The sequence below is a fragment of the Cucumis sativus genome, unplaced genomic scaffold, assembly GCF_000004075.3.
Source record: "Cucumis sativus cultivar 9930 unplaced genomic scaffold, Cucumber_9930_V3 scaffold41, whole genome shotgun sequence".
Taxonomy (NCBI): domain Eukaryota; kingdom Viridiplantae; phylum Streptophyta; class Magnoliopsida; order Cucurbitales; family Cucurbitaceae; genus Cucumis; species Cucumis sativus.
Genome location: NW_022279549.1, coordinates 106301 through 178389, shown reverse-complemented (window position 1 = coordinate 178389; position 72089 = coordinate 106301). Strand labels below are relative to the sequence as shown.

At 35.2% G+C, this 72089-nt stretch overlaps 1 protein-coding gene and 2 long non-coding RNA genes across 4 annotated transcripts; 1 reads left to right on the top strand and 2 right to left on the bottom strand.

Moving 5' to 3' along the window:
- Positions 1-15484: 15484 nt before the first annotated feature.
- LOC116405911 lies at positions 15485-17031 on the bottom strand. The gene is made up of 3 exons (XR_004218994.1): positions 16698-17031; positions 16491-16536; positions 15485-15725 (listed from the first exon to the last, which is right to left on the bottom strand). It is a non-coding gene; the product is annotated as an uncharacterized LOC116405911 (long non-coding RNA).
- A 27354-nt stretch (positions 17032-44385) lies between these two features.
- Positions 44386-46041, top strand: LOC116405888. Of its 2 annotated transcripts, none has more exons than XR_004218966.1 (2): positions 44386-44823; positions 45859-46041. It is a non-coding gene; the product is annotated as an uncharacterized LOC116405888 (long non-coding RNA). The 2 variants fall into 2 exon arrangements; XR_004218967.1 differs by lacking the exon at positions 44386-44823 and adding an exon at positions 45009-45075.
- Positions 46042-59484: 13443 nt separating this feature from the next.
- Positions 59485-65448, bottom strand: LOC116405910. The gene is made up of 2 exons (XM_031889667.1): positions 64676-65448; positions 59485-59544 (listed from the first exon to the last, which is right to left on the bottom strand). Exons 1-2 carry the CDS (start codon positions 65382-65384, stop codon positions 59495-59497), a joined length of 759 nt encoding a protein of 252 aa, XP_031745527.1. The 5' UTR covers positions 65385-65448; the 3' UTR covers positions 59485-59494.
- Between the last annotated feature and the right edge of the window lie 6641 nt (positions 65449-72089).

Here is a 72089-nt window from a genome sequence, read left to right as displayed (position 1 = left end):
GTCCTTGGATTCATGGAAACGGAGTAGTAACTTCAACACTGCATCAGTGCTTCAAATTTTATCAGGACGGTGTAAAGAAGGTTGAAGCCGACTCTAATCCATTCTCAGAAGCTGAGTCTCACTTCGCAGATGCAAAGTTTTATTCAAAGAATAATAATATTTTAGAAGTTTTGCCTGCAGAAACCCCTCTTACAAAAGGAGAAGATAATTCACAACTGAAATCACTCGCAACCACAGAACCACATGAAAGTGCGAGAACCTTTAACTCTGGAAAGGGTGAAGCATACACTAGCAACACAAAGGGTATGATCTTGAAGGATGAAAATGCTGCAAACACACCAGTTTTGCGTTATGTCCCTCTGTCAAGGCGCAAGAAAGGCGAATCACCATTCATGGAGTCTCCAAAAGGTTTGAAAGTTGGTGACATCGAAATCATAAAAGAAAGCTTCACTACACCACTAACTAAGATAGCGAAGCAAGAGGTAAAGGTAGATCTGGTGGAAGCAAACTTGCCCCAAAGGCGAACGAAAGACGGATTCGACCCCAAGGCTTACAAATTGATGGCGAAAGCAGGTTATGACTTCACAGCTCACTCACCGAGTTTAAAAGCTTGGAAATTCATGACCGACCTGAGCTCTCCTCAACTCAAAAGAAGCTTCTACGGGAAGGACATTCTATACCCGTGTCGAGAAAAGGACTCGGATACAAGTCGCCAGAACCGATCCGTATAACTAAAAAGGGGAAGGAAAAAGTGGTTGACATCAATCATATAACTATAGAGGAGGATGACAATACTGACGTAAAAGAAGGTGATAATCAGAGAATCTCAGTATTTGATCGAATTAGACCATCTGTTGCACGTCCCGTAGTATTTGAAAGGCTAAGCATGACAGAGGCAGAAAGAGAAAGGCTCCAGTCAGTACCAAACCTTGAGAGACATTCGGTCTTTCGAAGGCTAACTACGACTCCCATAAAGGAAGAAAGCACATGCCATGCCTTGACAACTACAAGACCATCAGCCTTTGAAAGGCTAGGTGTGTCTAAAAAGAAAAATGTACAAGCACCCCGTGCTCCGATTTTTAATCATCTCGGGGATAAAGGATCACACGACAACATTGATTCCAACATAGATACAAAGAAGAAGGAACCAATGTCTCGTGTGAAAGTTTGGCGTCGAATTAAGCATACAGATGTCGATAATTATCGTAGTAAGAAGTTTCCTTGCGAGACAAAGGAAAATGGAGAAATTCATAGCAACGTTCCTTCTCGCATGAAAAGAAAAACTTTTGTTACTCTCAATACAAGTCAAGGTTCGTTAAAGGTAAAAAGACATGATGTTATACTAACGAATCCTGAAAAAGAAGGGTCGGAACAAGGGGAAGGTGAAACTTCATGTCATCACATCACCATTATTGAGGAATCAGAGACTGGAACTCATGAAGAAGACGCAGAAAATGCCCCACAAAGTTTAGAGGATGGTGGTCAATCTACTGTAGACGAGCTAAAAGAGGTGAACCTTGGTACAATAGAGGAACCACGTCCGACTTTCATTAGTGCGTCCCTCTCTAACGAAGAGGTGGATAAATATATGAGTTTGCTCACCGAATACAGGGACATCTTTGCGTGGTCGTACAAGGAGATGCCAGGACTTGACCCAAAAGTAGCAGTCCATCATCTTGCAATTAAACCGGATATCGACCGATTAAACAAGCACAACGACGTTTTCGACCGGAGCTTATCCCTCAAATCGAGGTGGAAGTCAACAAGTTGATCGAAGCAGGATTCATTCGCGAGGTCAAATATCCAACGTGGATAGCAAACATTGTCCCTGTTAGAAAAAAAAATGGACAACTTCGCGTTTGTGTAGACTTTCGCGATCTGAATAATGCATGCCCTAAAGATGATTTTCCCTTGCCCATCACCGAAATCATGGTTGATGCAACTACTGGACACGAGGCGTTGTCGTTTATGGATGGGTCGTCTGGATATAATCAAATACGGATGGCCCTCTCAGATGAAGAAATGACAGCTTTCAGAACTCCAAAGGGAATATACTGTTACAAGGTGATGCCCTTTGGATTGAAAAATGCCGGCGCTACTTATCAACGTGCCATGCAGAAAGTGTTTGATGATATGTTGCACAGGTATGTTGAATGTTATGTTGATGATCTTGTAGTCAAAACAAAGAGACGACAAGACCATTTGAAGGATCTAAAAGTCGTGTTTGATCGCTTGCGAAAATATCAGCTAAGGATGAACCCTCTCAAGTGTGCGTTTGGTGTAACTTCAGGAAAATTTCTTGGCTTCATTGTAAGGCATCGAGGGATCGAAATAGACCAGTCCAAGATTGATGCCATTCAGAAGATGTCAAGACCTAAAAGTTTGCATGACCTAAGAAGTCTCCAAGGACGATTGGCTTACATCCGAAGGTTCATCTCTAACTTGCGCCGGGTCGGTGGTGTCAACCTTTTCAAAAGTTGATGAGAAAAGGAGAAAAATTTTGTGTGATGATAGAAGCTTGTCAGAACGCTTTTGAATAGCATAAAGAAATACTTGCTTACTCCCCCAGTGCTGGGAGCTCCAGTACCTGACAAACCACTAATATTGTACATTGCTGCACAAGAAAGGTCCTTAGGAGCATTACTGGCACAAGAAGAGGTAAAGGGAAAGGAGCGTTCTCTCTACTATCTAAGCAGAACATTAATTGGGGCTGAAGTTAACTATTCTCCTATCGAAAAGATGTGTCTTGCACTTTTCTTTGCCATTGATAAGTTGAGGCATTATATGCAGGCCTTCACGGTTCATCTAGTGGCAAAAGCAGACCCTATAAAGTATGTTCTATCCAGGCCAATCATCGCTGGACGCTTAGCCAAATGGGCGGTTCTACTCCAACAATATGACATTGTCTATATTCCCCAAAAGGCGATAAAAGGACAAGCGCTAGCAGACTTTTTAGCAGACCACCCAATTCCTTCGGATTGGAAGTTATGTGATGACCTACCAGACGATGAGGTTTTCTTCACAGAAGTTATGGAACCTTGGACTATGTACTTCGATGGTGCAGCTCGAAGAAGTGGTGCGGGGGCAGGCATTGTCCTCATTTCTCCTGAGAAGCATATGTTGCCTTATAGCTTTGCACTTTCCGAATTGTGTTCAAACAATGTGGCTGAATATCAGGCTTTGATAATTGGCCTTCAAATAGCATTAGAAATCGGAGTGTCATTCATAGAGGTCTATGGTGATTCAAAATTGATAATCAATCAACTCTCGCTTCAATATGACGTGAAACATGAAGACTTGAAGCCATATTTTGCTTATGCTCGACAATTGATGGAAAAGTTTGATAATGTGATGTTAGAACATGTCCCTAGAGTAGAAAATAAGAGAGCGGATGCATTGGCAAATTTAGCCACGGCCTTGACCATGCCAGATGATGTAACTCTGAACATACCACTTTGTCAACGATGGATTATACCCCCAGTTAGGCCTGAATGTCAGGAAGTGAACATGGCAACATCCTATTTGATTGATGAAGAAGATTGGCGTCAACCCATCATAGAGTATCTTGAACATGGAAAGCTTCCAAAGGATTCTCGTCATAAAATTGAGATACGAAGAAGGGCAGCACACTTCATTTATTACAAGGGAACTTTATATCGCCGTTCTCTTGAAGGGCTCTTCCTTCGATGTCTCGGAAAGGAAGATTCGGTAAAAGCTCTAAAGGAAGTACATGCAGGTGTTTGTGGAGCACATCAATCGGGACCAAAGCTTCAATTCCAGCTAAGAAGAATGGGCTACTACTGGCCTAAGATGATCCAAGATTCAATAGACTATGTGAAGAAGTGTGAGCCTTGTCAATACCATGCAAACTTCATACACCAACCTCCAGAACCTCTTCATCCAACTGTGGCTTCTTGGCCTTTTGAGGCTTGGGGACTCGATCTGGTTGGCCCCATTACACCAAAATCATCAGCAGGACATTCTTATATCCTAGCAGCAACAGACTATTTTTCAAGGTGGGCTGAGGCCATTTCTTGAGAGAAGCCAAGAAGGAGAACGTGGCAGACTTTATTCGAACACACATCATCTATCGATACGGTATTCCACATCGAATCGTGACGGATAATGGAAAGCAATTCTCCAATAGTATGATGGACAAGTTATGTGAAAAATTCAAATTCAAGCAATATAAGTCATCCATGTACAACGCAGCTGCGAATGGACTAGCAGAAGCATTCAACAAAACATTGTGTAATCTTTTAAAGAAAATTGTCTCCAAGTCAAAGAGGGATTGGCAAGAAAAGATCGGCGAGGCATTATGGGCTTATCGGACGACTCATCGCACCCCTACAGGGGTTACACCATATTCGCTTGTTTACGGGTGTGGAGGCTGTCCTTCCTCTCGAAAGGGAAATTCCGTCACTAAGAATGGCAGTACAAGAGGGATTGACTACCGAAGATAATGTGAAGTTACGTCTTCAAGAATTAGAAGCACTTGACGAAAAGCGATTAGAGGCTCAGCAAGCATTGGAATGTTATCAAGCGAGAATGTCCAAAGCTTTTGATAAACACGTTAAACCTCGCTCCTTTCAAGTCGGTGATCTAGTACTTGCCGTAAGGAGACCGATCATCACAACAAGGCATACAGGAAATAAGTTCACACCTAAATGGGATGGACCTTACATTGTTAAAGAAGTTTATACAAATGGCGCATACAAGATCGTTGATCAAGACGGACTACGAATTGGCCCAATCAATGGTAAATTTCTTAAAAAATTTATGCTTAATTTTGTTAGGTAAAAAAAAAAAAAAAAAGTTGAACTACGTTATGACTTGATCCCTATATTATAAAGGGTACGTAGGCAGCTTAAGGAAAACCTTAAGCCCAGTCCAGCAAAAAAAAAAGTTGAACTACGTTATGACTTGATCCCTATATTATAAAGGGTACGTAGGCAGCTTAAAGAAAACCTTAAGCCCAGTCCAGCAAAAAAAAAGTTGAACTATGTTATGACTTGATCCCTATATTATAAAAGGCAGCTTAAAGGAAACTTTAAGTTCAGTCCAATAAAAAAAAAAAGGAAGAAAGACAAATTACATTTAATAGAAAATATGATGAGGAGTGGAACAATGAAAGAATAAATTTTTTTTTTATTATTATAAACTTCTAGCAAAAAAAAAATTAAAAAGGCATAAGTAGATAAATAAGAGAAAGCAGAGAATCATGGAGTCCATTTAAAGTTCTTCAGCTCCTCTAGTGTGCTTTCTAAAGATTCACGAAGTGTTGATAGCATTTTAGCATCAATATCTCCAACGATCGGGGCACATTCGAGTTTGTCAATTTCCTCACAAGTCTTCGAAATCTCATGTTGCTTCTGCTTCAGCTCCAGGTCGTTCTTAAAAATTATTCCAGAAAGTTTAGCAGACTCAGCCCGCACCATCTTTAGTTTTGCCTCTAGTTTAGCCTCCTTGGCGGATCGTGTAAGACGACGTTTAGCAGTGTTGGTCTCTGCCAATATACGATTCTCATCAACTCGCAGAGTCTTCACAAAACCTTTTGCCTCCGTTAGCTGAACATCCTTAGTTGATTGGAGTAGAAATGAGGAATGTATTTGATTATGGTTCTCGACACCTTGGAAGTAACCATTCACAAGCTCCCTCAAAACAATAAGGTTGTCGCTGCCGCTAGTCGCAATCGCATCAAAGATCTTATGCATTTCTGGTTCAAGACTACTCAGTCGTTCAAAAGGGGTACGAATGATCTTCTGTCGTAGGTTTTCCCATAAGGTTATGGCAGCCTGTCGTCGGAGGTCAGAAATTAAGCTGTCAGCACAAAAATGAGAAATCTCAGAAACTGTAATAGGCTCGTGCCTTCCACTTTTTGAGGAGGTCCCTTGATCACAGGAGGACAAGCAGACACAATATTTGCGCCTATAGGTTCCTTAGAGTTCCCATTATAAGAAAGTACAACGTTACAGTCTTCTAGATTCGGCATCGACTCTAGGGTATCTTCGATGTGTAGGTCGTGATCACCTAAAGAAGACTGCAAAATAATATTAACAACAAGAAATAAGAGGAGTAAAGGAGAGAAAATACAATAAATAAATAAATAAAAAGGGAGACGAAAAGAAACCATGGGGGAAGGGACATCGAAGAATTGTGCAGCATCAGGGACCCGAATAGGAGACTTTCATCATCGATCGACTGTTTGTTGGGCTTCTTGGTCTCTTCCAATGGCGATCATCATTGCTGCTTTGACTGTCCTCAATACGTTTAGAAGGATGCTTGGTAGCTATCGATAAGCGGTTGTCCTTACCCACATTGTCAATACCACCTTTAATAAGTGTTTAAATCGTGTAGAAAGAGACAAATTATCCACCAAGCGTTTTGTCCCTCCCTCAATTTTCTCCACAAGTCGTTCATCAGTTTCATCGGAGCATATCTTCTGATTTCCACTACCAAAATTATGTTCAATCTTTTTTGTGGTTTTGGATTTGATGTGAGGGGGAGTAGGACGATCTATCAAATGTTGTACTCCTTCTTGGAGGTAATCACCGTGTTTTGCAAGCCACCAGACCTTATAATGAGAGGTAACATGTGTGTCTGGATTAGGGGCAGACACAGGAAGATATACTGGGAAAGTGTATTCTCGCGAATACAAATCATCCAACAATATCGTACGTTAAAAAAATTGGCTTCGGGAATTTCTTCACCTAAGTCATATGGCACGTCTTGATAAAATCCAAATTGTCGGCTAAAGCGACAAGGACTATAAGGCTCAATAACTGTGGAGGATCCACATTGCGAGGATAGAAAACAAGAGCGAATGCTTATGAAAAATGAAGCATTCCAACTAATTAACTCTCCATCATCCGTTAAGAGTTCGTCCTTATTCTTTGTTGGAAGACACGCATGCCATGACACATACTTTCCCTTGTGGATATGTGTTCGAGCCTCAAGATTAGTATAATATTTGGCCCCACCTTCACCAGAAAATTCAACCATGCGAGGACCCCTAAGACTCCTAGGGGCTTTATAATGAGTGTTGAAGTAAAGAGCAAGCCACCCATGGACATAGTGAAGAGGAAAACAGGCATTTGAATAACCAAGTGATGAAGTAGAATCATGAACTTGGCGTAGGCCACTATAAATATTAGCTAAAACAGGGACACAAGGCTAAATGTGTAGCCTTCCGCCATGAGGCTAGCAACCTTAAAAACCTGACGAAGGGAAAGTTGCTTATCAGGAACACAAACACACATAGCCAACAAGAGAGAAATGCCGCTAGATAGGTTTTGTCCCTATGATCATCAGTGACGCTTAAGTCAAGGAACACTTTGAGTTCAGCTTTAGACCAGTCAGGACGTCTGATGGGAATTCCATCTGGATTATGAGTTGAGCGAGGGCGAGAAGTCTTTTTAGGCTTTCGAGGAGGCGGTTTCGAATACTTTACCTCAGATCGTGTAACCCAAAAAGAGATCCATTCACTTACAGTGATTTGAGAGTGATCCATGCGTTGAGAAACAATGCGGTAATAGGCTGCAAATAAATGCTCACAACTTCTTGGACATACATCAGGTGATCCTATTAAGTCTTGGTGGCAAGGAATGCTTTCTTCATAAAATCTACCTTTAATCGGAGTCCTCCTAGTATCCATAAGTCCCATAAGGAGATGGACATCTCACCAGCTGAGGTGTGAAGAGTGTTTGTTGAAGGACACCATGCCTCGCAGAAAGCCCGATCAATGTCACTGTTGCGATCATATGTATATAGGGAAGCCATCACAGCATTAAATAGGGAGGCTCGCTTGAGTACTGCCGTATTTCTAGCAACAACGAGCTCTAACCACTCCCAATAATGAGGAAGATAGTAAAATTCTCCATGTACCTTGAGCACATTTCCCCAACGAATTTTTGGGTCGTTTATAATTCGACGACCCAACGTTGATTCTGGATCCTCATTTGGAGGCTTGTTGTGAATCGAAGACTCCAGAAACCAAGATTTTAAAGATGAATTGGGATTTACAAACCGTTCCTTGGACCATTTAGGCAAAAAGATAAAATTGTCCTCGGGTATTTGGAGTCCATAATATTCTCATATGTCCCCTCTCTCACAGGAAGAATGATCCCTTCCTCTAAAGATTGATCTACGTCTTCAGGATAATTAAACACCTTTTGGTCAAGTCAGAATACTCAGTGAAGTGCACCATGATGAAAAGAAGAGTTCCTGCAAAATAATAATAATAATAAAAAAGAAATAGAAAAAAAACCAAAACAAAAAAAAACAAAAGAAAGAAAAAAAAAAAGAAAGAAAGAAGAAAAAAAAAAGGGGGGGGGGGAAGAAAGTAAATGAAGATTGAAGCCCGACGATGACAGAATCGATCTCTCCTACTAGGGCGATAGATCTGACGGCAAAAGCCCGATCGTCCCTAGAAGAAGCTCAACAAAGTCATTTGCAAACGAAGATCGAAGCCCGACGATGACAGAGTCGATCTCTCCTACTAGGGCGATAGATCTGACGGCAAAAGCCCGATCGTCCCTAGAAGAAGCTCAACAAAGTCATTTCTGCAAACGAAGATCGAAGCCCGACGATGACAGAGTCGATCTCTCCTACTAGGGCGATAGATCTGACGGCAAAAGCCCGATCGTCCCTAGAAGAAGCTCAACAAAGTCATTTCTGCAAACGAAGATCGAAGCCGACGATGACAGAGTCGATCTCTCCTACTAGGGCGATAGATCTGACGAAAAAGCCGATCGTCCCTAGAAGAAGCTCAACAAAGTCATTCCTGCAAAAAAAAAAAAAAAACAAAAACAAAAAAAAAACAAAACAACACAAAAAAAAACAAAAAAACAAAACAAAACAGAATTAAAAAAAAGCAAAACAAAAAAAAAACACACACACACAAAAAAGAGAAAAAAAAGAGAAAGGGAGAAGAAAAGTTTTCTATACCTTTCTGCTGATTGGATGAGGTATAAGTGAGTAGGGTGTGAGTCTATTTATAAGTCCAACAAATCCAATTTTTAAAAGGATTAGGAATGATATTTAATTATTTTTTTTAAAAAAAAAACAAATCCAATTCTAAAAGGAATAGGATTGATTTTAAATATATATATATATATATAAAGAAAAGATAATCCAATTATCTTATTTATTTTAAATTATTTCTTTTTTTTTTGTTGGATAAATCTCAAGTTTAACTTTTATTGAGATATTTAAAATATTTAAAATTTCAACATTTAAAAATATATATATATAGATAAATATTCTCAATTTCAAAATTCAAGTTAAATTAACTTGCATATATGACCTCATTTTATCATGAATTTAAATCGGAGCAATAAATCCAACTTTACCTAAGATTGAGGACCTGATTTTTTATCTCAAATTAAAATGGTCATTCCAAATTCTTATGCATCCCCAAGATAAATTAAGGTACGGTAGAAACTTTATCCTTATTTCAAAATTAAAATTTTGGTTATATTCCAAATTTTACTTAAAAAAAAATCATCATATTAAAAATTTTTTTTATCCTCAAATAAAATTAAGTTAGGAATAAAACTTTGAATTTTTTTAAGGTTTGGCCATATTCCAACCCTTATTTTAAATTGAAATCAAACTCACGTACTAAATTCATAGTTTGATTAATTTGATATATTGAATTGAGTAAAAAAAAAAAAAAAAAAAAAGAAGCTCGTACTTTGACTTCAAATTTATCTTTTCCGAGATTCATTCACCCATATACGTGCATAAATCTCGAAAAGGGGGCATTTGTTGAATAAGAAATTTTGAGACTAATCACTAGTTGCCATATCATTTATTAAGTTAATGATGAAAGTACAAATAATTAAATTTGGGACTAATTAAAATTGACATATGCTCCAAATTAAAGAGTTGAAAATAAATAAAATGGTCATTCTAATAATGCCACATGTTTTCATATAATAGTTGGATTAAGTTAATCATTTTAGTTCAATTAAATATTATTTACTTGGACTAAGTTCAATTAAGCCCAAAAAATAAGCTTAATTGAACCCAAAGACTAAATATAACCTAAGTCCATATGGTTGAGCCCATGGGTCTGGTCCATGGACCAACCAGGTTCAAACCCATAAAGCCCACCAGTGAAATCTATATAAATAGAGGAATTCTCCTCATTTGTAGGGGTTGGAAATTTTGACTCTAGAAGATCCAGAGAGAATTCTTCAAGAGCTAGAAGACTCCCTAACTCCTGAAGTCGACCATCCTCGAAGATTGAAGCTTCTTTAAAGATACAAGCTTTCTTCCAAGGCTTCAACTTCAAGAACATCACGTGCTTCGCTTCCTCCAAATCAAGCTGAAGCATCCAGTGAGAGAGAATCAGAGGATCAAATTCTAGAGATTGAACCGCATCGCATCAAATCAACAAAAATACAACATCAACTCAAGTTCAAGTCCACGAATTAAATTTCTCCAAATCTCGTGCGAACACATATATTTCTAAATAAATTTATTCGACGAAAGTGGCTAGATTGGTGGGTTCGACGGCGAAGGCTTGTTGTGGCAGCAACGACAAGATGGTTGGAGTGTGGAATCGACGACGACAAGTGGCAAAAAATTGGAAGGCAAGGGTTCTTCATAACGACTCGGTAGCCCACTTCGTTCGACGAGATTTTTTTTTTGCATTTTTGGTAGAGTGAGAAAAAAATTCATTAAGACTTCATTCGACGACATCGTTTTTGCTTAGAGAAAATTTGATTTTTACTTAGTTGTAATTGCGGTGAGAGAGGGAAATTAAAAATTTTGAAATTTGAGGCTTTTTCATTTGAATTTTTTTTTAATGACAAAAAATTGTCGTTAATTAATGACCAAAAATTGTGTTGAAATAAATTAAATTGTGTCAATAGAATTGTTTTAAGAAATAAACCATATTTTTATTTTCAAAACACAATGTACCTCATCCCACCTCTTTTTTCTTTTATTTTCAACGACACAATGTCTTGATTAAAATCCATTTTTCTAGTAGTGACAAATGTATCCATACCAAATGGGAAGCAGCTAAGGGGACGAAGGTATATTTCAAGAGAGATTGTTAAACAAATTGTAAAAAGTAAGCCCAAGAAGAGAGGTCAATAAAATTCAGCACCTCTCACATAGTAATTGAAATAGTCTAGCAATTTTAACCATTTCCCTCACAGAGAGAAGAGACCATAGCCACTCGAGGCTTTTTGCACATACAAACACAAGAAGATGGTGTCCGGTTCCGTACCTGTGCTAACGCGCGTCGTTGTTGACATAAAGTTTCTATATACAAAGCTATGTATCTCTACCTTGACTTCTCTTTCTCTCTTTCTACCTTTTTATCCTTTCTTTCTCCCATTCACTCAATACACTTGCAGAACATTTTTTTTGTATTTAAATTTTCTTGGCACCATCCTTTTTTTAATTATCAAGGCTTTGTTATTGTGTACCTGTATTGTGTCGTGCCTCCTTCACTTCTCATCATCATTTTCATGTCACATCTCTTTGACAATTTTCGTTTTTCACTCAGCTTTCTTTCTTCATTTGTCTTCATTACTCTCTTCGCTCCTTCTTCTCAAGCTCTAACTTTTGCCTATTATTAACCAGTCTCAAATGACCATTGGAAAACCTATAGCCCACTGAGAGGCAGCAATATAGTAATGCCTCTAATGATAAACTCCAATGAAATCAAAAGTTCTTCTTTGAGATTTTGAGAAAAATATATTAGATAAAGCATAATTAGTTGAAAAAGAACCTTAAATTTTTGTGTTAAACGACTACAATTTCATCGTAGAATATGCCATATTTGACAGCATATTTTTCCTACAAAAACATATTAACTAAAATAAGCTCATAAACACGAAAATGCTAAGTGTTGGTTAACATACACTACCTTGAAATATGATGAAGACTTTATTTCTCCCAACCAGACAGCATAATCAGGAGGTAGTTTGGGAGCAAACAGAATTGACTTAATTTCCACTAGCAATATCCTATAAAAATTTCAAATTCTTGAAATATGGAAACCAATGGAAGTTTTAGGGGAATGAAGTATAACCTCTAAATACAGAAGGACGACATAAAGGGGAATGAAGACTCGAAAGAAGGACGACGTTTTCGTAGAGAAGGACGACAATTTTGAGGGACAACGGACGACGATTTCAGAGTATTAGGGATGGTAGATGGCGAAAGTCTTAGGGATCTCGTACTCAGTGGATGGTGAACGACTGAAAGCGAAGGACCTAGTACGCATTTTTGGAGAGGGCGTGGTGAACGCGGATGGACGGACGGTGAACACGGCAGAAGTGAGAGATCCTCATAGAGAACTTGGCATTTTCGAATGCGGTAGAGACAAGTCTAGGGCTTCGAAGGATTCAACCCAATATTTTCTTTATATATATATATATATATATAAATATATATTTAATAACACTTGACGTTTTTAAAACGTAAAGAAAAACGATTTTACTTGACGTCTAAAAAACATCAAGAAATTTAAAAAATAACTCTTCTCCGGCTTTTTATAAAAATTCTTGACGTTTTAAAACATAAAGAATTTTTAAGATATTTCTTGACGTTTTTAAAATGTCAAGTAAAAGTACATATTACTTGACGTTTGAAAATTTTGAAGAATGTTGAATATATAAACATTCTTGACGTTTTTAAAACGTCAAGAAAAAAAATACATATTAGTTGATGTTTAATAAACGTCAAGAAATCTGAAAATTGACCTACCCTCGCCTTTTCTAAAAATTCTTGACGTTTTATCTTTGGAACTACCCCTTTCTTGACGTTTTTTGAAAAAAAATGTCAAGAAAGAAAAACAACAAACGTCAAGAAAGGCCTTTTTTGTAGTAATGACATACTATATATATATACATACATAAATAAATAAATAAATATATATATATATATAATGAATTAAAATGGTTTTGTTGCTTTACTGTTTTACTCTATAAAGGAAGAGCATTATAAATATATTATTGAGGAAACATCTTTCGAAATGACTGGTTTTGGAAGTGTCATTAGATTTTTAGTTAGTTAAGCACATTTTCCTCCCAAATAGTAGTCGAAATACAACTGTTTTTTAAGAAGAAGAAACCGAATCCTTCAAACTAGGATAAAAGTCATTATCTATTAACATAGAGTTAAAGTTACAAGGTTGAAGGCTAGAGGGAAGCCTGAAACAACCTAATCTAACAAAGCTTAAAGTTAAGAGTTGGTAGTAACATCATATTAGTTACAAGATGAATGACGCCTAGACCAAACTTCGATCAAGTTACATGTGTCTTCCCACAAGTTAACAATAAACCTTGATTTATCCTTAAAAATTCTATTGTTTCTTTCTATCCAAACAATCCAAAGTAAGCCAGTTATGGAGGAGGAATACACATTAGAGAGCTCAATTATGGATGGAGGAATACACAACTTTTTCTCGTGGTCATTTTCCTCGTGGGCATTCTCTTCATGTTTCTTCTTATTCCGACTAAAATACAAGCACAAATTATTCTTTCGCCTTCGTATAGGTTTGTTTGAAGAAGATTAAAAAAGTCCTTAATTTATCTCGACACTTCCAAAACCAGAATATAATACCCGTGCTACATAAATCCCTCTTTCCAAATAGTCGAACATGAACTATCCATGCATATCTTGGAATAAACAAGAGAAAACCCTAACTAAACGCAAATAGAAAATACGTTGCAATCTAAAATATAGTTAAAGAAACAAAAAGAAGTTTTAATGCTGTGGGTTTTTTACTGATCTTCTTCAACAACAAAATAACTCAACGCCACAGTTCAATTTTTCCTTCCACGAATTGGGTTTTTAAAGAGTTTTCACCGCGAATAAATTTTTTTTGGTTCGACAAGTAACAACATGTGAATCCCCAAATGCAAGGTTTTATTAAAAATTAAAAATATAATTTTTTAAAAAAAATTATAATACCTAAAAATATATATTTTTTTATATTTATAACCTAATTTTCTGTCATTGCATACTTGAGAGAAATATATTTTTCAATTAGCATAATAACCTTTATATAGTAAATTAAATTTGTAGAATGAGAAAAGACCTTAGATCCAAAAAAGTTATTTATTTATTATTGGAGTGAATTGTATAATTAATGTAGTTAATGGATGGTTTTGTAACCATAAAAAAATAATGAAAATAATTTTCTAAAAGAATGAATGAAAATTTGGAAAGTTAAAAGGTTTTAGGAATTAAAAAAAAGGGTGTAACATTATAAAAGACTACCAAATATACTGTAAGAGACATGCATTAAAGGAGCTGAGTGTCACGTGTGAAATTTTGACCCCAAAAATCACCCCCAAAATTGCGCTAATTCATGCCACGACTCCTTCAGCAAGGCCCAGGAGCAGCCCAACGTGGTCCTAAGACAGCCTAAGGGCGACCACGACATGTGCCTACGGCATTGGCATGCACCTCTCGAGGACAGCTCACAAGCCCCGCACGCGTGCCACGACGAGTGCCCATGACAGCCCGAGTGTCAGCCCACGACACAGCCCCATAGCACGCCCAGATGCCCGTTGACACGGCCATAGGCGCCCGGCACCAGCGCCCACCATCGAACCCAGCGCGCGCGCCCGTGTCCGCCCAACGTCCAGACGGCCCCAGAACCTCCGAGAAGCTTCCAGAAGAATCGGGAAGGCGCGCAACACTTCGCGTGGCGCGCACGGCGCGCCCCAACGCGCGCGCCAGACGCCCCCAGATGCTTCCAGAAGGCTCCAGACATGCTCATGTGTGTGCTGCCCCGCCCATGCTCAGTCTAGACAACCCTAGAAGCCTCTAGAACGTTCGAGACAGTGCCAGAATGTGCTGGAATGCGCGGGAGGCTCCCGAGAAGGCCCCGGAACGTGCTGGATGATGCTGGAACGTGCTGGAACACTCTAGAAGGCTATTATGACGGTCAGCGAGTGTCATGAAAGGTCTAGTCCTCTCTAGAATGTTCTAGGCTTCCTTGTTATGTACCAAATGAACTTGTAATCTCTAGAATCTCCCTTGGCCGACCTTCTAAGGCCCAAGGTCGGTGGGGATGGTCTATAAATACTTGGGGAGGGCCTCATTTGTATCAAGCCTTGCAACCTTGCATCTTGGCATGTCTTAGCCAAGCAAGGTCACCTTGCCACCCAAAGTCTCCTTGCCCATGGTATCCCCATGACAAGAAGACAGCATATTTGTACCCAAATATGTATTCATCTATTGTTGGAATGCAATGTATCATTCCAAAGACGTATCCATCCAAACTCCCTCATCCTTCCAACCTCTCTCGTGTCTTGCAACCAACCTTAGTACTTCCGCTGCAACCCGTTGTCGTAGTGCTTGGCACACTACCCCTTCCGGGAAAGGCTTACTTGGCTACGTGGGCATTGTAGTTAGCCAAGTGCCGCATGTATGGTTAGCTTCAGATCCTAACCACGTGACATGAGGCATGCATACTACCAAATATACTATAAATAAACCATAATTCTTTTTTAAGAAATTAAACAACTAATTAAATATAAAGAAGAAAGATTAGAAAATGAATGATCAAACAAACTATGACTCATTTATTTTTGACAGGTTCGGCCAGTATCACCTGACAATTCATTTTCACCAAGAAAATAAACATGAGTAGCCTTGGAATCAAGTTCCTCCGATAAAAGCCACGGAGTTAATGGGTTAGAGACAGAACCAGAATTTGAGTTCAACGATGTGGATGGAAAATTCTGAAACTAGGAGCAACAGGAAGTTAAGACAACGAATTATTTTTAATATAGAAAGGGTAATTGTAAGAAGTTGTTAATGAAGTGTCCAAATGCATTATGGTAATATTGGGTGCAGAATGTTTGGTAGTTTTATCCGTGTGCTGTGAAGCACCACAGAGTTGAAGCATATGAAACCAGTGTTTATCTGACAAAAAATAGTGTCATGATCATTGCCTTTCCATTCCATAAATTTATGGATAGCAGAAGAAAGAGAACTCTCAACACTTGAATCACCATATAGCAGTCTACATCCGGGTGGTGCCTTGATTTTTGAAGATTTAGTTAAAAGCAGTGATAAAATTGGTACATAAATTACAATGCATTTCTCGATATGCAACAACATTAAGAGCAACTTAAAGACAACAGTCATCAAGAAATCTAGTATTTAAAATGTACAAAGAGCAGTAGTAAACATATGTATTTTATGGCTGACTTTATCCATAATAAATGTTGGATTAAATCATCAAAATAAAACACAAACAGATAATTATCGAGTTTTTCAATGGAGGATAGAGAGGAAGACATGCATGCACAACTACTAGATCTATATGGTGCCATACTGCCAGTAAAAATTTAAAGACACACATGACAACATTATTTTGGATGAAGTTCTAATATTGCAACCATGGAGGAAAAATCAGCAAATCTTAAATAGATGTAGTAGTCCAAATGATAAAAGTTTGTCTCAAGATAATATTTCAATAACTGCAAATGCATTGTGTTGAACCTAACCTCTTGTGTTTCACGGTAATGAACAAGGACAATGTGTTCAAAGGTCCTGAACAAAAAGCAGAAGCAAGTCATAAATTATATAAGTAGAACACGATATACTGCCACTATCTAATTTCATTTTTCTTTGCTTGTGGCATGATGGGGATAGACCCCACTGAAACAACTGGTAGCAAGCAATTTAACAATTTTCTTTCAACCATAACATACTTATCTAGGAGCCAATAACACCGGCGAACAAAGGTTGGGCTATCTAGTCCATGGGCATAGTATACATGTATCCTTTCTACATTACCAACCTGCCGAAGAGAAAGAAAAGATTATCAAAGCACACCTTTTCTTGGTTATTAAGGCTGTAAAAGAATGAAAATTACCATAAATCTGAACACAGTTAATATTAGACCATTGAACAACCTATAGATTCAAAAGGAAAGACTCAAACCACCAATAGACTGGTTAATCATTTAAAATGATCTCCAACAACATGATACGCAGTATATCGTGCTAGATCCATAATTACCACATGTGGACTCCTATGGTAATTTCATTGATGATACGCAGCTAGTAGGTAAGATTATGAAATGAAGACGGTATGTGAGAAGATTGAAAAGATCAACATGATAAAATTATAGGGATTTGAATTTATATCTTAAGAACACCAGAGTCAAATGCTTAAGCTGATTAACTGTGTTAAATTTAACTCTATCATATATTTTAAATCTGAACAGTCATTAAACAACTACATTTTGAATAAGCTTTAGAGAATATTAGCAAAAACAGTAGAAATTACTTCAAATTTGTAGAGAGAACATATAAATTATATTCTACAGAAACACGAGCCCATAGCATGTCTACTGAGTAGCAATGACAGTGAAAAAGGGAATAGTAAGTAACTAATCTCATAAACCCCTTTCTCACATCTAACCAAGTTCTTTCACGACATGCAAAAGCATCAAAATATTTAAGAAAACTTCCAATATTGCATTTGGAACTCATTGATTGACTTCAACGTTTAAGAGTCATAAAAGACACAACTTACTTTCTCACCTGTCACCACTAAGCCTACGGCAACATCTTTTTATAAGATATTCAGCTAATCTTTAGATTGGTTACCAAATAATCGTCTATTGTTTTGTAATTGATCCCACCAAGCGCTTGCGCCACCTTGAAGTTTGAGAGCAACTAATCGAACCTTCTTGTGTTCGTGGTGTATTGGCATAGTCGAAAAAATTTTCTACGTTCTTGATCCAATCAAGAAACTTCTCCACGTCCATTCGACCATTGAAGGTAGGGAGATCCACTTTCATACGTATTTCATGATCTTCTTGAAAGTATGGTCGAAGTCCAAGCCTTTGTTGAGGTTCTTGATGAATGTTCAGCAAGTTGTCTTCATCGGAAGAGTCAGAATCATTTAAGAAATTTTCAGGTACGTTGTTTCCATACAATCGATTATTGTGGATGTGAATAGGTTGATTTCTTAGTAGTTCTTAGTTTACAACAGGGTTTATTGGTCTTTCTTGTCTTTCTTGGTTTGCTGCCATTGGGTTTCTTGGGGGCTGAATTGCTTCTTCTAAAGGTTGGACATGAAATCGGGTAAAAAGGTTTGTTAATTCTACTAACGATTGCTGTATATCTGACTGCCCTTTTCGAAGTTCTTCAATAGCTTGTTCTACCAACTGCAAGCGTTGGTTGAAGGAGGCTTCCGCGTCCATGGATAAGAGTGGTAGGATCCAAGTTTTTTTAGGGAAGAGTGAGCTAGGATCACGCTCTGATACCAATTGATTCAGTAATTGCAAAGCTAGAAATCTTTATGTATAATGCCTCTTTTTTTTTATGTCTTATTAATGAAAATGAGAAGCTTTTTTATAGGCTGGAGATTATAAGAGTTGTTAAACTAACTTGGGGTTGAGTTAGTTTAACTTGGAGTTGAGTTAGTTATAACTAACTCAAGATACAAAATTGGTAATTCAAATAACTAATCCTAAACTATAAAAATGGTAATTCAAACCCCTCCTCTAGGATAAAACTCAAGAAACATCAAGAAGGGAGATGTTCTACATCAAAGTGTAGAGAACGATTCAAAATCCTTGGTGAAAGAAATGAATGTTAACTAATGTGTGTTTATGTGAAATTGTTCAATGAGTATGTTAAGGATAAAGAAAGGTTTATGCGAGATAAAATTATTTGATGTTGTTTATGCGAAATGATGTTTATGAAAAGGTATTGCGAAAAGGATTTCATAAAACCTTAGTCTTTTAGACATTCTTTCAAAAATTCATCTTCCAAGATGAGGTGTTTAGGCCAAGTAGAGAAGAAGGTTGAAGGATTTGCAGCGAGATGACCAGACGTTTTGAAAATAGTTAAGCATTGGTTGTTTGGTCAAAGTGTTGTAATTATGTATCAAACACATGTTATTAATAAACATCTTGGTAGGTATTTATTATACTTGCACGCCTACTCTCACATTTAGCCATATGTTGTACTTTGTTTTCCACCTTGACTTTTAATGACACACAAACCAACTTTCCAAGGAATTCCCTTTCATTTTCCTATTAACTCATATTCTCTTTTTTTATCAAGTCCTTGATAGAGAAAGTGGACTTTGAGTTGTTGGACTTTAGTATTGCATGGACATACAATTTTGAATGAAAAATCCTTATAAATGGGGCCTTTTAACTCATTTGATGGGTTGGCTATTGAATTTGGGCTTTCATACCAAATGGAATTTCTTTTTCTTATTTACTTAAAGAAAAAAAAAAGAAAATTTACCACGCCCATTTTTTTTCATCTATTTCTTTCGTCCGGTTCTTTCATCCAACGAGTCCCACAACTCGATTATGAGTCTAGAAGTACTAAGTCAAACTTAGTGGTTGTTCGAATAAAACGCAACTTCAAATGTAAGTATTCTAAAAACCTTATTTTTTGGTTTAGTCTCGTTAATTAAGCCCAATTAGGGTAGAATTTCGATTCTTTTTCTGTTGTGCATGTCTTAGTTCTATCAGTAACTCCCTTCAGGGTGATAACTCTCATCAGCAGACTTTCCATTACTGGTTTCTTCCTTAGTCATCATTATATTGTTGTTTTCCACAATAGATAGGGTGAGTTGCAGTTTTACATGAAATGCTCTGCTCAACCCACACTCTTTTCTCACTAGTTCCTTATTCTCAATCTTCAACGCAAATTTCATCATCTCGGCCAACCCAATCGGTTCCACGGTTTCCACTTCCATTTTTATTCATGGGCTAAGCCCAATCATCAAAGTCTCCTCTAACACTACCGTTTGAAGAAATGCTACCAGAGCTAAATATCGATCAAATCGGTTGCGGTATTCTTCTACAATCATTTTCTGTTTGATTGAGAAAAATCTTCCAACCAAAGTTCCTTCTCGAATTGATCGAAACTGTACAAGCATTCGTTCTTTCAGGTCAGCCCAATTCTTAAAAACTTCCAACTCTTCTTGTGCTTGGTACCAATCCAATGCCAGATCATCAAAACTAATAACGCTTGTGGTTAATTTCTCTGAATCGGTAAGATCATGTATCTTAAAGAAGCGATAGGCTCTAAATTTGAGACCCATTTCTAATTTGAGTAATGAAGTAAAATTTGGCTAGGTATTAAGAATTTGGCGTTTAAATAAATCCACGAAAAGGATTAAGCGATAAAAAAATTTATGGTTAAGTATACGTTATTGCGATTCAGTGGGTAGTTCGCGAAGGAAGTTGTGCGACCCATTTCTAATTCGAGTAAGGAAGTAAAATTCGGCTAAGAATTAAGAAGTTGGTGTTCAAATAAATCCATGGAAAGATTAAGTGATAAGATCTTTTACGGTTAAGTATACTTTTTTGCGATAAGTGGGTAGTTCGCGAAAGAAGTTGTGCGATAAGAAGCGAAAAAGTCTTTGCGTAAGTTAGGAAATGAAAGTTTTGAGTGTTAGACTAGGAGTTTTGGGTGGTCTTCGCGAGAAGAACCAAGTGTTTCGTGGAGAAGAAGTCTACGAGGAAGCCTTGGAGTTTAAGTTCGTGATAAGAGTTTTATGCGAGTAAAAGTTGGTTAGTTCATGTGGAACGTTTCTTATAATAAAAATATAATCAAGCGATAAGGTTATTCACGAGAAATGTTAAGTGGTTGAATTTATTCACGGTTTGGGTTAGGCGGGGAGCAAGGTTTGTAAAGAAAATGTCAAATCTGATTTGACATGGGTTAACATGTAAGATTAAGGATTTGAGCATGACTAGGTTAAATATTAAGGATTTGCATGACTAAGTTAGTATAAGGGATCTATAAAATAGGAGAATTTAGGTAACTAAGGAGGGGATGACGAGAGTTTTGTTGAAATGTTAAAGTGTTGTTGGTTTAGCCTCGCGAAAAGATGGTTGTGAGAAGGACTTCTTTAGTAAATTTTGGTGAGTGCTTTTCAGTCAAAAGAATTTATGTTAAGAAACTTTATTACGATTTCTCTTTACTGATTTGAAAGAAGAATTCAGATGAGAATGTTTCAGAAAGATTTCTATGAAAAGTTATGTGTTCAAGCATTATTGATAATGTTAAAGCTTGATTTGATGACTATGATTTCAATATTATGTTTCTTTGAGATGATGCTAACTTTTGTGTGCACATAAAGAGTGAAGGCAACTATGGAGTGTACGAACTACATGGTAATAAGAAGCTGACTTATGCATTGAAATGAGCGTATAAAGCTTAGCGGTATGAGCAACAAAGACGAATTTGTATGTTCTCAGATGCTGTTGATACAGTAGTCTAAACGCGAGGTAATGACACCAAGCGTAGAGAATGATTCGGGATCCTTGACAAAATGAAATGATTTTTTAAGCATAAAGAAAGGTTTATTCGAAATGAAATAATTTTTCGGTATATTTAAATGATTTGATATTATTTTTACAAAATGATTATGAAAAGGTATTGTGAAAGGTTTTCATAAAACCTTAAAGGATTTAAAAAAAAAGTGGACCATTCAACTTAATTCCCATCCACTATCCTCTTGTCCAACATGAAACTTTATCTTAGTAAAACTTCTTGATCCACTATTTTACAAAAATATTCAAAACAATACCATACTACACCAAATGTGATATTTTGGTAACACTATAAAATGGTCAGAAATACCATTTTCCTGACTTTTTTTTCATCGACCATTAAAGAAAAAGTATAGATGATGTTTCACAAAAACTTCCAAACCATTGTGTTAGTTATCGTTTTAGATGAGGGTTGGGGTAGAGCATCAATACTAAAGGTTGTTAAGGATTAAGAACTAAGACTTGAAAACAAAACCGCCTGCCTGGTTGACAACAACACCATCCCACTAGAGTGCACAATGATGATTTATTGCATTAAGAAGAAGATGGCAGTTAACCTTAGCGCCATAATCAGAACCTCAATCCTCCCTTTGATGAAAGCACCTAAAGGTGTCATGCCTTTCCCCTCTACCACATTGAAGCTCTTTGTCTAACACTACAAGAAATGAGGGCTCTCTCGATGCATAAAATCATTGGGAGATATATAAAAAGCATCAGAAAAGGCTTTTCTGACATACTAATATACGTTGGAACACAAGTCAGGAAAAAATGTATCGGGAGAGGAACTCCCGATGCACAATGTTGTGCGTCGAGAGTTTCTAGACATCTTCTGACGTTGTATGAACGTCGAAGATGTTGTCAATATAGCATCGAGAGATGTCTAGGAACCATGCGTCGGGAGATCCTCTATTTTTTATTAAAAAAAATAACTTCAATTAATTCCTAAATTCAAATTGAAAACTCTAAATTCAAACTCAACTTCAACACTTCAACCTCAACTTCAACACTTCAAATTCAAATTTCTAAAACCTACAACTAATTCAAAATTCTAACAACACTTGAAATTAAATTTCAACACTAAAACTTACAACTAATTCAAAATCTAAATACTAAAACTAATTTGAAATCTAAAATCTAACACCTAAAACAAATTTGAAATCTAAATACTAAAACTAATTAACTAAAACAAAACAATAACTAAACTAAACCACTTACCGATGGCGGCGACGACAGGACGACAACAGGGACGACAATGGAGATGACAATGCCCTCTTCTTCTTTATCTTCCTCTCGGTCTCCCTCTCCCTCTCTCATTTTCTTTCTCTTTATGTTTCATTTATATAAAGAATGGAGTTAAAAAAGGCAGAGAACTCCTGACGCACAACGAAAACGAATTGGTTCCACAAACCAATCTCATCACAGAGGTACTCTTTGCAATTTAAGCTCTATTTGCAATGGACAGTCTTCAAAGTTTTTTTTAACGATGTTTCCAATGCTTTCCTTTCTCTCTCATGTTTAATAAAACAAATTTCTCTTAAAACCTGTAGGGAGGCTACATCGTATCGAATTTCATACAACTGACGTGTTCATCGAGTTACAACAAGTGCCGCACAATAGTCTGTTCCATGTTTGAAAAGTTGTGAGTGTGACACGCTGCACATGAGGTTAGAACGAGACATGGCAAGGCAAGCCCTACGCGCGCCTGCCAACTTCTGCCACAATATTTTGTAAGCAAGCTGATGTCTTTAGGCTGTTTTTGTGGTTTTTGGAAATTTTAAGCAAAGTTTTGATATTTTTATGATCAACGGGAATTAAATGGAATTATTTCCCATTATTTTTCATTATTTTAGATTTGAAGGAGATCGACCAAGTTTATAAGCCAAGGGTCCAAGCTACTCTCTATAAGTGACAAAAATGAGTTTAAAGTTGATTTCTATACATGAATTTACTATCAAATGTTTCAAGCATGCTTTGATGTTTGAATATTTGAGGATACTGACTTATAAAGTATTTCCAAAGCATGAATTTAGAAACATTTTGGTAAACATGTTTTTATTCATGAATTTACTAATGAAAATTATAAGCAATCATGATTGTGCTAAGTTTTCAGAATGTTTAAGCTTGAAAATAATATTAGCATGTTTTAGTCTATACCTAAAATATTCTAAGATATATAGCAACCCTTCGGGAGAGATTTTCTTGTGCATAGAGGTCATTTGATTTGGATATTCAGTAAATACCTAGCTTTCCATCATTGGTATTAGATAAGAGATGAAGACTTCTAAAGATGCTTAGTTTCCCATCTCAAGGGACGAGAGCTTGTACGAATGCCTAGTTTTCCATCTCATTGTAGTTATAACGAGATAGGGCACAATTGATGCCTAGAGTTTCATCTCGTAAGTATCGTATCACGGGATAGGGCTTCTATGCCTAGTTTATTGTTTTTCGTCTCGACGATTATAGGTATAACAGAGATTTGGTTTGAGGTGCTTCTTAAGTCTTTAATATTTATGTTTGTTTTGATCCTAGAAATTGAGCATGTAATGTAAAAAGTCTATGCACAAGGGGTCATATGGCCATCTCCGTGTTTCTTTAATTATCAAATTTGTTCAAGTTTTTAATTGTCTCTAGATCAAAATCTGGAGTTATTTTTTGTGATTTGGTGTACAAATACATACATCCATGTTTCTAATTATGATTAGATTGTTTTCTGCTCGCAACATTTTATTGTTTAGCTTGTCTTTGATCTTGAACTTACTATTATGTTGATTTAAATTCCATTTTAGCCTTAGAACTTTCAAAACATCCATTTTAGTCAACGAGCTTCCAAAACGTAGCCAACTAACAGTTTTAGTATTTTGTAAATTATTTTATCAATTAATATTCATTTATCCAATACTCATCGGTCATTTCTGCTATATGTGATTGGAATATATCTCATAGGAAGCATTTTGAAAGTTGGGAAAAGATGGAAAATTTTACGGACTAGAACAAGAATTTGTTTAATATTTTTTGATAGGGTGAATTCTTGCAATTTCCTTGTCGTATATACATAATTTTTTCTCTCATTTGGCAAATTCATTATGCTTGAAAATTTAGGTGATTCATGAGCTAGATAAAGTAAACAACGTATGGAAGATGATCTTTGTGGCTTGTGAGGAAGACGTGGAGGAAGCCTTGGTGGCCGTAGAAAAAGGGATATGGACTTTCAACGTTGAATGGTTAATGGCATGTATAATGAGACAAGAAGTAGACTTGGAGGCCCCTTAATTTGCTGAGTCCCTATGAGAAACATGGTCACCCTAACTTTCAGTTTTGAACAAGCAGCAGCCAGCCATTTCGTCCTTGTGTAAATCCACTCTTTTCTCAACTCACTCTAATTTGGTACATAAACAAACTCTGATCGCTCCATCTCTATATTCATCAGTACATAAAAGACGATAAGTTTATTCATGGAGAAAGTTGGATGTAAGTATGTTTTAGGAATGGTCCTTCATTTAGTAACTTTGGGAATTGTAAAAATGAGGTAATGAAGTTCTATCAAGTTGAATGTTCTTGTTTATGTTAGATGAGACTGATTCTTGGATACCAGAATTAACTTGAAGTACGTGTTTGAGTTCCATTGGAGTGATTAGAGAAAAGATGTTCCTTTAAAAACGGTAATTTTTTTATGTAGACTTTCTTTTTATTAAAATTGCTTAAAATATAATTTGAGAGTATTTCAATAGCTTTCAAAGAGTTGTCAAACACTTGTAGTTTTTCTAAAATAACATATTTTCAAAATTAATTACTGTAATAGTTAAACAAAAGATTCTTTCCCTTCGAAATTTTAAAGTTTGTCTAGTTACCTCTTAAACCTTTCAATTGTTTAATAGGTCTTTCAATTTTATGTTTTAAGTGTCCATAAATTTTGATTTTTTTTTATTTGTTAGATATAAATATGAAGAAATGAATAAAGTAGATTTGTAAGTTTAAAATAGTTTAAAAGTTGAGAAATTAAATTTGTAGTTTACAAAGTTGGAGTAAATAGTTTGTGTTAAGTCGGGTTGTGATATTTTATTTATTTATTTTAATAATAGAAGAGAGGGAGACGAAAACTGCAGACTGAAGGGAGAAGAAGCGGTGGCTGACTTTGTATATTTCTCCTTTCTTTTCAATTTGAGAAAATTTCTTTGCAATTCACTTTGAAAAGGAAATGAATATTTCTCCCTCAGACTTATCTCTCTCTTCTTTTCAATTTATTTTGAATTTTTCTGTGTGCTTCTCACAGTGTATGCATAATCTCTCTTTCATTTTGATATTCATCTCCATTTCAAATATCTCCCACACAAAGAACAAAGAAATGAGTAAAGTAACTGAGAGAGCATTTTGTTTTTCCCTTCATATGGTTGGTTACTTTTTGTCAATTAAATGAAAAGTGAAGAATAAGATAAGATTTTCTTTACCCATTTGCCATCATCATCAAAGCTATTTACCTCATTTTTGTTCACACACACACAACTTCATTTTGTTGGATTACACTCATTTGAGAAAATAGCAAAATTTTATTAGAAGAATAGCAAACACGAGCATTTCATGTGTTTTGAATTTTCATTAACCCTAAAATCTCCTCGCCTGCTTTTTAGTTAAACTGTAACTAATTTTGAAATATGCAAAATTTTAGCATAAATATTGATTTTCTCCTACATTATCTTAACACACTTTTTTTTCCTCCAAATATTGGATTTATATCAAATCTTTATTTTCATATTTTACTTTATCCAAATTTTCATTTTTCAAAATTTCATCGTTATTCTACTTTTATTTTTGTATTTCATATATATATATATATTTATAATATTTAATCTTATTTTTTCTCTTTTCCTATTCATCTTCTTCCTTTCTCTTCCTCTTCAACCTACGGCCACACCACCGTCTCTTTTCTTCCTTCTCTTTTCATTCTCCAATCAACTTCACCACCGTCTTCCACCTACATCGAACGTCAAGCAAATTTTGTCGTATCGTCGCATCACCGTTAGCCCGAGTCACTCCGGTTCCGTCACGCCATGTATGTTTAGATTTGAATTGTTTGGTTATTTGTTGCACCGATCCGTCTCCGTTAGAATTTGATTCTCCACAATTTGGGTAAGTTATGGAATTTACATATAGAGTGAATTGAATGGATTAAATTGTTTGTGGAAGTGATTGATTTCTCTTCAATTATGTTTAGGTCGGTTCGTTGCACTTTAGTTTGAAAAAGAAGCTTAAGTAAGGTTATAAGCTAAGGGATTCTCTACTACTGGACTCACCTATAGTTTTGAATTGTGCTGTCTGTATAGTTACCTCTGATTGAGTAAAGATGTCAAAACGATATATATACGTATGAATGTAGACTTGATGTTGAATGCATATTGTGATTGTCTGGGAATATATATATATATAAATATGTATGGATGTAGACAGGACGACAATTGTAGATTGTGTTTGTATGGAATGTGGATGTGTGAACTTGTGATTGTCGTTTAGATTGGGTGTATGTTATACTAAAGTATGGTTGTGTACTGGTGAATTGAGGGGTGTTATGACTATATAGTTTGATTGACTGATGTATTGATATGTTACTGGCGGACATTGGGCTAAAGTGAGATAAGTTGACTATTAGGGTGTTCAGTGAAAGGATTATATGTTGAAGTAGTTGGATTTTACTATGAATGAGTTTTAAGATGTTTAGAATGGATTGAGGGGAAAATTGTTAGATTTCTATTGGGTAGTTACCTTGCAGGTGTCCTACAGGATCACCACCTGATACGTGCATCCTTCGATAGCACTAGACTGATATGTGCATCCTTCGGGAGCATTAGATTGATATGTGTTTCTGCGGAACACTAGACTGATTTATGCGTCCTTTGAGGCGTTAGACTGATTATGTGTATCCTACGGGATCACAAGACTGTGACTGTGCAGGGTACCCCAATAGGAAGTTAACAGTTTCTTTTTCCCCTAACGGGACGAATAACGGGTCTCTTATTGGGTATGTTTATACTCATCCTTTCATGTTTAACTATTTTAGGCAAAGGTAACAAAGGAGGTAGACTGACGAGGGACAAGAAGGAGACGTGATTGCCATAAGGGAATGTCCTTCAAATGCTTCTGCTTTATGTTTCTTGTTTTTCCTTTGTACATGAGGTTGTTTAAAAATTTTGTGATGGAACTGAGTTTACGAACTGTTGTTTTGTAAATAGTACTTTTAAAGTTTGGATATTTGAAATAGGGCCCGAACTTAAGTTTGTTTTCTTTGATCGTATGATTTCAAGTGAATTTTACTATATTTTGTGTCAATCAAGGTCTCTTTGTCAAAATTAATGACTTCAACTTAGTTAGAAAAGTTGGGTCGTTACAACAAATTTTAAGTATTGATGTAAGAATTATGTACTTCATTATAAAGGTCGATAGCTTACAAATATTAACACGATCGTGTACCGATAACAAGACGATTGTTTACACTATTCAATACGATCACCAATATCATATGATCGTGTACCCATGTCAACACGATAATTTATTTTAATCAATATTATCATTTACCGTTCTTAAATGTTCGTTTATCACGGTTAATAGGATCGTTTAATGTATATTATTTCATTGCACGATCATTTACTTATTCTTGCATTGTGTTTAGTATTATCATTTTGTACATTTTATTCTTTTATTCAGTAATAAATGTATATCTATGTCTATCTATTTCTTTCTATCACAATTAAATACTTAATTTTATTTTATTTATTTTTTTTACAGATTATAATGTCTTTTCCTATTGTTGTTTTTTACGGAGGTCAATGGAATGGATGTAATATTTATGAGAATTACTTAGTTGCTGAAATTTTGGTAGGTGTCCGAGTCAGCTTTAATTCTCTAGTTGATTTAATATGTGAACAGATTCAATTGGATGGATAAGTAGAATTATCTGTTTTACTTGATTTTGGTAAAAGCAAGGTCCAACTGTGGTGCCAGTAAAGAAAGACAATGATGTGGCTTGGTATTTATCTTTTGCTAAAGATGCAACTAATATACATCCATTAGTTGCTCATGTAACTGTTGATTTTTTTTAGAAGGTCTTCTTCTTCTTAGAGAACTACCTGTAGCTACCATGCTTAGTTCAATTAGAGATGTATTGCAAAAGTGGTTTGATGAAAGAAGTAAAGCTACTTTTACAATGAAGAGTTGTTTGACTTCTTGGGCTGAGAACGTGTTGCATTTAGAATAACATGAAAAGTCAAGAATTTTATTGGTAAGGTTTTTTTTTTTTCTTTGAATGTTTGTATCTCAGGTAGATATAAATAGATTGCTATTTTTGTCCATTCGATAGAGAAATATAACAATTTATGTGTGCTTGTTGAGATATATAGAGATAGATAACTATCAATGTCTATTTGTCTCTATTTGTGCATGCTTTTTTTTTTTAATTTTTCTATATTTGTTTTATGTATTAGGTTGATCCAATTAGTATGACTGAATAGAAAGTAATGGATGATACAAAATGATAATGTGATTTATTTATATTGGTTCTAACTTGAAATATTCAAATTTACTTTGGAAATTAGTATAATTAGTATAATATATAATGATACATTATAATATAAAGTTTATATGTTAATGAAACTTTATTATATAAATTTAATTTTGGATAAAGTTCAAAATTAATTTATGAGAGAAAATATTTGAATGAGTTCAAATATTAATTTAATGTGGATTTGTTTCCTATTAAAACTATTAATTATGAGATAAAGTTATATTTGAATATGATTCAAATTTAACTTAAGTTAAATATAAAATATTTAATTTAGTTATTAATTAATTGAAGAATTAATTAATAGTTTAGTTTAATATTATTTAATTAAATTTGATTTAATTAAATTAATATAAAACTATGGGGTATTGGAGAGATATTCATTCAATAAGATTTAAATGAAATATTAATTAAATATGATTTAATTAATTATTAACTAATTGATTAATGGTTAATTAGTTAGTTGATTTGAAACTTCTATTAATTTAATATTTTTTAAGTTAATAGAATCCTATGATTTTCTCCTACCCCGTCTCCTACTCAATGAAAGAAAGAGAGTTATAAATATGTAGAAGAAAAACATCTTTTCTTAACCAAAATAAAATCGATGATTTTCTTTTCTGCAAAATAGATTGTAACGACCTAATTTTTCGAATTAAGCTGAAGTTATTACTTTAAGACTAGATTCGTCATTTAACCATAAGACTTTATAATTTTAAAAAATATATTTTTTAACAACATTAAAGAGTTTTTATTCGAGCTCTATTTCAAATAAAATTTTGAAAGTGTAAAAGTATCGATAATAAAGAAAGTTCAAGAACATAAAAGTCGTTCAATCATGAAACCCAAAACAGTCTCAATTACTAAAGAAAACCAAAATAAAAAAAAAATATAAAGTAAAAGCAATTTGAAGGACATTTCCCTATGGCAGTTTCGCGGAAAAAGATTAAACATAAAAGGGTGAGTATAAACATACCCAGTAAGGGACCCACTACTGATCCTGTTAGAAGAAAAATAAAATTGTTAACTTCCTATTGGAGGTGCCCTGCACTTTAAAAGTCTTGTGATCATGTAGGAATACACATAAGCAGTCCAATGCCCTAAAGGACACAAATACTAGTCTAGTGCTCTGCAGAAAGCACATGTCAGTCTAGTGCTCTCGAAGAATGCACATGTCAGTCTATTGCTCTCGAAGAATGCACATGTCATTCTAGTGCTCTCGAAGAATGCACAACAGGTGGTGATCCTGTAGGACACCTGCAAGGCACACTACCCAATCGACAAAGCTAACAATTTTCCCTTAGTCCATTATAAACATTTAATCAATCCATTCCTAGTATAGTCAAACTACTCCATCATATCATCAATCCAACTTAACACACTTACGTTCAATCTATTCAATCTATCACAAAATCAGTTGATACTATAACAACACACCAGACAGTCAAGATATATATATATATACATAACACCTTTCTCAGTTTACAAATACATTATCCATCGTATCTACTTCTATACCAGTAAGTTTACAAACACTAACTGTTGAGTTTCTACAGTAGATTCTTGAAGATGTGACTCTTGAACAGATGGATTCTCATGGATGATCACATGTTTGTTATTTTGATGGTCATCATTCTTGTCTAGATTGTGATGACTAGAATCATCACGAAGATCATCATACATGTTGTTAATATCATCAAACAATTGATTCTGATTCTAGTATAGAAAGAAAAAAGGATAATAAAAAAATAGTTACAAAATGATCGTGTATCCTTAAGCAAACAATCGTGTAGAATATCTAAACGGTTGTTTTACCAAGGGTGATCGATATTTTAGATGGGATATGCGATCGTTCATATGTGATATGTGATCGTGTAAAGATATATCAAACCTTTGTTCTGTCAGAAGTCGTGCTAAGAAGAGTTGAAAGCTTGTAATAAGATCCATCAAAACTGAAAGATTTTACATCAACACGTTCCTGACACAGTAATGCAGTATCAATGAGCATCAAATTACGTGAGATACGTATTAGAAAATATCTAACTGCTCAGTTAATTTTTTATGGACATCAAATCACCTTTTTTCAAGCTTAAGGAAGGAAATGTCGACACTATATATGTCAGAGTTGTGCATTGCAATGGAAGTGCCAACACGAGGTGATACATGTGTGTCTGGGATGTAAATGCCACTCCCCGACTAGGACCAACATAGACTTAGGGAGAAAGCATGCTAGGAATTGGAGTTGTGTCCTCAATTTCTTCAAGGGACTTGAGCATTTCTTCTTACACTAGAATGTCTCCTGTTCAGAGAGTTTATAGGATTTCTCAAGGCCATTTTTGCATACTTAACAGCTCTTGACAACGGTAGAGAGTCTAACTCTACACTTTCAAGGGGTTCCAACTCCACCACTCGCTGAGCCAAAGATAGAGACGAATCATTAATGATCCAGTAAGCAACATGAAACCTTGTAATTTTGGGGTTAACGGTAGTCCCTCCCATTACTAGCTCAACACTTAAACGGAGTCTCCTCTATAAAATATAAAATAATACAGACACAAATAGTGAATGAAATCTTGTGACGTAACAAACACAAATTTTAGGTATACTGCAATTTGACTAAATATTGAACAAGAAAACCCAAGGGAATACACAAAAATCCAACGTTTTTAGGGGTCAATTTGGAAAATGGCAAAACTACTTTTTCTTTTCAATTTTAGCAAACAACATTTTTTGCGCGTGCATGGTATTTTATAAAATACCAAAATATTCAACTTCTCCAACTATAATTATTTTGTTTTTACGTTATAATTAATTTATGTTATGTATTTATCAACTTTTAATTAATTTTTACTTGAAATAGATACATTAACTCATATCATAACTTTTCTCTTAAAATCTCAGGACTCAATTAATTAATTCAATATTTTAATAACATTATTCAATCTTATTAATTTCAAAATAATCTAATTGAATTTGAATTTCAAAATAACCAAATTGAATTTCAAAATTACAAAATTATTATTTTCTAGAATTTGAGAATCTCAACGATAGATTTTATATTAAAATAAACTTATCTCAAAATAATTTTAATGACTTGAATATCAAGATAATTAAATTATTATTTTAAAAATTGGAAGAAAAGCACAAAAAGCGCACACGCCCACTCACGTACACACGCACGCGCGCGTATACGCACACACACGCACACGCACACGCACAAAAGCGCACACGTGGACACTCACACCCACGCACACGTAGACATACACACCCACGCACACGTGGACACGCGCATACGCACACACGTACGCACTCACGCACACGCACGCACACACGCACATATGCACAAAGATGTATAAATGAATTAAAATTAAAAAATAACTACAATAATTTGACTTACTAACGTTAATTAAATTATAATTTCTATCAATATTGGTTTAAAAGTGTCATTAATGTAATTATTTCAATATAATGCACTCTTATCCAATTTTACGAACAAAAAACAAGTCGAATATGTACCATTAGATGACACTCTTTGTCATAAGAGATATAGCAACGTTTTTATGGGTCATTTTGAAAAATGGCAAAACTACTTTTTCTTTTAAATTTTAGCAAATAGAATTTTTTACACGTGTCCATGATATTTTATAAAATACCAAAATATTCACCTTCTCAAACAGTAATTATTTCGTTTCTACGTTGTAATTAATTTATGTTATGCATTTATTAGCTTTTAATTATTTTTTACCTGAAAAAGATACATCCTTTTTCTTAATATCTCGGGACTCAACTAATTGATTCAAGATTTTAATTTTATTCAATCTTACTAATTTCAAAATAACCTAATTAAATTTCAATTTCAAAATAACAAAATTATTATTTTTCGAAATTTGAGAATCTCAACGATAGATTTTGTATCAAAAATAACTTTAATTGAATTTCAAAATTAAAAAATATTAACTTGTTCGCACACAAGCACACGCGCACACGTGCACAACGCACGCACACACACGCACACACACCCATCCACACACGCACACGCACACGCACATATGCACACACGCACAAAGATGTGTAAATTAATTAAAGTTAAAAACAAATACATTCATTATGTTCAGAAAGAGTTTTAAACCATGTTCATTTGACTTAATAACATTGATTAAATTATAATTTCTATCAATATTGGCTTAAAAGTGTCATTCGTGTAATTATTTCAATATAATGCAGTCTTATCCAATTTTACGAACAAAAAACAAGTCAAATATGTACCAGTAGATGACACTCTTTGTCATAAGAGATATAGCAACGTTTTTATGGGTCATTTTGAAAAATGGCAAAACTACTTTTTCTTTTAAATTTTAGCAAATAGAATTTTTTACACGTGTCCATGATATTTTATAAAATACCAAAATATAAACCTTCTCAAACAGTAATTATTTCGTTTCTACGTTGTAATTAATTTATGTTATGCATTTATTAGCTTTTAATTATTTTTTACCTGAAAAAGATACATCAACCCATATCATAACTTTTTTCTTAATATCTCGGGACTCAACTAATTGATTCAAGATTTTAATTTTATTCAATCTTACTAATTTCAAAATAACCTAATTAAATTTCAATTTCAAAATAACAAAATTGTTATTTTTCAAAATTTGAGAATCTCAACGATAGATTTTGTATCAAAAACAATTTTAATTGAATTTCAAAATTAAAAAATATTAACTTGTTCGCACACAAGCACACGCGCACACGTGCACAACGCACGCACACGCACGCACACACACTCATCCACACACGCACACGCACACGCACATATGCACACACGCACAAAGATGTGTAAATTAATTAAAGTTAAAAAAACAAATACATTAATTATGTTCAGAAAGAGTTTTAAACCATGTTCATTTGACTTAATAACATTGATTAAATTATAATTTCTATCAATATTGGCTTAAAAGTGTCATTCGTGTAATTATTTCAATATAATGCGGTCTTATCCAATTTTACCAACAAAAAACAAATCGAATATGGATCAGTAGATCTACACTCTTTGTCATAAGAGACATAACAACGTTTTTAGGGGTCATTTTGAAAAATGACAAAACTACTTTTTCCTTTGAATTTTAGCAACTAGCATTTTTTGCACGTGCATGGTATTTTATAAAATACCAAAATATCAACATTCTTCAACTGTAATTATTTCGTCTCTACATTGTAATTAATTTATGTTATGCATTTCTCAGCTTTTAATTATCTTTTACTTGAAATAGATACATCAACTCATATCATAATATTTTTCTTAATATCTCGAGACTCAACTAATTAATTCAACATATTAATAATTTTATTCAATCATACTAATTTCAAAATAACCTAATTGAATTTGAATTTCAAAATAACAAAATTGAATTTCAAAATAACAAAATTGAATTTCAAAATAACAAAATTGAATTTCAAAATAACAAAATTATTATTTTTCGGAATTTGAGAGTCTCAACGATAGATTTTGTATTAAAATAACCTTAATTGAATTTCAAAATTAAAAAATATCAACCTGTTCACTATCTTTATCTCAAAATAACATTAATGCCTTAAATATCAAGATAATTAAATTATTATTTTAAAATTGGAAGAAACTCAACATTAAAAATATTAACTTGTCGGACACAAGCATAGAAGCACTGCGCACACACGTACACATGCACACTTACACACACGCGCGCACACGCACACCTACACACAGACACCCACAGACGCACGAACCCACGCACACACACAATGCACACGCGCACGCATGCACACACACACCTATCCACACGCACACAAGCACACACACATGCACAAACGCACACACGTGTACGCACAAACCTTATCTCAAAATAGTTCCTATTTTTGCTGACAGTTTATTTTTTGCCATCGATAGAGGATCTTCCAATAGACCTACGTGACGGTGTGTGTTGACAGCTTAATTTTGTTGGCAAAAGAAAAGTTGATTAGTTTTTGAAGATTTACTGACGATATTTGTCATCGACAAAGGGTAAATTTCTTGTAGTGCATGTACATCAAACATATCAAATTTGTTAAGTGTACCAATGAAGTATAACAAGTTTATTAGTGGTGTATCACGTGTATCAAACTTATTAGTGAAGTCTTTAAGTGTATCAAACTAATCAAGTGTATCAAGGCCTCAGGGGTATCAAGTGTATCAAGAAGAATCAAGTGTAACGAGAAGTATTATGTGGAACGAGAAGTATTATATGTATGAAGATGTTTCAAGTGTGTATCAAAAAGTATCGAGTGTATCAATGAGTACCGAGTGCATGAATTGTATCTATCAAATGTATCAAGTGTATCAGTAAGAAGTATCAAGTGTATCAAGGGGTATTAGGTGTATCAGACGTGTATAAGGTGTATCAAATATACATCAATAACGAGGGCATTTGTGACATTTTACCTCTTGATGTGTGAGTTGGTCTTTGTTTTTGTCATTTTCTCAAATAATAAAGTATGTGTTCTATGGACTTAATTATTATAACTTATTTTGCCATTTTCGCAAGTGTCCCTTAATTGTAATACATGTATATGTGACATAATCTAATCAAACTAACTCATAAATGGACTTAATGTATCAAGAGGTATTAGGTGTATCAGACGTGTATAAGGTGTATCAAATGTACATCAATAACGAGGGCATTTGTGACATTTTACCTCTTGATGTGTGAGTTGGTCTTTGTTTTTGTCACTTTCTCAAATAATAAGGTATGTGTTCTATGGACTTAAATATTATAACTTATTTTGCCATTTTTGCAAGTGTCCCTTAATTGTAATACATGTATATGTGACATAATATAATCAAACTAACTCATAAATGGACTTAATCTATCTCATGGACCACGAATTCTTCAATTACTTGCAAATTTGGTGAGTTCCTTCAAATGGTGGGCGGAGAGCTTAATTTTGAGAGAGAGGAAAAGTCGTGAAGAGTATTTGCGAGAGAGGGGGGAACGTCGCCAGAGAGCATTTGCGAGAGAGCTAAAGACAGCGACGATGTGGGATGAAGTAAGGTTTTTTTCGGTCATTGTTCACAAGTGGGATGAAAGCTTCGAATTATTTGTTTTAAATCAAAAAACGTATGATTGAAGGAAAACATTGATTTTTTATTAGGGTAATTTTTTAATGACACATAATTTATGCCATTATTTACAATGCCAAAATTTTGTCAAGAAAACTCAATTTGTGTCACAAAAAAATTTGTATTTTTATTTTTTTAACGACACATTTTATTCCCTCATATCCCTTTTTCTTGATTTCAAGTGTCATTAAAACTTATATTTCTAAATAAATTTATTCGACGAAAGTGGCTAGATTGGTGGGTTTGACGGCGAAGGCTTGTTGTGGGAGCAACGACAACAGTGGTTGGAGTGTGGAATCGACGACGGCAAGTGGCAAAAAATTGGGGGCAAGGGTTCTTCATAACGACTCGATAGCCCACTTCGAATTTTTTTGAAATTTGAGGTTTTTTCATTTGAAAATTTTTTTAATGACAAAAAAATTGACGTTAATTAATGACGCAAAATTTGTGTTGAAATAAATTAAATTGTGTCAATATGATTGTTTTAAGAAATAATCCATATTTATATTTTCAACAACACAATGTACCTCATCCCACCTCTTTTTTCTTTTATTTTCAACGACACAATGTCTTGATTAAAATCCATTTTTCTAGTAGTGACTGAAAAAAAAACTGGACAGAATCATAATATCTTTGATAATTAAATCACCAGTTGGTTTGAACATATATAATCTTGGATCTATTCTATTATGATATGACCATGGTACATCATGAACATACATTGACTAAAAAACTTAAATTGATGAGTGAATGTAATAAATTTAATATTAATTATATGATCAATACTTTACACATGTATATTGGTATATCAGTCAATAACAGTAGTAAGACAAATTATAAAATATAAGGGATAAAAGTCCTACACATGCATGTATGGTATACTCTCTTGATAGCAAAATGCATTTATGTCAACTCATGTTTGAATGCATTTATGTAGGAAATTCAATAAAATAATTAAGAAACCTTGCAATATGTGAGAGATATACGAACTTCAAACAAATTTTACAAGTTTCAGCAAAAATTTTCAAACAACTTTTAAAGTTTAAGCAAAAAGTAACCGTAGGTAGGAAGGGGAGCAAAAGTGGGGTCTCGAATTAATTCTGAAAAATTAGTAGGCTTTCAAAATTTAGGTTCTAGAAGTAGAATTATTGCAGAAAAATAAATAATTGCATCATTCAAATTGAATCAGACATATCAGGATGTATATATTCTCCACAACGTATAATGGAGTATAAACATAAAGTTTCTATATACAAAGCTATGTATCTCTACCCTTGACTTCTCTTTCTCTCTTTCTACCTTTTTTATCCTTTCTTTCTTCCATTCACTCAATACACTTGCAAGAACCTTCATTTTTTTGTATTTAAATTTTCTTGGCACCATCCTTTTTTTTAATTATCAAGGCTTTGTTATTGTGTACCAGTATTGTGTCGTGCCTCCTTCACTTCTCATCATCATTTTCATGTCACATCTCTACCTTGTCAATTTTCGTTTTTCACTCAGCTTTCTTTCTTCTTTTGTCTTCACTACTTTCTTCGCTCCTTCTTCTCAAGCTCTAACTTTTGCTATTATCAACCAGTCTCAAATGACCATTGGAAAACCTATAGCCCACTGAGAGGCAGCCAATATAGTAATGCCTCTAATGATAAACTCCAATGAAATCAAAAGTTCTTCTTTAAGATTTGGAAAAATATATTAGATAAACCCGGACGTGGTGAACGCGGTGAACGCAGACGCACGGACGGTGAACACGGCAGAAGTTAGAGATCCTCAGAGAGAACTTGGCATTTTCGAATGCGGTAGAGACAAGTCTAGGGCTTCAAAGGATTCAACCCAATATTTTCTTTATATATATATATATATAATATATATTATATATATATAAATATATTTAATAACACTTGACGTTTTCAAAAACGTCAAGAAAAACGATCTTACTTAACGTCTAAAAAAACATCAAGAAATTTAAAAAATAACTCTTCTCTGGCTTTTTATAAAAATTCTTGACGTTTTAAAACATAAAGAATTTTTAAGATATTTCTTGACGTTTTTAAAATGTCAAGTAAAAGTACATATTACTTGACGTTTGAAAATTTTGAAGAATGTTGAATATATAAACATTCTTGACGTTTAAAAACGTCAAAATTTTTATAGATATTTCTTGACGTTTTTAAAACGCCAAGAAAAAATACATATTAGTTGATGTTTAATAAACGTCAAGAAATCTGAAAATTGACCTACCCCCGCCTTTTCGTAAAAATTCTTGACGTTTTATCTTTGGAACTACTCCTTTCTTGACGTTTTTTTGAAAAAAATGTCAAGAAAGAAAAACAACAAACGTCAAGAAAGGCCTTTTTTGTAGTAATGACATACATAAATATATATATATACATATATATATATATATAATGAATTAAAATGGTTTTGTTGCTTTACTGTTTTACTCTATAAAGGAAGAGCATTATAAATATATTATTGAGGAAACATTTTTTGAAATGACTGGTTTTGGAAGTGTCATTAGATTTTTAGTTAGTTAAGCACATTTTCCTCCCAAATAGTAGTCGAAATACAACTTTTTTTTAAGAAGAAGAAACCGAATCCTTCAAACTAAGATAATCCTAGGATAAGAGTCATTATCTATTAACATAGAGTTAAAGTTACAAGGTTGAAGGCTAGAGGGAAGCCCGAAACAACCTAATCTAACAAAGCTTAAAGTTAAGAGTTGGTAGTAACATCATATTGGTTACAAGATGAATGACGCCTAGACCAAACTCCGATCAAGTTACATATGTCTTCCCACAAGTAAACAATAAACCTTGATTTATCCTTAAAAATTCTATTGTTTCTTTCTATCCAAACAGTCCAAAGTAAGCCAGTTATGGAGGGAGGAATACACATTAGAGAGCTCAGTTATGGATGGAGGAATACACAACTTTTTCTCATGGTCATTTTCCTCGTGGGCATTATCTTCATGTTTCTTCTTATTCCGACTAAAATACAAGCACAAATTATTCTTCGCCTTCGTATAGGTTTGTTTGAAGAAGATTAAAAAAGTCCTTAATTTATCTCGACACTTCCAAAACCAGAATATAATACCCGTGCTACATAAATCCCTCTTTCCAAATAGTCAAACATGAACTATCCATGAATATCTTGGAATAAACAAGAGAAACCCTAACTAAACCCAAATAGAAAATACGCTGCAATCTAAAATATACTTAAAGAAACAAAAAGAAGTTTTAATGATGTGGGTTTTTTACTGATCTTCTTCAACAACAAAATAACTCAACGCCACAGTTCAATTTTTCCTTCCACGAATTGGGTTTTTAAAGAGTTTTCACCGCGAATTTATCTTTTTTGGTTCAACAAGTAACAACATGTGAATCCCCAAATGCAAGGTTTTATTAAAAAATTAAAATATAATTTTTTTAAAAAAATTATAATACCTAATTTTTTTTTATATATTTATAACCTAATTTTCTGTCATTGCATACTTGAGAGAAATATATTTTTCAATTAGCATAATAACCTTTATATAGTAAATTAAATTTGTAGAATGAGAAAAGACCTTAGATCCAAAAAAGTTATTTATTTATTATTGGAGTGAATTGTCTAATTAATGTAGTTAATGGATGGTTTTGTAACCATAAAAAATAATGAAAATAATTTTCTAAAAGAATGAATGAAAATTTGGAAAGTTAAAAGGTTTTAGGAATTAAAAAAAGGGTGTAACATTATAAAAGACTACCAAATATACTGTAAGAGACATGCATTAAAGAAGCTAAGGCATGCATACTACCAAATATACTATAAATAAACCAGAATTCTTTTTTAAGAAATTAAACAACTAATTAAATATAAAGAAGAAAGATTAGAAAATGAATGATCAAACAAACTATGACTCATTTATTTTTGACAGGTTCGGCCAGTATCACCTGACAATTCATTTTCACCAAGAGAATAAACATGAGTAGCCTTGGAATCAAGTTCCTCCGATAAAAGCCACGGAGTTGATGGGTTAGAGACAGAACCAGAATTTGAGTTCAACGATCTGGATGGAAAATTCTGAAACTAGCAGCAACAAGAAGTTAAGATAACGAATTATTTTCAATATAGAAAGGCTAATTGTAAGAAGTTGTTAATGAAGTGTCCAAATGCATTATGGTAATATTGGGTGCAGATTGTTTGGAAGTTTTATCCGTGTGCTGTGAAGCACCACAGAGTTGAAGCATATGAAACCAGTGTTTATCTGACAAAAAATAATGTCATGATCATTGCCTTTCCATTCCATAAATTTATGGATAGCAAAAGAAAGAGAACTCTCAACACATGAATCACCATAAAGACACACATGACAACATTATTTTGGATGAAGTTCTAATATTGCAACCATGGAGGAAAAATCAGCAAATCTTAAATAGATGTAGTAGTCCAAATGATAAAAGTTTGTCTCAAGATAATATTTCAGTAACTGCAGATGCATTGTGCTGAATCTAACCTCTTGTGTTTCACGGTAATGAACAAGGACAATGTGTTCAAAGGTCCTGAACAAAAAGCAGAAGCAAGTCATAAATTATATAAGTAGAACACGATATACTGCCACTGTCTAATTTCATTTTTCTTTGCTTGTGGCATGATGGGGATAGACCCCACTGAAACAACTGGTAGCAAGCAATTTAACAATTTTCTTTCAACCATAACATACTTATCTAGGAGCCAATAACACCGCGAACAAAGGTTGGGCTATCTAGTCCGTGGGCATAGTATACATGTATCCTTTCTACATTACCAACCTGCTGAAGAGAAAGAAAAGATTATCAAAGCACACCTTTCCTTGGTTATTAAGGCTGTAAAAGAATGAAAATTACCATAAATCTAAACATAGTTAATATTAGACCATTGAACAACTTATAGATTCAAAAGGAAAGACTCAAACCACCAATAGACTGGTTAATCATTTAAAATGATCTCCAACAACATGATACGCAGTATATCGTGCTAGATCCATAATTACCAGATGTGGACTCCTATGGTAATTTCATTGATGATACGCAGCTAGTAGGCAAGATTATGAAATGAAGACGGTATGTGAGACGATTGAAAAGATCAAGATGATAAAATTATAGGGATTTGAATTTATATCTTAAGAACACCAGAGTCAAATGCTTAAGATGATTAACTGTGTTAAATTTAACTCTATAATATATAAATTATTAGCAAAAACAGTAGAAATTACTTCAAATTTGTAGAGAGAACATATAAATTATATTCTAGAGAAAGAGCATCTGAATTATATTCTACAGAAACACGAGCCCATAGTATATGTACTGAGTAGCAATGACAGTGAAAAAGGGAATAGTAAGTAACTAATCTCATAAACCCCTTTCTCACATCTAACCAAGTTCTTTCACAACATGCAAAAGCATCAAAATATTTAAGAAAACTTCCAATATTGCATTTGGAACTCATTGATTGACTTCAACGTTTAAGAGTCCTAAAAGACACAGCTTACTTTCTCACCTCTCACCACTAAACCTATGGCAACATCTTTTTATAAGATATTAAGCTAATCTTTAGATTGTTTACCGAATAATCGTCTATTGTTTTGTAATTGATCCCACCAAGCGCTTACGCCACCTTGAAGTTTGAGAGCAACTAATCGAACCTTCTTGTGTTCGGGTGTATTGGCATAGTCGAAAAAAATTTCTACGTTCTTGATCCAATCAAGAAACTTCTCCACGTCCATTTGACCATTGAAGGTAGGGAGATCCACTTTCATACGTATTTCTTGATCTTCTTGAAAGTATGGTCGAAGTCCAAGCCTTTGTTGAGGTTCTTGATGAATGTTCAGCAAGTTGTTCATCGGAAGAGTCAGAATCGTTTAAGAAATTTCCAAGTACGTTGTTTCCATACAATCGATTATTGTTGATGTGAATAGGTTGATTTCTTAGTAGTTCTTGGTTTACAACAGGGTTTATTGGTTTTTCTTGTCTTTCTTGGTTTGCTGCAATTGGGTTTCTTGGGGGCTGAATTGCTTCTTCTAAAGGTTGGACATGAAATCGGGTAAAAAGGTTTGTTAATTCTACTAACGATTGCTGTATATTCGATTGCCCTTTTCGAAGTTCTTCAATAGCTTGTTCTACCAACTGCAAGCGTTGGTTGAAGGAGGCTTCCGCGTCCATGGATAAGAGTGGTAGGATCCAAGTTTTTTTAGGGAAGAGTGAGCTAGGATCACGCTCTGATACCAATTGATGCAGTAATTGCAAAGCTAGAAATCTTTATGTATAATGCCTCTTTTTTTATGTCTTATTAATGAAAATGAGAAGCTTTTTTATAGGCTGGAGATTACAAGAGTTGTTAAACTAACTTGGGGTTGAGTTAGTTTAACTTGGAGTTGAGTTAGTTATAACTAACTCAAGATACAAAATTGGTAATTCAAATAACTAATCCTAAACTATAAAAATGGTAATTCAAACCCCTCCTCTAGGATAAAACTCAAGAAACATCAAGAAGGTAGATGTTCTACATCAAAGTGTAGAGAACGATTCAAAATCCTTGGTGAAAGGAATGAATGTTAACTAATGTGTGTTTATGTGAAATTGTTATGTTATGAGTATGTTAAGGATAAAGAATGGTTTATGCGAGATAAAATTATTTGATGTTGTTTATGCGAAATGATGTCTATGAAAAGGTATTGCGAAAAGGATTTCATAAAACCTTAGTCTTTTAGACATTCTTTCAAAAATTCATCTTCCAAGATGAGGTGTTTAGGCCAAGTAGAGAAGAAGGTTGAAGGATTTGCAGCGAGATGACCAGACGTTTTGAAAATAGTTAAGCATTGGTTGTTTGGTCAAAGTGTTGTAATTATGTATCAAACACATGTTATTAATAAACATCTTGGTAGGTATTTATTATACTAAAGTCAAAGTGTTGGACTTTAGTATTGCATGGACATACAATTTTGAATGAAAAATCCTTATAAATGGGGCCTTTGAACTCATTTGATGGGTTGGCTATTATATTTGGGCTTTCACACCAAATGGAATTTCTTTTTCTTATTTACTTAAAAAAAAAAGAAAATTTACCACGCCCATTTTTTTCATCTATTTCTCTCGTCCGGTTCTTTCATCCAACGGGTCCCACAACTCGATTATGAGTCTAGAGGATACTAAGTCAAACTTAGTGGTTGTTCGAATAAAACGCAGCTTCAAATGTAAGTATTCTAAAAACCTTATTTTTTGGTTTAGTCTCGTTAACTAAGCCCAATTAGGGTAGAATTTCGATTCTTTTTCTGTTGTGCATGTCTTAGTTCTATCAGTAACTCCTTTCAGGGTGATAGCTCTCATCAGCAGACTTTCCATTGCTGGTTTCTTCCTTAGTCATCATTGTATTGTTGTTTTCCACAATAGATAGGGTGAGTTGCAGTTTTACATGAAATGCACTGCTCAACCCACACTCTTTTCTCACTAGTTCCTTATTCTCAATCTTCAACGCAAATTTCATCATCTGGGCCAACCCAATCGGTTCCACGGTTTCCACTTCCATTTTTATTCATGGGCTAAGCCCAATCATCAAAGTCTCCTCTAACACTACCGTTTGAAGAAATGCTACCAGAGCTAAATATCGATCAAATCGGTTGCGGTATTCTTCTACATTCATTTCTGTTTGATTGAGAAAAATCTTCCAACCAAAGTTCCTTCTCGAATTGATCGAAACTGTACAAGCATTCGTTCTTTCAGGTCAGCCCAATTCTTAAAAACTTCCAACTCTTCTTGTGCTTGGTACCAATCCAATGCCAGATCATCAAAACTAATAACGCCTGTGGTTAATTTCTCTGAATCGGTAAGATCATGTATCTTAAAGAAGCGATAGGCTCTAAATGTGAGACCCATTTCTAATTTGAGTAATGAAGTAAAATTGGCTAGGTATTAAGAATTTGGCGTTTGAATAAATCAACGAAAAGGATTAAGCGATAAAAAAATTTATGGTTAAGTATACGTTATTGCGATTCAGTGGGTAGTTCGCGAAGGAAGTTGTGCGACCCATTTCTAATTTGAGTAAGGAAGTAAAATTCGGCTAAGAATTAAGAAGTTGGTGTTCAAATAAATCCATGGAAAGATTAAGTGATAAGATCTTTTACGGTTAAGTATACTTTTTTGCGATAAGTGGGTAGTTCGCGAAAGAAGTTGTGCGATAATGTAACACCCGAACTCTAAGGTAATTAATTTAATCGGACCATTCGATATTTTTACTCTTAATTTTTGTTCGACGTCATTTTGTTGTTTTGTCTTAAAAAAAAAAGTGTTGGAAAAGTCTTTCATAATAATAATATATTATTATTATTATTATTAATTAGCATAAAAAAAAGGAAAAGAAAAAGAAATTAAAATATCTTTTTCCTCTCTCCCCTCTCTCACGCGTGCGACACCCTCTCTCCATCTTTTTCTTCTTCTCTTTCCTGTACCCTAACCCAGCCGACCATCATCTTCTCCCCTTCCCTTGCCGTTCAGATCCATGGCCTCCGCCCACCGCCGCGTGACCCTCTGCCCAGCCCCGCCGCGTGACCTCTGTCTCCGTCGAAGCCAAGTCCAGCCGTCGTCCATTCCTTTCCTCTCTTCTTCTCCGTTCGTGAAGCCCAGTCGCCGCGTCAGATCGTCGATCGATTTTGAGGCAGCGCGCACGCCTCCTTCTAGCCGCGCGTTTCCTCTTCTTCCAGCAACGTGTTTTTTCTTCTAACCGCGATTCACAAACCGACGTACACTCTAATCTGTTTGCACGATGGTTTTTGTTTAGAATCGATTGCCGCTGCCCCTATTTTTACTGAGATCCGTCGAAGTATTGTTGGTAAGATTGAAGTTATGAAATTGTAGTCGTTTTCAAAACAATTTAAGTATGGGTTGTGATGTTTTCAAGGTGTTCAAACGTTACGGATGGGTTAATTGACTAATTTGATAAATTATTCTTGAAGGTGTGAAAGGTAACCTTGGATCACTTAAATTCACAACCAATTTGTGAATTTTGATTTCGATTTCGTTTGCCCTTATTTGGATTGTTTCGTGGACGATAGTTGATTAAGGGAGCTTCCCTAACTTTGAGGTAAGGGACTTTCTACTGGACTCACCTAAAGTTTTTGAGTTGTGTTGGACTGTATGGATGATGATTAAGATGTACACGTTTGGTTGCAGACTAAATGTTTAGTGTATGTTGTATTTGACTGGAAACATATATATAAATACATTGATGTGTGAATTGATGTGGATTGCCGAAAGTATACATGTGAATGACTGAAATTATGCTTATGTGTACATGATGATATTAATAGATTGTGCTGTATAAAGATTTGGATGTGAACTAGTGAATTTGTTTCGGTTGAATGTGGATTATACTGAACTGTGGTTTGCGCTGGTAAAAATGAGGGGTGTTGTGACTTTGTTGTTTACTTGACAGATGTATTAAAATGTTATCAACGACCTTCGAACTTAAGTGAGATAGGTTGACTGTTAGAATGTTGAGTGAAAGAACTTTATATTTTGAAGTAACTGAAAGATGTCATAAATTACCGTAAAGATGGTTAGAATGGATTGAGGGGAAAAATTGTTAGTTTTATTGGGATGTATGCCTTGTAGGTGTCCTACGGGATCACCAATTTTTATGCGACCTTCGGAGCATTAGACTGATATGTGTTTCTGCAGAACACTAGACTGAAATGTACGTCCCTCGGGGCGTTAGACTGAAATGTGCATCCTACGGGATCACAAGACTGCGACTGTACAGGGTGTCCCAATAGAATGTTAACAATTTATTTTCCCCTGACGGGACCAGTAGAGGGTCTCTTACTGGGTATTTTTATACTCACCCTCCTTATGTTTAATTTTTCAGGCAAAGGTAATAAAGGCAGCAAACCGGCGAGGGGCAGGAAGGAAGCGTGACCGCCACAGGGGACACTTTAAAATTTTGCTTCCGCTTAGTGATTTATAGTATTATTTGTATTCGAACGTGAGACTGTTTAGAAAATTTTGAAGTTTTAAAGTATTCAAAGATTTGAAACTTTTTAGTTTTAAATTTTCATGTGAATTTTAGTAATTTAAAACTGGGGCCCAAACAAACAAAATAAATTTTGTTCTTTTGAGGTTTTAAATTTTAATTAACCAAGGTCTTTTGTCAAAAGTTAATGACCTCGACTTAGGTAAAAAGTTGGGTCGTTACAGATAAGAAGCGAAAAAGTCTTTGCGTAAGTTAAGAAATGAAAGTTTTGAGTGTTAGACTAGGAGTTTTGGGTGGTCTTCGCGAGAAGAACCAAGTGTTTCGTGGAGAAGAAGTCTACGAGGAAGCCTTGGAGTTTAAGTTCGTGATAAGAGTTTTATGCGAGTAAAAGTTGGTTAGTTCAGGTGGAACGTTTCTTATAATAAAAATATAATCAAGCGATAAGGTTATTCACGAGAAATGTTAAGTGGTTGAATTTATTCACGGTTTGGGTTAGGCGGGGAGCAAGGTTTGTAAAGAAAATGTCAAATCTGATTTGACATGGGTTAACATGTAAGATTAAGGATTTGAGCATGACTAGGTTAAATATTAAGGATTTGCATGACTAAGTTAGTATAAGGGATCTATAAAATAGGAGAATTTAGGTAACTAAGGAGGGGATGACGAGAGTTTTGTTGAAATGTTAAAGTGTTGTTGGTTTAGCCACGCGAAAAGATGGTTGTGAGAAGGACTTCTTTAGTGAAGTTTGGTGAGTGCTTTTCAGTCAAAAGAATTTATGTTAAGAAACTTTATTACGATTTCTCTTTACTGATTTGAAAGAAGAATTCAGATGAGAATGTTTCAGAAAGATTTCTACGAAAAGTTATGTTTTCAAGCATTATTTATAATATTAAAGCTTGATTTGATGACTATGATTTCAATACTATGTTTCTTTGAGATGATGCTAACTTTTGTGTGCACATAAAGAGTGAAGGCCACCATGGAGTGTACAAACTACATGGTAATAAGAAGCTGACTTATGCATTGAAATGAGCGTATAAAGCTTAGCGGTATAGCAACAAAGACGAATTTGTATGTTCTCAGATGCTGTTGATACAGTAGTCTAAACGCGAGGTAATGAGACCAAGCGTAGAGAACGATTCGGGATCCTTGACAAAATGAAATGATTTTTTAAGCATAAAGAAAGGTTTATTCGAAATGAAATAATTTTTCGGTATATTTAAATGATTTGATATTATTTTTACAAAATGATTATGAAAAGGTATTGTGAAAGGTTTTCATAAAACCTTAAAGGATTTAAAAAAAAAGTGGACCATTCAACTTAATTCCCATCCACTATCCTCTTGTCCAACATGAAACTTTATCTTAGTAAAACTTCTTGATCCACTATTTTACAAAAATATTCAAAACAATACCATACTACACCAAATGTGATATTTTGGTAACACTTAAAATGGTCAGAAATACCATTTTCCTGACTTTTTTTTCATCGACCATTAAAGAAAAAGTATAGATGATGTTTCACAAAAACTTCCAAACCATTGTGTTAGTTATCGTTTTGGATGAGGGTTGGGGTAGAGCATCAATACTCAAAGGTTGTTAAGAATTAAGACCTAAGACTTGAAAACGAAACCGCCTGCCTGGTTGACAACAACACCATCCCACTAGAGTGCACAATGATGATTTATTGCATTAAGAAGAAGATGGCAGTTAACCTTAGCGCCATAATCAGAACCTCAATCCTCCCTTTGATGAAAGCACCTAAAGGTGTCATGCCTTTCCCCTCTACCACATTGAAGCTCTTTGTCTAACACTACAAGAAATGAGGACTCTCTCGATGCATAAAATCATTGGGAGATATATAAAAAGCGTCAGAAAAGGCTTTTCTGACGCACTAATATACGTCGGAACACAAGTGAGGAAAAATGTATCGGGAGAGGAACTCCCGATGCACAATGTTGTGCGTTGAGGGTTTCTAGACATCTTCCGACGTTGTATGAACGTCGAAGATGTTGTCAATATAGCATCGAGAGATGTCTAGGAACCATGCGTCGGGAGATCCTCTATTTTTTTTTAAAAAAAATAACTTCATTTAATTCCTAAATTCAAATTGAAAATTTTAAATTCAAACTCAACTTCAACACTTCAACCTCAACTTCAACACTTCAATCTCAACTTCAACACTTCAAATTCAAATTTCTAAAACCTACAACTAATTCAAAATTCTAACAACACTTGAAATTAAATTTCATTACTAAAACTTACAACTAATTCAAAATCTAAATACTAAAGAAATCTAAAATCTAACACCTAAAACAAATTTGAAATCTAAATACTAAAACTAATTAACTAAAACAAAACAATAACTAAACTAAACCACTTACCGATGGCGACGACGACGGGACGACAACAGGGACGACAATGGTGATGACAATGCCCTCTTCTTCTCAATCTTCCTCTCGGTCTCCCTCTCCCTCTCTCATTTTCTTTCTCTTTATGTTTCCTTTATGTAAAGAATGGAGTTAAAAAAGACAGAGAACTCCTGACGCACGACGAAAATGTCGGGAATAGCACCCTATTCATGACCTGATTTGTTAAACGTCAGAAATCCCTAAACATATTCCCACGCGATTAATGATACGTCGGGAATCCCTAAATCTATTCTCAACGTTGCTGCCACCACGTAAGAGGAAGGCGTTACATACAATTAATGATATGCCCTTCCTCCGACGGTTCCTAAGCTTTTAGCTTTTCTGCAATCACCCCTTATGCATGTTCTCAGGCGAATCTCAACCAAACCATAACACTCCATCAAAATAAAGAAGAAGAGAGACACCTCAAAACCTTAAATAAAGTTAAGGGAGAAGAATGGAATGACAGAGAAGAAGAAGAGGCTTCTCCGCTGCCACCACTACTCAAGAGGAGAAATGTCCACGATGACGCGTCTAACTCGTATAAAAAGGAAAAAAGTCGAAAGCTAGACGTGGCCATCGACCCTAAACCTCTTGCAATCTGACCCCTAACTCTCTCATTGCCTCCTCCAAAATCCAAATCCTTCAATTCCAGTCCTCATCCAAAAATTGAAACTCCCCCTCATCAATCTTACCCAAGTCCTCTCGCATGTCTATTATCCTCTCACCACCAAATCCCCCATCATTATAACAACATCCTTCACCTCACGACCTGACCGAACAAGCCCTTACCCGATCAAAAGGGCATTGTTAGCGAAGAAGAATTCCTTAGGGTTGAGGAGGAAGACCTGCATCACATTCCTCTCCCTCCGCACACTACTATACGTAATTCCAAGGAGGAAGACTTACATCTCGCGTGTAAACACCGATACCCAATAATCCTTAATTCATCTAAAGAACTCAATAGGACATTAGGGGTTGATGTTAGGAGAAAGATGGTTTAAGATTGGATAGTTTAGTTGAAGTGTTATGGAAGATGTGTTAATATTTTTAAGATGATAAAAGAAAAGTGTCATCGTAACAAAGAAAGGCCTAAAGGGTGTTCGAAAATTGGCTAAGTGTTGGCTAGGGCATGTTGCATACTCTAGGCGGCCAAAAGTGTCAAGCGAACCTCTAAAGAGACATGTTGGGTGGCCAAAGGTTGAGATGTGGTATGGCCGAAAGGTGTCAAGACAACCTCTATAAGACAAGGCTATATGACCAAGGGTATGCGCTAGGCAAGGAAGCTAAGCATCTAGGAAATGTCAAGAAACTCTAAAGAAGTTAGAACGTGGATAAGGAATGTCATGCAACAAAGAGGTGGGCTATGTGGACATAGGTCATGCGGCCAATGGGGCAATTCAACCAAATGCTAGTCAAGATGGCATGGTTTGTTGAAGGCATTGAGGGATGTTTGGGAGATTAGGCGAGAAAAAAAAGTCTTAGGCATTCTTGGCAGTAAGAATTTACTAAAGAACCCTCATAGAAAAAGGGATATGCGTCCAAGGATGACTTAAGCAATATGAGGTAAGATGTGCGGTAGAGTACAAGTGGACAACATACAAGATACCTAAGTTTTGCCAAATAAGTGTCTTGCATGAGTTGGAAAGTGGCAAGTATGGGCGTAAGAGGTGAGAAAAAAAGGTTCAACCAAAGAGCATGCAAGGATCACTATATGTACAACTTTGGACGAATTATGTTAACAATCAACTTGTGTTAATTGGGTAACTCTACTTCGAAAATCTCCTAAATTGAGTGTAGTATCAAGAGAAAGGCTACCAAGAAGAAAGGCATTGAAGTGAAGAAAGACTCAAAGGTCATTTTCAAAAAAAAAAAAAAAAAAACTTGAACAATGTAGAGTATTTTGAGCTACATAACTCAATACTTGGAATTTGTTAGTGACACTTTGTGGTAAGCTAGTGAAGACATTCTAAGTAAGTTTGTAGAAGGAATCTTATTGATTTAAGCTTCAAAGTCGAGTTAAGTTTCTGGTAGAAAAATCATATTTCTAGACAAGGCCATGGGTGGGTTGATTGCCAGGATGACAAGGTGAGATGAGCGTGTGTTTTGAGCGAAAGAGGTTATTTAGGCTTGGGACATGCAAGAAGCATGTCCTGGCATGATCAAGCAGCCTGAGCCACGCGTCATTACACACTCTATTATGAAAGTTGAGTATATTGCTACTTGTGAAGCAGCAAAAGAAGCAGTTTTGGTGAGGAAGTTCTTGCATAATTTGGAAGTTGTTCCAAACATGAACATGCCCCATCACTTTATATTGTGATAATAGTGGGGCATATTACTAATCCATTTACAAAGACTCTCATGGCTAAAGTGTTCGAGGGTCTTCTAGAAAGTCTAGATCTGCGAGTTATGTACATTAGGTAATCTAGGAAAAGTGGCAGATGTGTAATGGGTATGAGGATGCCCTAGTTTATTGTATTTGTATATACACATTTTATGTAATACACTTGTACATTTTACCATTTTCAATGTTAGAGGATTACTTTATTATGAACATCCCAAAGAGACGAGAGTTTTAGTCCAAGTGGGAGTTTGTTGGAATTTATGTCCTAAAACTCGTAGATTGTAAATATAATCCATTGACCATTGTTAATAAAGTGTTATTATTGTAATAATTGTTATTGATTATATTATTAGTTTTGTCTTAATAACTCAAATCCAATAAACTAACATCCTAAACTGTTTAATAAGTATTGAATAGTATGTAGAGACATACAGGGATCAATGTTCGAGATCAGCTTAAAGGGTCTATAGTATACGGATAAGACTGGGTACCTTTATCCTGGTAACATTATGAATACGACTCACTTTGTATTTGATACAAATACAATGATCCAATGTGTTCATGTAGTTGACATGCGAGTGAAGGTATCCTATGCAATGAGATTGCAATAGACTAGACTGTGAAATAGTAACCACTTGGTGTTACTACATTAACTAGTTAGGTTTCTATTTCACTAGGATGACCTAGATAACTTAGTCTTAATCTTGAGTGTATTATGAACTCAATGATCTTGGATGAATTTGACTTCAAATACAAACTTGGATTCCACAACCTAAACCAAAATAAAATAATATATCATGTTAAGATGGATTCACATAGCAACATTTTATCAAATGGTTGCAATGTTTCAAATAAGCAACAATTAAAATTCACATATCGATTTGGCATCTATAAATATACAAACTAAAAAGTACCTAAATGTCAATTATTTACCCAATAAGGCTAACTAAGTAACCAACGTCTAATATGTTTTGCAATGAAAAAGGTTGCCATATTGTTAATTTGGCCATATTGTGAAGGCAACCTCTTAGATGTGTTTGTGAGAAAGGAAAGAAATACCAAAATAAGTATGGACTAAGATAGTATCAAATAAAGTTAAAGTTGAATTTTAAAGCTCTATTTTTTTCAAGATAGAGAAATTTCAGCTAAAGAGGAAAACACTAAGGACAACCAAGCAAAAAAGTCTAACAAATATCAAAAGAGAACATGCAGGAAAGAAAGAATGTAAATAAGGTTTTATCCGCACCAAGCAAAAAAGTCTAACAAGTATCAAAAGCTTCATAAGTTGTACTAGAATTCAAAGCTCTAAACTCTAAAGAATGTAAATTTCTTTGAAGAAATTTGTGTATAAAGGTCACACAGTTGAAAATTCAATACCTTTTCAAGAATGTTGTTGAGAAGATTATTGTGATGAATCTTTGAATCCAAATTATGGAGACAAGATAAATAAATGAGTTCTGATTCTAACTGACTGAATGAGAGTTTAGAAAATAAGAACATTGGAGTTGAATTATCAGCATTTATTTTAATCAAACTTACGATAGCAAACCAAATTATAGAGAGAGATCAAATGCTAGGATAAAGGAATAATCTTACATTTGGTGAGTTCCCAAATGTTGTGGTAGTCACGAGAGTTATTCCACTCGAATTGTCTTAGACAAGAGGCTTCCATTCAGCAAGTACTGGTGAGAATTAAAGTGGAATGACAAACTTAAAAACACCTAATCTTTAACAAACTTTTCCGACTTTTTGCAATTATTTTTTAACACAAGATATCAAAACACACTTAAAAACCATAACAACCAATTACCATAAAACGGTGTCCAATAACAATAATTGGGTCAACCCAAACATCATCAAATTCTTGGGAAAGGTTGTGGACTAGACCTTCACCATCTTGCCCCTAAAACAAGTTAAAGCTTAAGGAAAGAACACAGTAGAAACAAAAATCATAAACTCATCAGTTAGATAGTATTGGTGGTCAAAACCTCAAGGTCTCACTTCTTCCATTTTATATTACCAAATTTGAAAATGATTTTTAATATATGATCATTACTTGAAACATGTTGGTGTACAAGTGTGAATGAAACTAAATCAAGTTTGTGTTTTATGTTATTGTTTTTGACAGTATATTTATGTGCTATGCAATCCATGAGAGTATATTTATGTGCTATGCAATCCAGAAGGGGGAATGCAAGCTATACCCAATTCATAATTGTATTTGGAACACTAATGATTTTAGCACAAATTCCATCTTTCCATTCTCTAAGACATATAAACCTTATCTCCCTCACTCTATACCTTGGCTATAGTGCTCTTGCAACATATTAAAATTCTCGTAATTAAAAATTCATACACAATTTAAATTAAATTAAACATCAAGACCCCTGACGAAGATGAATCTCTGTTCATTTTTCTTTTTATTAACAAACAAAAGTTTTTAGGTCAACTTCTTTCAACAACCTCCTCAAGGATCCTTAATTATCTCTTTCCAAGTTCATAACCACTCTAGTCATGCAAAGATTAAGGTTCATGGCCAATCAACAATTAATCTGTGATTAAGATATTATGAACGCTATTCACATAAAAACATGAAAAGATTAAGAGCAAATAATCAGATGCATTACAAAGAATAATTCATAAACTTTGTCTACATCTATCCCTAGGATTAAGAGTTTAGCTACCCCATACTTCACAATCTAAAACACAAAACTCAATACAATACCCATAAAAAAAATTAAAGGAGAAGAAAAAGAAAACGAAGAAGAAAAGCTAGTGATTCGTATTATTATAATACTGTGTATAACAGTATGTGTTTTTTAATATTCTCTGTTTCCAGCTCCAATGTACCAAAATATTATCACAAACTCCACAATCCTTCTCTTTCCAATCCCTAAACTAACCAATGAATCATATTCGCACGCTTGGTAGCCTTGTTCAAAATATTATATATTACAATTATAATAACTTGTATCCCCCCTTTTCAAGCCTAAAATGCAAAACCTTTCTTCCATTCTCTAAGGCATATTTCCTCTTCTTTAATTTTGCATTCCAATTTTAAATTACAAATTACAAATTTTAATCACAAAGGAAAAAAGGAAAATTATTACCTTTAGAAAGGGAAGAAAATAAATGAGTAACCATGAAGGATTTGGAAACGAATAGAGGTTTAGCGAAAGTGGAATGCGACAGAAGGACGGTGAATGTGTTTACTCGTTTTCGAACAGAGAATGTGTTTACGCATTCCGAACGGTGAACAGACGGACGCAAATCAACGAAGGTGAAGGGAACGCAAAGCAGACGGACGGTGACGGACGATGAACGCAAATGAATGAAGGTGAATGCTTATGAACGCGAAGGGAAGTCTTTTCCGGCGATGAACGCAGATGAATGCACAGATGAACGCGAAGGGAAGGTTAGGTGAACGACGCTTTTGATTTCGGGTGGAGAAGGGACAAAGTCGCGGCGAATTAGGTTTAATTAAGAAAAGGGGAAGTGATCTAATTGAAACGTTGGGTTTTGTAAAAGAATATTAACACAATAATTTTTTAGAAATTTCTTGACGTTTTTAAAACGTCAAAAACAAATTAAAATTTCTTGAACTTTTTAAAAACATCAATGATTTTTTAGAATTATCTTGACGTTTTAAAAACGTCAAGAATTTTTTATAAATTTCTTGACGTTTTTAAAAATGTCAAGAACTTTTTAGAATTATCTCGACATTTTAAAAACGTTAAGAATTTTTTATAAATTTCTTGATGTTTTTAAAACGTCGAGGAAAACTATATATTATTGACGTTTAAAAAACATCAAGAAAGTTGAATTCATAAACATTCTTGACGTTTTTTAAACGTCAAAAAATTATTAGATATTTCTTGATGTTTAAAAAACGTCAAGAAAAAGTACATCTTACTTGACGTTTAATTGCATAAAAAACGTCAAGAAAAAACGTCAAGAAAGTTGAAAATTGGCCTTTCATAAAAATTCTTGACGCTTTTTTATTTGAAATCACATCTTTCTTGACGTTTTTGGGAAAAAACGTCAAGAAAGGAAAACTACAACCGTCAAGAGAGCCTGTTTTTGTAGTAGTGATTTTGGGGACAAGACTGAGTGGGGAGTTGGGATTATAATTGCACAAAATGGAATTCACTCATTTCCTACTGTAGGATAAGTAGATGAATGTTAGCTTAAATGGTGTCTCCAAAACTTAAACAAAGGGCCCGTACTCTCTCTATGACATGAGAGGGGTTTTTGTTTATTAGTAGGACCATAAACAAGTTGTTCATTAGAGGAGCACTAGTTTTTAAGGATTAGAGGTAACATAGGGGTAAAGCGGTAAATTGATCCAACTGGTGTTACAAACACTCGTGAAGGACTAACTTACTATTATTGGTCTATATCCGTGGACACAGAAATATATTTTTAGTGAGAAGAGTTCAGTTGTGAGTCTTTAGTGGAGTGTACACACAACTAACGAATATTGATTAATGTGGTTAATGAGTTTAGCCAATTAATCTTAGATCGTTGTAGCTTCTGATCTGTAGGTCCACTAGGTCCCTTTCCTAGCTCGTAAAGGGTAATGAGATTTATTTGTATTAGTTGTAATTTAAAATGTTTAAATTTAACTTGGGAATTAGTATAATGTATAGTGATACATTATAATATAAAGTTTATCAAACTTTACTATATAAATTTAACTTTGGGGATGATTTAAAATTAATTTATGAGAGATAAAATATTTGAATGAGTTCAAATATTAATTTAATGTAAATTGGATTCATATTAAAATTATTGAGAGAAACTTATATTTGAATATGATTCAAAATTAATTTAAGTTAAATATAAGATAAATAATTTAATGTTATTAGTTAATTGGAGAATTAATTAATAGTTTAGTTTAATATTATTTAATTAAATGTGATTTCATTAATTATTAACTAATTGATTAATGTTTAATTAATCAGTAGATTTGAAATATATATTAATTTAATTGTTTGTAAATTAATAGAATCTCATAGTTCTCTTCTACTTCATTTTTTATTCCTAGAAGGAAAGAGAGTTATAATATCTAGAAGAAAACAATTTTCTTAAAAAAATGAATATAATAAAAAAAGAAAAAATAAGGCTAACGCTATTGCTCTTTGCAAAAAGAAAAGAGTTTCTCTCAAATATCTCTAAACTTTTTCCCATCCCAATTGGTTCCACAAACCAATCTTATCACAGAGGTACTCTTTGCAATTTAAGCTCTCTTTGCAATGGACAGTCTTCAAAGTTTTTTTTAACGATGTTTCTAATGCTTTCCTTTCTCTCTCATGTTTAATAAAACAAATTTCTCTTAAAACCTGTAGGGAGGCTACATCGTATCGAATTTCATACAACTGACGTGTTCATCGAGTTACAACAAGTGCCGCACAATAGTCTGTTCCATGTTTGAAAAGTTGTGAGTGTGACACGCTGCACATGAGGTTAGAACGAGACATGGCAAGGCAAGCTCTACGCGCACCTGCCAACTTCTGCCACAATATTTTGTACGCAAGCTAATGTCTTTGGGCTGTTTTTATGGTATTTGGAAATTTTAAGCAAAGTTTTGATATTTTTATGATCAACAGGAATTAAATGGAATTATTTCCCATTATTTTTCATTATTTTAGATCAGAAGGAGATCGAACAAATTTATAAGCCAAGGGTCCAAGCTACTCTCTATAAGTGACAAAAATGAGTTTAAAGTTGATTTCTAAACATGAATTTACTATCAAATGTTTCAAGCATGCTTTGATGTTTGAATATTTGAGGATACTGACTTATAAAGTATTTCCAAAGCATGAATTTAGAAACATTTTGGTAATGAAAATTATAAGCAATCATGATTGTGCTAAGTTATCAAAATGTTTAAGCTTGAAAATAATATTAGCATGTTTTAGTCTATACCTAAAATATTCTAAGATATATAGCAACCCTTCGGGAGAGATTTTCTTGTGCATAGAGGTCATTTGATTTGGATATTCAGTAAATACCTAGCTTTCCATCATTGGTATTAGATAAGAGATGAAGACTTCTAAAGATGCTTAGTTTCCCATCTCAAGGGACGAGACCCTGTACGAATGCCTAGTTTTCCATCTCATTGTAGTTATAACGAGATAGGGCACAATTGATGCCTAGAGTTTCATCTCGTAAGTATCGTATCACGGGATAGGGCTTCTATGCCTAGTTTATTGTTTTTCGTCTTGACGATTCTAGGTATAGCAACTGAAAGGGAAAGTTTGAGATAAGTTGTTTGAGTTTGATTTCATTTATGTTAAGAGTTAATTGTTAAATACTTATTATTTCAAAACAATGTTTTATAAAACAATCACTCATTGGGCTATTTAGCTCACTCTTTGGATAAATATCCCCATATGGATTACGTTGTTTGGAAAATTAAACTGTCTTTAGTACTTCAAAGAAAACTTCCCTCCCATGTCCTCTCACCTCATGTCATCCCATTTGTGTTGATAACATGAAAAATATTTAGCACCTTTTAATTGATTATGTCTTTGTATCGAAATGTTGGTTCCGTCTTCTCCAAACATTCAATATTTGTTGGGATTTTTTGCTCAATCAAGGCTTATTCTTGTTTGTTCTCGACCTGCTACCTATGATTTATGATTTTGTTTTGGACATATTATTTTATCATTTTGTTTGGTTTTATATTTGTGGCTTTTTTTTTGTTTTGTTTTGTGTTTTGTTTTTTTTTTTTTTTGAAAAGGAGACAACCTCTTTATTAATATTAAAATAATAAAATAATTAGACAAAAGCTCATGGTACAAGAGAGTTATACAATGAACATGTAACCATGGATCAGAGGGTGCACCTTGGCATCTCAACTAGGTTGACACCCCCATAGCACCCTCATCATATCCAACCAAGCTAAAACCCATAACAAAGGAGTAATGTCCAAAGGCAAAACAAACACAAAAAAAGCCTTCTATTTGTGGCTTTTGGTTTTGATCTTGTGTTGTCGCTTTTTGGATGTGATGAGGGCGCTAAGGGGGTGTCAACACTCAAACCTTATGACGTAACAAATGCAAATTTTATGACGTTTTTAGGGGTAGTCCCTCCCATTACTAGCTCAACACTCAAACGGAGTCTCCTGTATAAAATATAAAATAATACAGACACAAATAGTGAATGAAATCTTATGACGTAACAAATGCAAATTTTATGTATACTGCAATTTGACTAAATATTGAACAAGAAAGCCCAAGGGAATACAAAAAAATCCAACGTTTTTAGGGGTCAATTTGAAAAATGGCAAAATTACTTTTTCTTTTCAATTTTAGCAAACAACATTTTTTGCACGTGCATGGTATTTTATAAAATACCAGAATATCAACATTCTTCAACTGTAGTTATTTCGTTTCTACATTGTAATTAATTTATGTTATGCATTTATCAGTTTTTAATTATCTTTTACTTGAAATAGATACATCAACTCATATCATAATATTTTTCTTAATATCTCGAGTCTCAACTAATTAATTCACATATTAATAACTTTATTCAATCATACTAATTTCAAAATAACCTAATTGAATTTGAATTTCAAAATAACAAAATTATTATTTTTCGGAATTTGAGAGTCTCAACGATAGATTTTGTATTAAAATAACCTTAATTGAATTTCAAAAATAAAAAATATCAACATGTTCACTATCTTTATCTCAAAATAACATTAATGCCTTGAATATCAAGATAATTAAATTATTATTTTAAAATTGGAAGAAACTCAACATTAAAAAATATTAACTTGTTCGCACACAAGCATAGAAGCACTGCGCACACACGTACACATGCACACTTACACACACGCGCACACACGCACATCTACACACAGACACCCACAGACACACGAACGCATGCACATACACATGCACACGCGCACGCATGCACATACACATGCACACGAGCACGCATGCACACGCACACACCTATCCACACGCGCACAAGCACACACACATGCACAAACGCACACACGCGTACGCACAAACGCACACACTTATACACATACGCACACGCGCACAAACACGCACGCACGAGCACACCCACACACCTAAGCACACACGCAATAGCCTGCGCACACACACGCACGCACAAACACATACAAACATGCACACACCCACACATATATGCACACGGACACTCGCACAAACGCACGCACATACACATACGCACACCTACCTACACGCACACACGTACACACGCACATATGCATAAAGATGTATAAATGAGTTAAAATTAAAAAAAAACTACATTAATTGTGTTTAGAAGGACTTTTAAACCATGTTCATTTGACTTAATAACATTAATTAAACTATAATTTCTATCAATATTGGCTTAAAAAGTGTCATTCGTGTAATTATTTCAATATAATGCGATTTTATCCAATTCTATTTGCAACAAACAGGTCGAATATGAACCAGTAGATATACACTATGTCATAAGAGATATAGGAACATTTTTATGGGTCATTTTGAAAAATGGCAAAACTTTTTTTTGTAACGACCCAACTTTTCTAGGTAAGTCGAGGTCATTAATTTTTAATAAAAGACTTTAGTTGATACAAAATGAAGCGTAAGTCAATTTAAAAACAATCTATGTCAGGCCTGATTTTCAAATATTCAAGAAAACTTAAAAATAACACTATTTACAAATAAAAGTTTGTAAACTAAGTTTTAGTACATCTTAAACCTTAAAAGAAACCATAAGCGGAAGCAAAATGACACATTTCCTATGGCAATCACGCTTCCTTCCTGCCCCTCGCCGGTTTGCCACCTTTATTTCCTTTGCCTGAAAATTAAACATAAGAAGGGTGAGTATTTTAAATACTCAGTAAGAGACCCTATACTGGTCTCGTCAGGGGAAAATAAATTGTTAAAGTTCTATTGGGACACCCTGTACAGTCGCAGTCTTGTGATCCCGTAGGATACACATTTCAGTCTAACGCCCCGAAGGACGTACATATCAGTCTGACGCCCCGAGGGACGTACATATCAGTCTAACGCCCCGAGGGACGTACATATCAGTCTAACGCCCCGAGGGACGTACATATCAGTCAAGTGTTCTGCAGAAACACATATCAGTCAAATACTCCCGAAGGTGCAAAATAAATTGGTGATCCCGTGGGACACCTACAAGGTAAACATCCCAATACAACCTAACAATTTATCCCCTCATTCCATTCAACCCATCTTTCAGTTACTTCAAATCACAAAGTCCTTTCTTTCAACATCCTAACAGTCAACTTATTTTACTACAGTCATATGTCTGTCAATAATATGCTAATACATCAGTCAATTCACTATACAGTCAAGTCAATACACCCCTCAGTTCACCAGCACAAACCACAGTTCAGTATAATCCACATCCAACTGAAACAAATTCACTAGTTCACATCCAATCTTTATACAGCACAATCTATTAATATCATCATGTACACAGAAGCATAATTTCAGTCATTCACATGTATACTTTCGGCAATCCACATCAATTCACACATCAATGTATATATATATGTTTCCAGTCAAATACAACATACACTAAACATTTAGTCTGCAATCAAACATGTACATCTTAATCATCATCCATACAGTCCAACACAACTCAAAAACTTTAGGTAAGTCCAGTAGAAAATCCCTTACCTCACTTTTATGCAAGTTCTTCAATCTACTAAATCCAATGAATCAAATCCTAAACATAATCAATCATAAAATCAACATCTTTCTAAATAGTTTCAACCATTCAAATTACCCCATATGTAAATTCCACAACTTACCCAAGAAGTGGAGAAATCAAGTCCACTTCAACCTTTTGGAAAATCAAGGATTCGCTCACTGAATCAAGATGTACCTTCAAGAATTAAGCATTTCGCCAACAATTAAATCCAATGGCAGCATCCAACAAAAACCAAGAAACCAACAAAAACCATAACTTGTTCTTACCCAAATATGAGCCCAATGGTTCACGGCGAGGCAGATCTGGACGACGATTTGCTTTGCGAGGGAGGCACGACGGTTGTGAGCGAAGAGGCACGACGGTTACAGGCGGATGGGCGCGACGGTTTAGATCTGAAGAAGAAAAGAGAGGGTGGCGGTTGGGTTCGGCGAGCGGCGGCGGTTTTGCTTCGCGAACGGAGATGGAGACGGCAATTCGGCGCGCGGGACGACTGCAACGCAAATCTGGACTGGCAGCGGCACGGTCTTGCTTCGCGGCTGGGTATGGTGAAAAAGAAAGAGAAACGGAAGAAGAGAAGTCTCGGGTGGCGGTTGCTGGGCTACGGCGGTTGCTGGGCTGCGGCGGAAGGAGAAAATGGAAGGAAGAGATCGGCGGAAAGAAGGAGAAGATGGATGGGAGTCACGATCGCACGGGGAAGAAGAAGGGAGAAAAGAAAAGAAAAGGAAAAGAAGAAAAGAAAAATAATAAAGAAATTTTTAATATTAAAGTAAAAATAAAATATATATATATATATATATATATATATATATTTACCTTTTCTTTGGGCATTACATTCTTCCCTCCTTAAGAAACTTTCGTCCTCGAAAGTTCTAATCCTGAAATAACTCTGGATAACGAGTCCTCATTTCTTCCTCTCGCTCCCATGTCGCCTCTTCAATTCGATGATTCCGCCACAAAACCTTTACTAATGGAATGCTTCTATTACGAAGCATCTTTACCTCTCTAGCCAAAATCTCCACAGGTTGTTCAACATAGCTCAAATGCTCGTCAATCTCCAAGGTTTCATAGTCCACTACATGAGATGTATCGGCCACATACTTCCTCAACATCGAAACATGGAAAACATTATGAACTGCAGAGAGTGATGGTGGTAACGCCAAGCGATACGCCACAACGCCAACCCTCTCTAAGACCTCAAATGGTCCAACAAAACGAGGACTTAACTTTCCTTTCTTCTCAAAACGCATAACACCCTTCATAGGTGCTACCTTCAAGAATACCTTTTCTCCCACATCGAACTTAAGGTCTTTTCGCCGTACATCTGCATAACTCTTCTGTCTACTCTGCGCTGTTTGCATACGCGTCCTAATCGTTTGAATAGCCTCATTAGTAGACCGAACTAATTCAGGTCCCATCAATCTATGTTCACCAACCTCACTCCAACAAACAGGGGTTCTACAACATTTGCCATACAAAGCCTCAAATGGTGCCATACCGATGGTAGCCTGGAAACTGTTGTTATAAGCAAACTCCATCAAATGTAGATGAGAGTCCCAACTACCTGGAAACTCTATAACACAAGCTCGTAGCATATCCTCTAAAACTTGGTTCAAACGTTCAGTTTGACCATCAGTCTGTGGATGAAAGGCTGTACTGAAATCCAATCTCGTACCCATAGCAGTCTGAAGTCCCTTCCAAAACTTGGAAGTAAACCGTGCATCCCTATCAGAAACAATCGATACAGGCACTCCATGCAGTCTCACAATCTCAGTTAAATACAACTCTGCCCACTTACTAGCAGTATAAGTGGATTTTCCTGGTACAAAATGTGCCGATTTCGTAAGCCTGTCTATGACAACCAGAATCACTGTGAAACCCTTCAGGGTCTTAGGCAGCCCTGAAATAAAATCCATCGACACATTCTCCCACTTCCACTCTGGCACACTTAAGGGTTGTAATAAACCTGCTGGTTTCTGTCTAGGTGCCTTAACTTGCTGACATACTAGACACTTACTAACAAATTCTGCCACTTCCCTTTTCATATTCCGCCACCAATAAAATCGTTTTAGATCCTGATACATTTTCGTGCTACCAGGATGCATGGAAAATGGGGAATTATGGGCTTCATCTAGTAAGTCAATCTTAACTGTACTGTTCGCTGGCACACATAAACGTCTCTCAAACATCAACCCACCATCAGAGGATATGGAGAACTCATCAGTCTGCCCTGTTTCAACAAGGCGACGTCTCTCCATCAAATAAGGATCATTACTCTGAGCATCAACAATCTTGTGCCTCAGAGTCGGTTGCACCGTTAATTGAGCTAGCTGTGAGGTGACTCTCCCCACAGACACTGCAATCTCAGCTCTCTCCAAGTCTCGATGCAATGGTACCTGTCTAGTAATGAGTGCTGCCGAATGTGATACTTTTCTACTAAGAGCATCAGCCACCACATTCGCCTTACCAGGATGGTATAATATCTCACAGTCATAATCTTTTACCAACTCGAGCCACCTTCGCTGTCTCATATTCAACTCCTTCTGAGTGAAGAAGTACTTTAGGCTCTTATGGTCAGTAAAGATTTGTATCTTTTCACCGTACAAGTAATGTCTCCATATCTTCAATGCAAAAACCACTGCTGCCAACTCCAAATCATGTGTGGGGTAGTTCTGCTCGTGACTCTTCAACTGACGAGAGGCATAAGCAACCACCTTACCTTTCTGCATCAAAACACAACCCAGTCCTTTCTTGGAAGCATCACTGTAAATCACAAAACTTCCAGATCCATCTGGTACAGTAAGGACCGGTGCAGTAACTAACCTTTGCTTTAAGTTCTGAAAACTATCCTCACAAGCTGGACTCCAAACAAACGGAGTTCCCTTCCTTGTCAACTGAGTCAAAGGAGTAGCCAAACGTGAAAAATCCTCCACAAACCTCCGGTAATACCCTGCTAAACCCAGAAAACTACGAACCTCACTAACTGTAGAGGGTCGAGGCCAACTGGTAACCGCTTCTATCTTTGCAGGGTCTACAGAAACTCCCTCACTGGAAACCACATGACCAAGAAAAGCCACCTGCTTCAACCAAAATTCGCACTTAGAAACTTAGCATACAGTTTATTGACTCGAAGAGTCTCTAACACCTTATGTAAGTGTTCCTCATGTTCGGCTTCAGTCTTGGAATAAACCAAAATATCATCAATGAAGACTATCACAAAAGTGTCCAAGAAATCCTTAAACACCCTGTTCATCAAATCCATAAATACAGCAGGTGCATTAGTCAAACCAAAAGACATTACTATGAATTCATAATGTCCATACCTCGAACGAAAAGCAGTCTTAGGAATATCACGGTCTCTAATCCTCAACTGGTGATAACCTGACCGTAAGTCAATCTTAGAGAACACCGTGGCTCCCTGTAACTGATCGAACAAATCATCGATTCTGGGTAAAGGATACCTGTTCTTGACTGTTACTTTATTCAACTCTCTATAGTCAATGCAAAGACGCATCGACCCATCCTTCTTCTTCACAAACAATACTGGTGCACCCCAAGGTGACACACTAGGTCGAATAAAGCCTTTGTCAAGCAATTCCTGTAACTGTACCTTCAGTTCTTTCAACTCAGCAGGAGCCATCCTATAAGGGGCTCTAGAAATAGGAGTAGTGTTTGGCTCCAACTCAATGGCAAAATCAACTCTCTATGTGGCGCAGTCCTGGAAGATCTTTTGGAAATACATCTGGGTATTCTCTTACCACAGGTTCTGAAGTTAAAGAAGTCTCACCTTCCCTAGTATCCACCACACTTGCCAAAATACTCCAAGTACCCTGGCTGAGTAGTTTACTAGCTTTCATAGCTGAGATTACTTTAGGCAGTACTACTGTTCCTACTCCCTTGAATTTAAAGCTAGATGCAGTAGGGGGACTAAACACAACTTCCTTACGAGAACAATCAATACTAGCATGATTAGTAGCTAGCCAATCCATACCTAAAATTACATCAAAGTCACGCATATCTAATACCAACAAGGTTACGTCCAGCACACGACCAGCTATCTCAATTTCACATGCTTTAATCTTTTCCTTAGACAACATAATTTCTCCAGACGGTGTAGACACTGACAAAACATAGTCTAAGGGTTCCACCTCTAAGCATGCATGCGTCACAAAAAGCGATGAAATAAATGAATGAGAAGATCCCGAGTCAAACAAGGTCAAGGCAAAATGCCCTAATACTGGTAATGTACCTGTCACTACTGTGCCGGCCTTCTCTGCCTCTGATCTATTAGTGGCAAAGATTGTACCCCGCTGTGGAGGTCTCTCTCCCTGACTGCTCGATCCAGCCCCAGTAGATCTCAAGGGACACCTATCAGCCATGTGTCCCTCTTGCTTGCACTTATAACAGACTCTCGTTCCCATCAAACAACGACCCAGGTGGCGTTTCCCACACGTATTACATACTGGCCTCTCTTGAGTAGTGTCTCCTGCACCGCCAGAACTCTGCTGGAAACTGCGAAAAGGATCACCTGGTCTCAAGTTCCTCTGAGGAACTCCTACAGTTCTCTGCTCTACTTTTCTCTTTTGACTCGACGACGATCCCTTATTAAAGCTCCTTGGCTGTCTTTCATCCTTCCCAATACTCATATCCACTGCCAGACGCAGTGCTTCAGCTTGGGTAGTGGGCTTTAGTGCTCGCACAAAACCCCTAATTTCATCTCTCAATCCCTTGACGAACCTATCAGCTCTAGCCTGCTCATTACTAACAAGCTCAGGGGCAAAACGTGACAGCATATCAAACTCCTGGTCGTACTCCTCGACTGTCATATATCCTTGCTTCAACTCCAAGAATTCCTGGCTTTTGGCGTCTCTAAGGTTAGCCGAGAAAAACTTGGTATAGAAGCAGTTCTTAAACTGATCCCAGGTAATTTGCCTCACATCTCCACCTAGCATGCGCATTGTAGTCCTCCACCAGATAATGCCTCTGTCCCTCAGTAGAAAAGCAGCACACTGAACTCTGTGCTCCTCGGACATCTCATGTAATTAAATATGGTTTCCACAGAGGACAACCACATTTCAGCTTTAGTAGGATCCTCCAGTGACCCATCAAACGTCTGAGGGTCATACTTCCGAAAGTCCCTCAAATGTTTCGCCTCAGCAGAAAGTTGGTTAGGTAATTCTTGTGCAGGAGGGGCTGCTGGTGCAGGGGAACTACAGGTGCAGGTGGAACCGCAGGTGCCTGCTGGTTTTGAGCTATAGCTGTCATAAGTTCTGTAAACCTCTGCTCCATGTGAGCAGACAGTGCATCAAACTCAACGTGAGTCACGGGTGCAGCAGGAATTCGCTGTTCAGCTTGACCCTCAGTAGGCTGATTACGACCTGCTCCTCTACCTCGGCCTCCTGCTCTCTACGACCTCCTCTACGTACTTCTTCCCTTGGCGGCATAATTCCTATTACCACCAACAACACTCTTTAACAAAATCTTAATCATAAACATAAGCAAGTCTTTATCGTCATGCAATCTAGTTTAATTTAGGCAAGGTCATGCAAATAAACCATACATATAAGCATCAAGCATACCTGACGAGAGACGAAGGGTCGCGTTAGCCATAGGAACACAAAAACATAGACTTACATCGTAAGTCAGTCTACAGAACCTAAAACTTAGGCTCTGATACCAACTGTAACGACCCAACTTTTCTAGGTAAGTCGAGGTCATTAATTTTTAATAAAAGACTTTAGTTGATACAAAATGAAGCGTAAGTCAATTTAAAAACAATCTATGTCAGGCCTGATTTTCAAATATTCAAGAAAACTTAAAAATAACACTATTTACAAATAAAAGTTTGTAAACTAAGTTTTAGTACATCTTAAACCTTAAAAGAAACCATAAGCGGAAGCAAAATGACACATTTCCTATGGCAATCACGCTTCCTTCCTCCCCCTCGCCGGTTTGCCACCTTTATTTCCTTTGCCTGAAAATTAAACATAAGAAGGGTGAGTATAACAATACTCAGTAAGAGACCCTTACTGGTCTCCGTCAGGGAAAAATAAATTGTTAAAGTTCTATTGGGACACCCTGTACAGTCGCAGTCTTGTGATCGCGTAGGATACACATTTCAGTCTAACGCCCCGAAGGACGTACATATCAGTCTAACGCCCCGAGGGACGTACATATCAGTCTAACGCCCCGAGGGACGTACATATCAGTCTAACGCCCCGAGGGACGTTCATATCAGTCTAGTGTTCTGCAGAAACACATATCAGTCAAATGCTCCCGAAGGTGCAAAATAAATTGGTGATCCCGTGGGACACCTACAAGGTAAACATCCCAATACACAACCTAACAATTTATCCCCTCATTCCATTCAACCCATCTTTCAGTTACTTCAAATCACAAAGTCCTTTCTTTCAACATCCTAACAGTCAACTTATTTTACTACAATCATATGTCTGTCAATAATATGCTAATACATCAGTCAATTCACTATACAGTCAAGTCAATACACCCCTCAGTTCACCAGCACAAACCACAGTTCAGTATAATCCACATCCAACCGAAACAAATTCACTAGTTCACATCCAATCTTTATACAGCACAATCTATTAATATCATCATGTACACATAAGCATAATTTCAGTCATTCACATGTATACTTTCGGCAATCCACATCAATTCACACATCAATGTATATATATATGTTTCCAGTCAAATACAACATACACTAAACATTTAGTCTGCAATCAAACATGTACATCTTAATCATCATCCATACAGTCCAACACAACTCAAAAACTTTAGGTGAGTCCAGTAGAAAATCCCTTACCTCACTTTTATGCAAGTTCTTCAATCTACTAAATCCAATGAATCAAATCCTAAACATAATCAATCATAAAATCAACATCTTTCTAAATAGTTTCAACCATTCAAATTACCCCATATGTAAATTCCACAACTTACCCAAGAAGTGAGAGAATCAAGTCCACTTCAACCTTTTGGAAAATCAAGGATTCGCTCACTGAATCAAGATGTACCTTCAAGAATTAAGCATTTCGCCAACAATTAAATCCAATGGCAGCATCCAACAAAAACCAAGAAACCAACAAAAACCATAACTTGTTCTTACCCAAATATGAGCCCAATGGTTCACGACGAGGCAGATCTGGACGACGATTTGCTTTCCGAGGGAGGCACGACGGTTGTGAGCGAAGAGGCACGGCAGTTACAGGCAGATGGGCGCGACGGTTTAGATCTGAAGAAGAAAAGAGAGGGTGGCAGTTGGGTTCGGCGAGCGGCGGCGGTTTTGCTTCGCGAACGGAGATGGAGACGGCAGTTCGGCGCGCGGGACGACTGCAACGCAAATCTGGACTGGCAGCGGCACGGTCTTGCTTCGCGGCTGGGTATGGTGAAAAAGAAAGAGAAACGGAAGAAGAGAAGTCTCGGGTGGCGGTTGCTGGGCTACGGGCGGTTGCTGGGCTGCGGCGGAAGGAGAAAATGGAAGGAAGAGATCGGCGGAAAGAAGGAGAAGATGGATGGGAGTCACGATCGCACGGGGAAGAAGAAGGGAGAAAAGAAAAGAAAAAGAAAAAGAAGAAAAAAAAATAATAAAGAAATTTTTAATACTAAAGTAAAATAAAAATATATATATATAATATATAATATATATATATATATTTACCTTTTCTTTGGGCATTACATTTTTTTTTTAATTTTAGCAAATAACATTTTTTGCACGTGCATAATATTTTATAAAATACCAAAATATCCACATTCTCCAACTAAAATTATTTTGTTTCTATGTTGTAATTAATTTATATTATGCATTTATCAACTTTTAATTATTTTTTACCTGAAAAAAGATACATAAACTCATATATATACTTTTTTCTTAATATCTCGGGACTCAACTAATGGATTCAAGACTTTAACTTTATTTAATCTTACTAATTTCAAAATAACCTAATTGAATTTGAATTTCAAAATAACCAAATTGAATTTCAACATAACAAAATTATTATTTTTCAGAATTTGATAATCTCAGAAATAGATTTTGTATCAAAATAACTTTAATTGAATTTCAAAATTAAAAAATATCAACTTATTCACTATCTTTATCTCACAATAATATTAATGGCTTGAATATCAAGATAATTAAATTATTGTTTTTAAAATTGGGAGAAACTCAACATTAAAAAATATCAACTTATTCACACACAATCACACGCGCACACACATACATACACTTGCACGCACGTGCACCCATACACGCACACACACACGCGTGCACACACACACACACACACAAACGCACACATGCACACGCACACCAAACCGCACGCACACAAATACACACACACACGCACACTAATGGTTCAATTTCATCGATTGTTCCTATTTTTCTGACAGTTTATTTTTTGCCATCGATAGAGGATCTTCCGACAGACCTGCGTGACGGTGTGTGTTGACAGCTTAATTTCGTTGGCAAAAGAAAAGTCGATTAGTTTTTGAAGATTTACTGACGATATTTGTCATCGACAAAGGGTAAATTTCTTGTAGTGCATGTACATCAAACATATCAAATTTGTTAAGTGTACCAATGAAGTATAAGAAGTTTATTAGTGGTGTATCAAGCGTATCAAACTTATAAGTGAAGTCTTTAAGTGTATCAAACTAATCAAGTGTATCAAGGTCTCAGGGGTATCAAGTGTATCAAGAAGAATCAAGTGTAACGAGAAGTATTATGTGGAACGAGAAGTATTATGTGTATGAAGATGTTTCAGGTGTGTATCAAAAAGTATCGAGTGTATCAATGAGTACCGAGTGCATGAATTGTATCTATCAAATGTATCAAGTGTATCAGTAAGAAATATCAAGTGTATCAAGCGGTATTAGGTGTATCAGACGTGTATAAGGTGTATCAAATGTACATCAATAACGAGGGCATTTGTGACATTTTACCTCTTGATGTGTGAGTTGGTCTTTGTTTTTGTCATTTTCTCAAATAATAAAGTATGTGTTCTATGAACTTAATTATTATAACTTACACTACTACAAAAACAGGCTCTCTTGACGTTTGCAGTTTTCCTTTCTTGACGTTTTTTTCAAAAAACGTCAAGAAAGATTTCATTTTTAATAAAAAACGTCAAGAAATTTTTTGAAACATCATTCTTGACGTTTATTAAATGTCAAGTAAAATAAATTTTTCTTTGACGTTTTTAAAACATCAAGAAATATCTATTAATTTTTTGACGTTTTTAAAACGTCAAGAAGCGTATGAATTCGACATGCTTGACGTTTCTTAAACGTCAAGAATTTAAAATTTTACTCGACGTTTTAAAAACGTCAAGAAATTCATAAAATATTCAAGAATATTTTTTAAATTACACTGAGAAGGTATCGAATTTTAATTTTCAGCTCTAACATTTTTCCTAATCTACTTTTTTCTTCTTCACGACTGAGTATTCGAGGGAGTCATTTTTTGAATTTGTTGACATTTTTTAAACGTTAAGTAAGATCATTTTTTTTTTTACATTTTAAAAATGTCAAGTGTTATTAAATAAATATAGAAAAAATATATTGGGCTAATTTTATTTCTTTAAAATCTCTTTAAATATATAGATACAATAATAAAAATCTCTTTAAATATATAGATACAACAATAAAAATTTCTTTAAATATATATAGAAAAAAAATATTGTACTAATATTATTTATTCAGAATCACTTTAAATATATATAGAAAAAATTATTGTGCAAATATTATTTTTTAAAAAGCCCTAGCCCCTTTCTACTCAAAACACGCGTGTTCCCCTTTCCCTCTCCAGCCGAAATCCTTCCCATTCGAAAAAAGTGTGTTCAGCAGTCGTCGTTCGCTTTCAACGCCTATCCGTTCGCCTTCAACGTCTGTCCGTTCGATTTCACCGTCGAGTTCCACCTCTTCGAATCCCTCACGTCCGTCGTTTCAAAGTCCTTCGTCCGCTGCATTCCATCTTTCCAAAATCCCTCAGTGCCTCACGCTACTGCGTGCCCGTCATTTCGACTTCACCAACGAGTGCCTCACGTTCGTTGCTTCAAAATCCATCATCCACTAAGTTGAGGTTAGGCTTTTATTTCCCTAAAACATATAACAATTTCATTATTCTTCATTATATAAACTCAGATGGCATGATTGGCAATAATAGATAGGAAGGATGGAGGTGTAAACTTCGAATTGATTGAAATTCGTATACTTTTATTCAATCTTTAAAGTACTGTAGTTTTTCTTCACCATCAAATTTTATTAGGATTTAAAGAAAACAAATGAATGTATGAACAAATTTTTGGGAGTGCATGTCATATAATCAACTTCCCTCTTTCAGTAATTTTGAAGATCTCATATAACAATACTACTAATTGAGAGCTTTGGAGGATGAGTCAATTCTTCTCCCTTCGTGAAAAGAAAAAGAAAAAAAGATCATGTATTCTCTTTGTTTGTTACCTTATGTTGTCCAAGGTTTTGCCTTCTTCCTTAATAATTTGGAGGTGTTTTAACTAATTTTTTCATTCACCCTCTTTTTGCCATAGTTGCTTTTGTGTGCAGCTTGAGATTTTTAATTCAATTGTGTGTTTTTACTTTTTTCTATTGGGTGAATTCTGTTTTGACTTTTTTTAAGCTAAATATAATTAATTGTTTCCTATGGAACCATAACCTTGATCTTGGTTATAGATTTCATTTTAAGGTAAAAGTAAAACACTCTTATTTGAATGATTATGTTGTATTATCCATTGAAAGACTTGGTGTTGTAATTGCCTTGTCTTCCTCAGGTATTCTGTTGTATGGTTGATTACGATCTTCATGATTGGAATCTTTGTTTAGTGAAGCTCATTTTGTTTGATTTACTCAGTCGTGCAATTGCTTTCTTTTTTATGATCACTTTAAAAAAGAAATGAGTTTAGTTAGTTCTTTTAATTTTCTTAAGTTTCATTTGTAATGCATGAAAATCTCTTAGCAGTAGAAACTGAAGACCATAATTGTAGAAGATTTGTATAGATTGGATTCACATTCTCAACATTGGTTATATAAGGCATTACTTATCATTGTCCTTCCACTTTAATTATCAATAGTGACAATAACTTTATTTCTCATTAGATTTACAATGATGGATAAATCTTGGATGCACAAGAGTAGATTGTCTAAAGATTATGAGTTGGGTGTGGAAAACTTCATCAAATTTGGATTTTCTAATACAACTAGCTCCTATATTCGTTGTCCTTGTTTGAAATGTGGGAATTGTGAAAAACATAGTAGAAAGGGTGTTAGAGATCACTTGTATGTTAATGGTATTGATGAAAGTTATAAATTTTGGTTTTGGCATGGGGAAGAACTTCCTAACTCATCCTTCTATGATGAATCTTCAAAGTTTGACACCCATACATGTGAAGATCAGGATGTTGGAAGTGTAAAAGAAATGATTGAAGTTGCTCATGAGGAGTATTCAAAAGACCCAACTGGATTTGAGAAGTTGCTTATTGATGCTGAAAAACCATTGTACGAAGGATGCAAAAAGTACACAAAGTTGTCTACTCTAGTCAAATTGTATAATTTAAAAGTTAGGTATGGATAGAGTGATACTAGTTTTTCAGAATTACTTGAAACTTTGAAGGAAATTCTGCCTAATACCAATG

Bases quoted from the DNA above. Each gene is read 5' to 3' on its own strand.
- LOC116405910 (XM_031889667.1), bottom strand. From the start codon at position 65,384: ATGCGCATGCTAGGTGGAGATGTGAGGCAAATTACCTGGGATCAGTTT. The intron at 59,545-64,675 runs GTACATTACCAG...TTTAATTTTCAG, and splicing joins GGCCGGCACAGTAGTGACAG to GCAAAGGAAATAAAGGTGGC.